This window comes from Triticum urartu, chromosome 7A (genome assembly GCF_056163025.1).
Source record: "Triticum urartu cultivar PI428250 chromosome 7A, HENAU_Tu73, whole genome shotgun sequence".
Taxonomy (NCBI): Eukaryota; Viridiplantae; Streptophyta; class Magnoliopsida; order Poales; family Poaceae; genus Triticum; species Triticum urartu.
The window spans coordinates 653,814,812-653,886,900 of NC_141879.1; the positions used below are offsets into that span (position 1 = coordinate 653,814,812).

The 72,089-nt window shown below is 44.6% G+C and overlaps 3 protein-coding genes and 1 pseudogene across 3 annotated transcripts; all 4 read left to right on the forward strand.

The window, feature by feature from the left end:
* The first annotated feature begins 399 nt into the window (after positions 1-399).
* On the forward strand, positions 400-2,117 carry LOC125531935 (protein IN2-1 homolog B-like). The gene is made up of 6 exons (XM_087533679.1): positions 400-438; positions 630-758; positions 840-938; positions 1,021-1,320; positions 1,445-1,552; positions 1,658-2,117. Exons 1-6 carry the CDS (start codon positions 400-402, stop codon positions 1,721-1,723), a joined length of 741 nt encoding a protein of 246 aa, XP_087389805.1. The 3' UTR covers positions 1,724-2,117.
* Positions 2,118-24,895: 22,778 nt separating this feature from the next.
* LOC147961109 (uncharacterized) lies at positions 24,896-31,019 on the forward strand. Its single transcript, XM_087533680.1, has 5 exons — positions 24,896-24,904; positions 25,783-25,985; positions 28,440-28,593; positions 28,678-29,139; positions 30,993-31,019. The coding sequence occupies exons 1-5, from the start codon at positions 24,896-24,898 to the stop codon at positions 31,017-31,019; spliced, it is 855 nt and encodes a 284-aa protein (XP_087389806.1).
* A 5,357-nt stretch (positions 31,020-36,376) lies between these two features.
* On the forward strand, positions 36,377-38,460 carry LOC147961110 (uncharacterized; annotated as a pseudogene).
* A 20,833-nt stretch (positions 38,461-59,293) lies between these two features.
* Positions 59,294-60,580, forward strand: LOC147961111 (uncharacterized). The gene is made up of 2 exons (XM_087537953.1): positions 59,294-59,333; positions 59,893-60,580. Exons 1-2 carry the CDS (start codon positions 59,294-59,296, stop codon positions 60,555-60,557), a joined length of 705 nt encoding a protein of 234 aa, XP_087394079.1. The 3' UTR covers positions 60,558-60,580.
* Positions 60,581-72,089: the final 11,509 nt, after the last annotated feature.

A 72,089-nucleotide genomic window follows, 5' to 3' on the forward strand; every position in this document is an offset into this window, starting at 1 on the left:
CGGTTTTTTATTTTTTGTGATGCCCGTCCCAAGTCCCAACGCCCTTTGTTCAAAGCAGTCAGTGGCCAAATCCTCCTTGAAACCGTTGACATGGAAATGGAACAATTGCACATGGCTACAAAAAAATACGAAACCATCTTCGGACGTCTCTCCGGCTAGCCTCACGTCATCATTGTTATCACGAGCAGGCTCGAGGATCTTTATCAGAATGGAATAGTACTACTTGCAACGAGACTTGGAGACGGTCAACACCGAGATTGGTGGTACAGCAACGTAGGGAATCGACGTTAAAGATACTCTCTCCCCCTTGCATCCAACTGATCTTGTCTCTAGCTAGTCTCGTTCTTCCATCCCACCGCTGTTACATACCACTGCCAGTTGACCCGCACAGCACTCGCCATGGCCCTGAACCGCGTCACCATGGCCGCCCGTTCTGCCGTACCGGTCATGTAGGCGCACAATTTCATGCCTTTGTTCTCGATTGACTCTCTCGGCCTCCTAATGAATTCAGCATTCGCAGCTCCGCCGGAGAAGATCACCCCGCTGACCTGACCTCCGCCTCCTCCGAGCCCCCTCCCCTCTTACTAGCGGGAGTATTGTTTTTTCAGTTTAGAATGGTACCCTGATAAATTTTGAAGAATCTTCTTCCTTGGCATACGATTCCTGTCCAGGGCTTGCAGGACACGATCAAAATAGTCGCGCTAGATCTCGCAGACAGGCCAGCCTGGTATAAGGACAAAGTCTACACAGAGAACAAGGTAGTACTATGATTCTCTCAGATTTGCACTCTAATAATTTCTCTTCATGCCCACATCTCTGTATATATGTTGGACATACAGGTGCCTGCCCTGGAGCACAACAAGCAGGTGATAGGGGAGAGCTTGGATCTGCTCAAATACATCGACAACAATTTCGATGGCCCAGCATTGCTCCCTCATGTAAGAGACAAACACCCACGTTCAATCCCCGTATGGTTTTAGTGGAACTGAAGTTTGTGTTCGTGATATGGTAAACAACCAGGATTCTGCGAAGAAACAATTTGCCGAGGAACTGCTTGCGTACAGCGACAGTTTCAACGCCAGCGCCTTCTTCTCATGCCTACGCTCCAAGGGAGGTGTGACAGACGAAGCTGGTAAACAAATAGAACAGAACAGTGCTACTTACAACATGTTTGTTTGTTTGAGAAGTTCTACGTTTAAAGGCTGCATGCAGTCTGTGCTCACATTGCACCTTCTTTCATTAGTTACTGCTGTTGATAAAATAGAGGCTGCCCTGGGAAAGTTCAGCGATGGCCCTTTCTTCCTTGGCCAGTTCAGCTTGGTATGTGTATGTCACTCCATCAGGGGTTCCCTTTCCTCTGTTCATGGCCAAAGTTCAGAAAATATTTCAGAAGAATAATGTTTTTTGAAATACATGGTTTTGTTGTGATATATATTCTTTGTAGGTCGACATTGCATATGTGCCATTCATCGAAAGGCTTCAGATATCCTATTCTGGCATCAAGAACTACGATATCGTTGGGGGCAGACCCAACCTTGGCAGTTTCATCGAGGTATATTCTGGATAATGCTAGATGAGTTATAATTTACTTCATATATCCTACTCTGCGGTGTTATCAGTGGGTTAGCTAGTTATATGCCAATGTTGAATGTTGCAGGAAGCCAACAAGAGATCAACGCGTATACACAAACCAAACTGCACACACAAGTTTCGCTTCATATAATCAAAGAGAAGTTTGGAGTACGTTATCTTGCAATTTTTTAGCGTTGGATCATGCCATCTTCCAACCTCAACCACACATACACTTCGACTTTGACTTTTAGATTCCTTAATGATTGTGGTGGCCAAGGAACAACGACCAGGAAACAGCTTCAGAATTTTATGTAGCAGATGAATACACAGGAGTGTTTTCGCCTGTTGAATGTTGTGCCATGCTGTTAGAGAACAAATATATAAACACGATCGTACCGTAATCTTTCCTTGCCAGGTGTGCTTGTCATATCTGTCCATATCTGAAATTGCATATCACCAGTAGATTGTAATAGCGGTATTGTGTAAGCCCTATTGTTTGTCCATTGAGCTATAAAACCTGGAGCCTTGTGGTGTACAATCATAAGTTGTTTCCCCCGAAATTCTCTCTCCTACCAATATCTCTTTCATGGTATCAGATTGGATCTCATTCCTATAGAGCTTCCTCCGCTTCCTCTCTCGGCAGACACATTAGAAATTCTCACATGACGAGGACCCTGTCTTGGTTAGTGGTCCACAACATAGATCTTCATTGGTATACCTGGACATATCACTTCCAGTAGCAAATCATAGTTGGATAGTTTGGAAGTGTAATATTATCGAAAAGAGTGGTACATTTTTTTGAAAAGAAGGACGTATCCCTGGCCTCTGCATCTGGACGATGCATGCAGCCATTTTATTAATTATTCACAAAGTCCTGTAAGCCTGAAGCAATCATCTTGGCAACACCTGTCGCTACTCCTATCCCCGTGATGAAGGAGTGTCGAATGTCCGAGGCTAATACCAAACAGACATCGCAGCAACACCTAATATCTAATGTTGGATGCCCGTCCAAGCCTACCTGGACTGGGTTACACAACGGTCCGGCGCACTTTCAGTGGGCAGCACATGCGCATGCTGCAAGGGTCGTCGCCTCCTTCATCCATCGATCCATCCTCAGATCAGATACTGACGCATCGACCTTGCCAAGACTCTCTCCCATCGACGCCACCACGACACCAAACAGCGTTGTCCTCCTGCACGAGTCCATCGCCACCCATGGGATGCCGAGTCTCCATTGCAACAAGCCGCCGAGATCTGCCGCCATCGATGTGTAGGATGAAGCACCGCTCCACCACCTATCGACACCCAACCACCAATCTATCCACATATCCGTCCAGCCGATGAATGCCTCCAAATATGATGCCCCCACGCGGGTGACGACAAAAACTTCACCATCATCCGATCCAGGAGGCCCCTCAACGCCTCCAACGAAGGCTACGACACCCACGGGTGCCGCCGTTAGTGGTAGCCTCCTCTAGATCTGAGGTTTCCCCCAGAAACAATGGAGCGAGGGATGCCCCCACCATCGCCTCCAACAAGGAAAACGACACCCACGGGCGCCACCGACGATGGTGGCATCCTCACCCACTTCAGCAGCTAGTCCACCCTCTTCTCCTCCACTTGATCCACCGTTGGGAAGCCACCGCGAGGCAACACCCACCGAGCAGATCCCTTTGGACCGACGATGAAGACAGCCAAATGTAGAGTAGGCCAAATCACTGCGTGACCGGCACCATGGCCGCACACACGTCGCCCCGAGGCGCCCGCTCAAGATCCACCGTCACAACCATGCCTCCAAGCGACGACAGAGGGACGCCCCGCCGCTGCCATCAACCCCACGCACAGGTTATGCCCAGCCGAGATACGTCGGCGGGAGGGGAGGCGGAGAGGAGGGGGTGGGAGGCAGAGGGGAGGGGTGGCGGACGGTTGGGGAGGCGGACAGGAGGGGACCGGGAGGTGAGGCGGAGTGTGATACATAAGCAATTACCATAGAGAAGGAAACATTTGACCATCTAAAACTGTAATCAAATAGATCATCGGAACCTATGTAAACATATCACAAATGGTAGATCTTCATATAATTTGGAGAAAAGTATATTTTTCATCCCTTAATTCTTGACGAAGTCTAGATTTAGTCCCCCGACTATAAAACCAGACAACCTGCACCTTCAACTCTAAAAACCGGACAAGCTAAGTCCCTCTCATGATTGCAAGTGGTTTCACGATGACGAGGCATGGTTTTGACCGGGTCGGCATCCACGTGGCAATCCAATGGCATCTCGCTGGCGCAGGAGCTCATGCCGGTGGCCGACGACGCCCTCAAGACCACATGCACATCCGATGGCATCCACTCGCCCACTCCCGGCGCTCCTTCCGTGAGCTATCGCGCTCACCCCAGCTGACAGACATGGCCGAGAGGATTGCGGTGCCACCGTGGCTAGCTCAGTGGCAGAGACGAAAAAGCTCGAGGGTGGCACAGTAGCCGACATGACGGCGTCCTCCGAGTTTGGCAAGCTGTTCGGGAGCATGCCATCAGGCGCTGCTCCGCGCCCATCTCTGCGTTGGGAACCCAGCCTCCAAGCTCGTCATGCCCAACCGTCCTCGGCCCTACTGGCCGTGCCGATGCGTGTACATGCTTGATGGCCGGGTTATCCTGATGGGTGATGGCCGGAAGAGTACCATGGCCCACGCGACTGGCATACACAACACATGTTACGATACTTAGCGTGAGTGTTGCGTGTTCTTTTCTTCGTTCTTTGTACCTAAAAGCCTGGCCTCGTGTCACTTTGGACCGGTCAAAACCACGGCGAGTCAGCCTAGATATTGCTTGAGGGACAAAAGTAGTGTCGTTTCAAGAGTTGGGATACCGCTCCTGGGACAAAATTAGTCTCGTTCAAGAGTTGGGATACCGCTCAAGGGACAAAAACAGTCTGGTTTTAAGTGTTGGCGTGTAAGTTTTCCGGTTTCGTAGTTACGGGACCAAATCAAGACTTCCAAGACTTGAGGGATGAAAAGTATACTTTTCTCTATAATTTATTAAGTTGTCTTTCCACTCAAAAGAAGTATATGTAAGAGAATTACCATGTGGTTAGACATTAGAGGGAGGGAAACGAAGGATGGCTTGTATTAATAAGATAAGAAAGGAAAGAAGATGTTAGGCAAATATAGATGGATAGTTAGTTCATACTTAAAGAATAAGACCCTAAGGCAAGTAAAAATTGATGTGGTTGCCGAGATAGATTAGTAATGTTTACTTGGCAATATTAGGGCTTGGCCTTAGCCGTAGGGACAAATCAAAGTACAAAATTGAATCGTCTAGGACGATGCCTCCATCCCATGAATAGTTTGAGAGCAGGAGGATGAAACACCTACTCCTCCTCACCGCTCCCACGTCACCCCGCATGCGACCGAGAGGGAATCCTAGCCTTTGTTGGTGGGGTCCCCCCTCCTTCTCCTCCTTTCCCTAGCCATCGCAGGAGGGCACAGGCAGGCGAAACTTGGTTGGCGCTGCAGTACGCAACGACGGCATGACTTGCGGCATTCGGGGCTGCACACTTGAGCGCTGGATGTGGTGGCGGTTCGGTCGGATAGCCATGCGAGCAGTCCGGACTGGGGGAGGGGGGGGGGGGGGGGGGGGGGGGGGGAGAGGGCCTCTGCCATGGCCGTCTTGGTTGGTGGAGGTGGCACCTAAGTGGTGGTGTTGTGACCCTCTCTCTCCACTACTCATGGGTGCCTAGTGCGGTGACTAGTGGCGAGCTTGTGGTCAGCCGGTGGTGGCAGGGGTGCTCCAGGGAAGGGGGAAAGGGGCCTCCCGACCCTGCCGTCGGGTGTCATGGTGGACTTATTACTTGGTGTGCGTCTTGGTTGGCAGCCTCCGACGGTCGTTCCCTGCCGAGGTCTAGCTGGCTCAACCCTGCATCAAGGGGCTTATTTTGGGGTGGAAGGAGAGGCCTTCTACCCGTTTTTACTCGGTTGTGTCTAAGAACCGCGGCGACCGTTTTGGGTGGTCTTGGTTGCCGGGGTGACGTCCTCGGTGGTGGGAGCAACAATGCTCGTGGGCGGAGCTCACAGATCGGGTGATTGGTGCTTGGTGGTGGGTACGACAGATCGACCCGCGGCAAAACAAAATAGGTTAGCTAAGTTTCCTCACTCCCTACAACTAGGAAGACATGTTTGGTTGGTGCAATCACATGTCCCCTTTGGTATTCCTGTCCACCTGGAGTTTGATTAGTAAATCTTGGTGATACCAAAAAAACTGCCTCGATCGGGCAGGAAAGTATAGACCCTACGAGGATCGATTGCACGTTGCAGAACAAGATCGAACTTCTTACACCCTCCTCGATGATGGCAGGAGACGCCGCATCCGAGATCAAGCTGGAGCAGGTCATGGCCGCCATCGGAGATCGCACCCAGAAGATGGACATTCTAGCCAGTAGCCACGCAGTTTGTCGCTGGGCCACACCCTATTCCCGAGCAGCACTTGACGTGCGTGCCTGCGCAACCTCCAGGCTGCGATCTCCGCCGAGATCGACGACCTCACTGTCATCCTCCACGGCGTCTGCTGAGGAGACCTCGCGTTCATAGAGCAGATCCCGCCGGCCCGGTTGGATAAGCTCCTCGGCGCCAGGAAGGATCGAGTCGCCAGGCTCGGCGGCGTCCCGCTTGAAAGAAGGCTGGACATGGAAGCGTGGGCGCTCGCGTTCTCTCTCATGTTGAGGAAGCCTACGCCCGCCTTCTCTGCCAGCGTTGTCACAGCGGCTCCCGACGCTTCGCTGTCTGCCAGCGGTCAAGCGGTGGCGGCTGCCTCCGAGGAGTTGGCGAGGTTACAAATCTGACGACCCAATGAGTTTCCCCAAGAGCAATGGACGGCTAGGATTCAGTCTTATCTTGCCCCTTCCAAGGGTTACACACCTATGCTCTAACCTTAGACGCTGTAATTTACTCTTAGTTTGTGTTGCCTTCGTTGCTCTACTACAAATAAAAGGGTAATTAATGCCAAAATATAATCTTTGCATGAGCAAAATCTTTTCTTTGACAATCAGGAGCTTTATTATTTAAGAGGTAGAATTACTATAATCATGTAAACATATGGGTTAAAAACATATAGAAATATAATTCATCCAGAGGCAGCGCCTTCTATGATCACTAGCTTTGCTTGCAAAGATGCACCAGTTGATTGGCCTCCCGCTTCCTATGTTAATAATTAAAAAGTAATTTTTTTTCAAGAATGACCAGGGGAGGGGGAGCAAGTTCCCCCGACCGCTTGCTGATTCAACCGAGAGACACATAGCGGGAAGGAGAGGTGTTCGACAATGAGAAGTTTGTGTCCCAGGAAGACACAATGCCATCCAACGAATCAGAAGCATTAATATGCGAGAAGGAAGGGGAAATATTTAGTTTGCACGATACAATAGTAGTACCTCTTTGTGAGTAATCTAATGGACATCTCACACACTCTAGAATGCACTTTTTTTGTTTCAACATACATGGAAAACTATATATGATTTAGAAACATTTGTTGAGATTTTTACTTCGGTATGTATAACATCTTACAAGATTTAAAAGTGAAAATATACAAGACATATAAATAAATATAAGTACTACAAAATTAACTCATAGAATTAGGATCATGTTCTTTTGAAATCACTTAGAAATGTGGCAATCCAATTAAATAGAGTTCTTAAGTAATCTAACACTAAAATTTAAGGAAAAAGCCTAATATTGTGGGGAAATGTGTTCTCAATTTAGTATCTAAGAACATTGTATTTTCATCTTTATCAACTCAACTACAAGAATAATTAAAAAATATCAATTGAAAAAAAATAAAAAATTTCATTGGAAACTAATTAAAGGCTAATTATTGTGTTGAATAAACTTGGATGATTTGTTACAAGCCAAGCCATTAAGCAGCGCCCTTATAAGATTGATTTGTAGGGTTAATCCTCTTCAAATACCTCTCAATCCTATTCAAATCCATCTTAACCGAATAAGCATTCAAGGATGCAAGTTGACCATCGTGGATCCTTGGTTCAAAGGTAGGCATGTTGTTTTTCAGACTTTTGATGGGTTTTCTGTAAAAGAGAAGAGAAATTCTTTGTTCAAGAAAGATTCGACTTGGTTTTTGGACTATTTTTTTAAGTCTTCCTATTATTGTTCTTCTTTTTCAGATTAGTCGGGAAAAAACAAGTACCTGCAGTAATGATTTAATCTCCTTGTCATTTTATAGCCAATCCCTACCTCAATGCGATACTTTGCTTATCAAACAACTTATGATAACTCGAGATCCATGAACAAATCACTTGAAGGAGTGCGAGCCCGCGCCCATCAACAGCCTGGTCGTCCCATCGCTCTGCCTATAATAAGAGCTAGTATAATAGAGTGACGTAAGTGGGCTGTAAGGAATTAATAATATATTCTTGCTTACTTGAAAGAGAGAGAAGAAGAGAGAGAAGAGAAGCGAGCTGTAGACTTACAGCCGGCTGTAGCATGAGCTCCAAGAAGCATTGTGAGGGTGGAACATGGACCATATGTTGGTAAAGTGGTACTTTCTTATAGCTAACTATTATAAATATTGGCTATTACATTGGCTATGGATGACATGGCAACATACTATAGCCAGCAGCTGGCTATATTATTAATCATGCTTTAAGCAGCCGCAGAAACCTCTGCGCCGGTTTCTCCTTACGCTGAACCCTAGGCCGGGTTATTAATCATGCTCTAAGTATCCTTTTATGCTATCCAGAAATTCTATATCATTTCCAATCAATAATATGTCATCCACATATAATATCCAGAAATGATACAGAGCTCCCACTCACTTTCTTGTAAATATAGGCTTCACCATAAGTCCGTATAAAACCATATACTTTGATCACCTCATCAAAGCGTATATTCCAACTCCGAGATGCTTGCACCAGTCCATAGATGGATCACTAGAGCTTGCACACTTTGTTAGCACCTTTAGGATCGACAAAACCTTCTGGTTGCATCATATACAACTCTTCCTTAAGAAATTCATTAAGGAATGCAGTTTTGACATCCATTTGCCAGATTTCATAATTATAAAATGCGGCAATTGCTAACATGATTCAGACTGACTTAAGTATCGCTATGGGTGAGAAGTTTTCATTGTAGTCAACCCCTTGAACTTGTCGAAAACCTTTTGCGACAAGTCGACACTACCAGGGAAAACCCTAGTAGTAGCGCGGGTTTTCATGCTATCAGCAGCGCGGGTAGCCGCGCTACTACTACGGCGCTACAGCTAACAGTTAGTAGTAGCGCGGAAGGAACCCGCGCTACTACTATTGAATATATCAGTAGCGCTTTTATTGGACGCGCTACTATTAAATAGCTGTAGCGCTTTTCTATACCCGCGCTACTGCTATATCTTTCACAATTTTCCCTGCTTCCTGCCCCGTTTCACGTTTCAGTTTATAGTTTATAAACTGCAGCTTCACATGTACCAGATAACAATCTCATTAACAACAATACCATATAGTCATACAGTAGTCATACAATAGCATAAAGCATTATAGGTACTCATACAGTCAACATGCATCCTCACATGAATATAGCATATATGATAAGCAGTACTAGCTAGGTAGTCTAACAGCCACACATATATAGCAGTTCTACTAGGTATATATAGTCTATGTGGTTCTAGATGATATCAACGACGATCATCATCCTCAAGCCTGGGCGGTGGGTGTTCCTGATAGTAATTAGGATGGCCTGTCCAACATGAAGATTCTTGCCAACGAGGAATCTCTTCCACCCAACCGAGTTTAAGTGTGTGCGACTATCCATGTCCATGCGGTAAGTACAGGTGGTGACGGAGCCCCTTGCGGTAAGGCATAGTCTAGCTGAGCCTTCTTCGTCAGGCTCGATACCACAACTCACAGATAAGCTCTTTGGCAATTTCTGAATAATAAAAACTTATCAATTAATAAATAGCCTCGCACATACTCTTGCAAATATATTTCTATTAAGTACAGATTGCTACACTATCAAAAGACACAGTACTACACATTTGTACTAAACATGAATTCTACTAATAGGTATATATGGATTATCTACACTATTAATAGTTCCTTCGATTCTACACTAATAAGCATGTGATCGGACTCTACACTAAAGCATATCATCGACTAGATTCCACACATCATATCATTGGACTCTACACTAAGCATATCATCGGATAATTTGCATTTGTAACTATAACATACCATATCATGCCGGTCGACCATTGTACTTGTCAGGCGGGTCACGAATGGCACCCCGACAAAGTCATCACGTGGTGGAATTATGTCCCATAGGTTGCACACCTCCTCCTCGCTCAGCCTCATTCTTTGAGCTACAAAGGCTTCATGAAGTGGGTCGTCATCATCTTCATCATCTTCGTTATCTTCATCATCTTCCACCAGGTTGATATAAATGACAGCTAGCTTTGGTCTTTCTACTCTGAAGGAGAAGCTGATCAACTCACCACTAGTAAGACGCATGCGGGCGAGGAAACGGGCCCATCCATCTCCTCCAATCTGCGACATATTGCGTCCTTTCTCGACCTCCATAGTGTACGGCCCCCTAGGAGCCTCAAATGTCACCGTGTCTCCTGTCAGCTTTTTGAATTTCAACCTCACATTGCATGGGACGATCTGTGTACAGAAAGCAAAATGACAAAATGCATTAATGCCAACACTAAAAACAAAATAGTTGTTACATTTCATATTTTTTTTACCGCCGCATGACGAAAACTCGGCTGGAAGTAGATGTCGAATAGCTTGCCAGTTGCAAGGCTACTGGCGCACATTGACTTGCACAGTCGACGTGGTGGTGGTGGTGGTCGCCCCATTTTCCTAACGCAATATGAGCAAAGAAAACAATAACTTAGCATGGGATGATCATCAAGCTCAACATGCAAACCAAGATAGCAAACTAGCATCGACTATTCTAAACCCTAGAAACTATCCTATATCAAAGTGTTATATATGACCAGAGGCTTATATCAACTAAAAATTATCAACTATCTCTAAAATTTTACTAATGGTCAATCATATCAACTAAAAACTATCAACTATCATATCTCTCTCTCTTTCTCTCTATCTCCCTCTCTCTAAATGTTGCATATCAACTAGCCTACTAAATCAACTAAATTAAAATGTTCTAAATCAACTAGCCTACTAAATCAAATAAATCAACTAGCCTACTAAATCAACTAAATCAACAAGCCTACTAAATCAACTAAATCAAAATGTTCTAAATCAACTAGCCTACTAAATCAACTAGCCTACTAAATCAACTAAATCAAAATGTTCTAAATCAACTAAATCAACTAGCCTACTAAATCAACTAAATCAACTAGCTTACTAAATCAACTAGCCTACTAAATCAACTAAATCAACTAGCCTACTAAATCAACTAAATCAAAATGTTCTAAATGAACTAAATTAACTAGCCTACTAAATCAACTAAATCAACTAGCCTACTAAATCAACTAGCCTACTAAATCAACTAGCCTACTAAATCAACTAAATCAACTAGCCTACTAAATCAACTAAATCAAAATGTTCTAAATCAACTAAATCAACTAGCCTACTAAATCAACTAAATCAAAATGTTCTAAATAAACTAGCCTACTAAATCAACTAAATCAAAATGTTCTAAATCAACTAAATCAACTAGCCTACTAAATCAACTACATCATATCAACTAAATAAAAATGTTGCATATGAACTAGCCTACTAGATCTAGCTAGGGCAGCCCTTGGGGGGTGCTGACGAGGAGGGGGGATGGCATGCTGACCTCGGTGGGGGGTGCTGACTAAGGGAAGGCCGGTGACTTTCCTACGAGAGGGGGCGACGACAGCGGCCAGCGAGGGGATCGGGGGCGGTCGGCCAAAGGCGCCCGGCCAGAGCTCGCGGGCAGCGACAGAGTGGGCGGCGAGAGGGTGGAGGAGCAGCGGAGGGGGCGAGAGGGGGAGGAGCATTACCTGCGGCGGCAGTGGCGGTGGCGTGCGGTGGCGGAGGAGAAACCCTAACCGCAGCTGCCGGCGTCGGGCGGAGGGGGACGATTGAGAGATGAGTGCGCGCGGGGGGCCGCCCCACGTGTTTTCTTTTGTTGTAGCAGTAGCGCGGGAACAGGGAGCACGCTACTGCTAAGCCAAATATCAGTAGCGCTTTGTCCTGAAAAAACGCTACTGATAAGGCTAATCATGTAAAAACATCAAAAATATACATTGGTCATCATTGATCTTTTTGTGTAGAATCTAAATAGTCAACATGAATCCTCACCATACATGTATAGGCACAGGTGAATATTCATATTATAGTCACAAATCCTACACATAGAGTTCAATGAAGACCAAGTGCTCGTGATAGTTTGAGAAGTAACATATTTAAGCTGGTAAACACCCTGTTCGCTTAGCAGTATGCTACAGGGCTATTAGTAGTGCAGTCGACTGAAGCGTGCTACTGTTAATTAGCAGTAGTGTTTGTTTTTAAAGAACGCTGCTGGTAAAATTCTATGTATAAGGTTTTCCCTAGTAGTGTGAGTTTTGTAGATGGTGACATTACCATCAGCATCTGTCTTCTCCTTCTTGAAGATCCATTTATTCTGAATCACTTGCCGATAATCAGGTAAATCCATCAAAGTCCACACTTTGTTCTCATACATGGATCCTATGTCATATTTCATGGCCTCAAGCCATTATCTGGGCTCATCATGGCTTCTTCATAGTTCGTAGGTTCATCATGGTCTAGTAACATGACTTTCAGGATAGGATTATCGTACCACTCTAGTATGGAACATGCTCTTCGACCTACGAGGTCCAGTAGTAACTTGATCTGAAGTTTAATGATTATCACCATTAACTTCCTGTGTAGTTGGTGTAGGCATCACGGGAACAGATTTCTCTAATGTGATATTTTCCAATTCGAGAGAAGGTACGATTACCTCATCAAGTTCAACTTTCCTCCCACTCACTTCTTTTGAGAGAAACTCCTTCTCTAGAAAGGTTCCATTCTTGGCAACAAAGATCTTGCCTTCGGATCTGTGGTAGAAGGTGTACCCAATTATTTCCTTAGGGTATCCTATGAAGACGCACTTCTATGATTTTTGTTCGAGCTTATCAGGATGAAGCCTTTTGACATAAGCGTCGCACCCCGAAACTTTTAAGAAACGACAACTTAGGTTTGTTGCCAAACGATAGTTCATACGGTGTCATCTCAACGAATTTAGACGCTACCCTATTTAACGTGAATGCGGCTGTCTCTAATGCATAACCCCCAAACGGTAATGGTAAATCAGTAAGAGACATCATAGAACGCACCATATCCAATAAAGTACGGTTTACGATGTTCGGACACACCATTACGCTGTGGTGTTCCTGGTGGCGTGAGTTGTGAAACAACTCCATATTGTTTTAAATGAAGGCCAAACTCGTAACTCAAATATTCGCCTCTGCAATCAGATCGTAGAAACTTTATTTTCTTGTTACGATGATTCTCCACTTCACTCTGAAATTCTTTGAACTTTTCAAATGTTTCATACTTTTGTTTCATCAAGTAGATATACCCGCCATGAGCTTCAACACTCATCGGACTGCATACATCGGTATGTATTATTTCCAATAAGTCACTAGCTCGATCCATTTATTCGTAGAACGGAGTTTTAGTTATTCATCTTGCCCATAAGGCACGATTAGCAAGTATCAAATGATTCATAATCAAGTGATTCCAAAAGTCCATCCACATGGAGTTTCTTCATGTGCTTTACACTAATATGACCTAAACGGCAGTGCCACAAGTATGTTGCACTATCATCATCAACTTTGTATCTTTTGGCATCAATATTTTAAATATGTGTATCACTACGATCGAGATTCAATAAACCATTTATATTGGGTGTTTGACCATACAAGGTTTTATTCATGTAAACAGAACAAGAATTATTCTCTAACTTAAATGAATAACCGTATTACAATAAACACGATCAAATCATATTCATGCTCAATGCAAACACCAAATAATATTTATTTAGGTTCAACACTAATCCCGGAGGTAGAGGAGTGTACGATGGTGATCGTATCAACCTTGGAATCATTTCCAACACAAATCATCACCTCAACCTTAACTAGTCTTTTTTTTCTGCAACTCCTGTTTCGAGTTACTAATATTAGCAACTGAACCAGTATCAAACACCCAGGGGCTACTATCAATACTAGTAAGGTACACATCAATAAAATGTATATCAAATATACCTTTGTTCACTTGGCCATCATTCTCATCCGCCAAGTATCTGGGCAGTTCCGCTTCTTGTGACCATTCCTTTGCAGTAGAAGCACTCAGTTTCAGGCTTAGGTCCAGCTTTGGGCTTCTTCATGGGAGTGACAAATTGCTTGCCATTCTTCTTGAAGTTCCATTTCTTTCCTTTTCCCTTTTGCTTGAAACTAGTGGTCATCAACACTTGACGCTCTTTCTTGATTTCTACTTTCGCCAATTTCAGCATTCCGAAGAGCTCGGGAATCATTTTCGTCATCTCTTGCATATTATAGTTCATCACGATTTTCTAGTAGCTTGGTTATAGTGACTAGAGAACTCTGTCAATCACTATCTTATCTGGAAGATTAACTCCCACATGATTCAAGTGATTGTAGTACCCAGACATTCTGAGCACATGCTCACTAGCTGAGCTATTCTCCTCCATCTTGTAGGAAAAGTAGTTGTCAGAGGTCTCATACCTCTCAACATGGGCATGAGTCTGAAATACCAATTTCTGCTCTTGGAACATCTCATATGCTCGTTGGCATTTAAAATGTTTTGAACTCCTGGTTCTAAGCCGCAAAGCATGGTGCACTAAACTATTAAGTAGTCATCATATCAAGCTTGCCAAACGTTCATAACGTCTGCATCTACTCCTGCAATAGGTCTGACACTTAGCGGTGCATCAAGGACATAATTCTTTTGTGCAACAATGAGGATAATTCTCAGATCACGGACCCAGTCCGAAACGTTGCTACTATCATCTTTCAACTTAGTTTTCACTAGGAACATATCAAAAAAAATAGGAGCTATATCGCGAGCTATTGATCTACAACATAGATATGCAAAACTATCAAGACTATGTTCATGATAAATTAAGTTCTATTAATCAAATTACTAATGAACTCCCACTGAAATAGACATGCCTCAAGTCATCTAAGTGATACGTGATCCAAATCAACTAACCCATGTCCGATCATCACGTGAGATGGGGTAGTCATCAATAGTGAACATCTCTATGTTGATCATATCTACTATAGGATTCACGTTCGACCTTTCGGTCTCCAGTGTTCCAAGGCCATATATGTCTGTACATGCTAGGCTCGTCAAGTTTAATGCAAGTATTCCGCATGTGTAAACCTGTCTTACACCCTTTGTATGTGAACGTAGAGTCTATCACACCTGATCATCACGTGGTGTCTCGAAACAAAGAATTGTAGCAACGGTGCATACTCAGGGAGAACACTTTTACCTTGAAATTTAGTGAAGTGATCATCTTATAATGCTACCGTCGTTCTAAGCAAAATAATATGCATATAGGATAAATATCACATGCAATCAAAATATGTGAGATGATATGGCCATCATCATCTTGTGCTTTTGATCTCCATCTCCAAAACATCGTCATGATCTCCATCTTTACCAGCTCGACACCTTGATCTCCATCGTAGCGTCATGGTCGTCTCGCTAACTATTGCTTCTAGAACTATTGCTAACGCATAGTGATAAAGTAAAGCAATTACATGGCCTTTGCATTTCATACAATAAAGAGACAACCATAAGGCTCCTGCCGGTTGTCAGATGTCTTACAAAACATGATCATCTCATACAGTAATGTTTATCACAGCATGTCTTGACCATATCACAGCACAACATGCCCTGCAAAAACAAGTTAGACGTCCTCTAATTTGTTGTTGCAAGTTTTACGTGGCTGCTATGGGCTTCTAGAAAGAATCGTTCTTACCTACGCATAAACCCACAATGGTGTTTTGTCAAGTTTGTTGTTTTAACCTTCTTCAAGGACCGGCCACAGTCAAATTCGATTCAACTAAAGTAGGAGAAACAGGCACCCGCCAGCCACCTTTATGCTAAACTAGTTGCATGTTAGTCGGTGGAACCAGTCTCATGTGCGTGGACATGTAAGGTTGGTCCGGACCGCTTCATCCCACAATACCGCCGAATCAAAATAAGACGTTGGTGGTAAGAAGTTTGACTATCCTCGCCCACAACTCTCTGTGTTCTACTCGTGCATATCGTCTACGCATAGACCTGGCTTGTGATGCCACTGTTGGGAAACGTTGCATGGAAAACAAAAAATTTCAATGCACACGCAAGATCTATCCATGGAGATGCATAGCAACGAGAGGTGAGAGTGTGTCTACGTACCCTCATAGACCGTAAGTGGAAGCGTCTAACAATGCGGTTGATGTAGTCGTACTCTTTGCAATCCGACCATGATCCAACTGATATAGTGTCGAACGGACGACACCTCCGAGTTTAGCACATGATAGGAGAACTAGATGGGATTAGAACCAACACGACAGTGTAGTGGTGATGATAGTGGTGGAGTACCGACAGCGCTTCGCTAAGCATCGCCGAGACGAGGTGGTGGAACTACGGAGTAACGGGAGAGAGAGAGGGGTGACAAGGGCTTGGTGTGTCCTCTTGGGGCGCCCCTCCCCTCTATATATAGGTGGAGGGGCATGAGAAACAGCTCCTCCAAGCCCTAGGACTCAGCTAACGGGGAGAGGACTTGGACTCCAAGTCCAATCCTATTCCTACTAGGACTCCTTCCTTTTTTTTGCCTTCCCTAGTCACATCGGCTTTTGAGGACTTGGTGCGCCTACACCAATAAGGCCAGGGCACCTCCCTACAGCCCATGCTAGACCTTCGGTCGTGGTGGACCCACTTGTGGACTTGTGGACCCCTCCGGAATCTTCTGAAACCTTCTAGAAGCTTCCCAGTACAATACCAAAAAAACTGCACCTTTTCTAGAACCCAAAATATGACGTCCCATATGTAAATCTTTACCTCTCGACCATTTCGAGACTCCTCGTGACGTCCGGGATCTCATCCGGGAATCCAAACAACATTTTGTTACCACTCATCAAATATCCGAATACTACTCTAGCATCAACGAACATTAAGCGTGGGACCCTCACTAGTAGAAAATGACCCATTAGCCCCGGTTCCAGAGGCCCTTTAGCCTCGGTCCTGGAACTGGGACTAATGGGTCGGGAATAAAGCCCAAAACCGTTAGTCCCGGTTCGCTTATGAACCGGGATAGAAGGGGTTCCACGTGCCCGCTGCGGGGCGCCCAAGCAGGAGGACCTTTAGTCCTGATTGGTAACACTAACTGGGACCAAAAGGCATCCATGTGTCAGCAGCTGGTAGGAGCAGGGTTTTTTTTAAAGGGGGGTAGGGGGCTTTGGAGGGTTAATTTAGGGGTTTCATATATTGTGTTAGCTAGCTAATAGAGAGAAGTGTCCTCTCTTTCTCCATGCTTGGTCGATGCAAGCTACTATATACATATAGAGAGAACTCGACACGCTAGATAGTAAGAAAATGAAGGAACTATTAATTACACAAGATCGTCATGAACATATACAGAGAGGAGTGACCTCTCTTTCTCTGAGAGATTGGTCGAACAACAAGTTTTCGTATATCTATCCGATGCTACTAGCTACATATATACAATATAAGGTCTCTTACAATCCCTAAAATCTCATGTCTATATCAATTTCCACATGGTATTCTCCGTATTTCTGTATGACGTGGTCAAGAAAGAATCCCGCCAATTCCTCTTGAATTGCTCTTATGCGATCATATGGTAGGACTTCATCCCGCATCTACCAGATCTAATTTGAAGAAGGGGGTCAATACATGTATATGAATGAAACTCAACACAAATGATGGTAATAAAATAAAATTGTGAATATTACTGCTTACGTGCTTCATATTGTTTTTCAGAGTAGCTCCACTTAGAAATTGTCCCGTTGTAGATGAACTCGCAAATGTAGTATCCACAAAAATCATTCCCGGCTTCCTGCCACAAGCACTTTACGAGAAATAGAGGTCAATCAAACTGATAATCAAGCATGCTAAATGGTATTGATGAAACTACCTAGAATCAATGGGAGAAGCGCGGAACTAGCTAGTAGTACTTATGGTCGGGTGTGTAAATCGCAGCTCCCTCGGTAGTCCCGGAACAATTCCGGTGAAATCTTTCCAAACCCTGCCAGACAAAGAAAATAATTACTTGATATCAGAAAATGAACAAAGTTGCGGATATGGTGCGATGATGATCGATTGAACTTACTTCTAGAGCATTTCAGTCATGTCCGCCTAGTCTTGTGGATCTTTTCGTCTCGAGTCTAAGACGGTTACTATTCCCCAATCAACCTTAATCTCTAGCAGAATAAAGTGGAAGCTACGCACACATGCATAACTCATCAATTACATTACTATAACCTTGAGTAATAAAGGAAACCGAATATGCAGAAGATAGTAACACTCACTTGAAGTTGTATGGAAAGAGTAGTTTATCTTTGTTTTGATTTTTAAGAAACGATTGTAGCAAGTTGTCATTGGTATCTGTGACTCTGTTTTTAAACATCCATTCACGTATGATATTTGGGATAAGGAACCCAATGTCATAGATTTGTGCTTTTCTGCATTCGACGATCTTCGATCTGCATAATATAGTGAGGATAATTATATATACATGCAATGAAAGAGCTGAGCTATACAGAAGTAGTACTTACAGATAGTAGCAAGTCACGAGTGTTTTCTCAAGGTACTTTTGATTGTATAATTGGAATAACTCGTCAAATTCAACAGATAACAGATCCATTCCAACGAGGTCGTGCTCCTCTTTAATTCTCAGCGTCAAAGTATCCTTCCCAGACTCGCTGTAGGTTTTCATGTGCCATTCATGGAATCTTCGCATCATCGTTGTTAGAGGAAGATGACTAGGTTTGAAAAGAGGCTGCTCGTACTACTATCTGAATTCGTCCACCTCCATTGTTTCAAAGTCTATATCATCGCTCAGGTAATCAGCAGGATTGGTATCGGGCATCATCCCCGGATGATTAGCGACAATTTCGCTAGACACCTTGAGCGGGGGGCACGATTGGTTCGCCTGTTTGCCGAGCTGGGGAATTTTTTCCCCACTTCTCCGTTCTGCTAACCTTGCATCACTGAAAGTACTTCCCGACCTCCGCGCATCTTCATATGTCTTTAAGATAGCGGACATAGTTGGAATCCGGCAGAAGCGGTGGTGGCCGGTTCAGGGCATCGATAGTGCACTTCAGTTTGACCGGATCTATCGTATCCTTCGGAGGTGGAGGTTTCTTTGCAAAAAAGTCCCTCACTTCGGTAGAACAGATCTCCTCATTTTCCTTGTATGGTAACTTTTCGGGAGCCTTGAGAGATGGACCGTATCTGAACTGCTTCGTGCCTCTGCTTGTACTGCTAGCCACTGGAGCGGCGGGGTCTCTCTTTCGCCAGTGCTGAAGAGGCGGAGAAGGAGGTGGAGTGCTCTGATGCGCCGGAGGAGCCGGAGCGGTGGTGTTTGTCTTCCGCCATTACTGACGAGGTGGAGTGCTCCGACACGCCGGAGGAGGCGGAGGAGGAGGCGGAGTGGCCTCACGCGCCGGAGGAGGCTGAGTGCCCGATCACTCGCCGCAGGAGGAGGAGGAGGCGGCGGAGTGCCCTGACTCGCCGGAGGAGGAGGAGGAGACGTCCAGTTTGGAAGCTTGATGTACTCCTTCCTCCATAGACATGTACTCCTCAAAGCATTAACCAGCTGATTATCCCCTTCACCTGTAGGGTGGTCTAGCTCCAGCTCGTCAAATCCCTCCATTATTTCATCCACCGTCACAACAGCATAGCCATGTGGAATCAGACCGCAGTTGCTACCCCTTGAGCACTGCGTTGGTTTTCCCTTGAAGAGGAAAGGGTGGTGCAGTAAAGTAGCGTAAGTATTTCCCTCAGTTTTTGAGAACCAAGGTATCAATCTAGTAGGAGATCACGCTCGAGTCTCACGCACCTACACAAACAAATAAGAACCTCGCAACCAATGCGATAAAGGGGTTGTCAATCCCTTCACGGTCACTTATGAGAGTGAGATCTGATAGATATGATAAGATAATATTTTTGGTATTTTTATGATAAAGAGAACTAAAGATGCAAAGTAAAATAAATGACAATAGAAATAGCTAAGTGTTGGAAGATTAATATGATGGAAGATAGACCCGGGGGCCATAGGTTTCACTAGTGTCTTCTCTCAAGAGCATAAGTATTACGGTGGGTAAATGAATTACTGTTGAGCAATTGATAGAAAAACGAATAATTATGAGAATATCTAGGTATGATCATGTATATAGGCATCACGTCCGAGACAAGTAGACCAAATCGATTCTGCATCTACTACTATTACTCCACATATCGACCGCTATCCAGCATGCATCTAGAGTATTAAGTTCTTAAGAACAGAGTAATGCTTTAAGTAAGATGACATGATGTAGAGGGATAAACTCATGCAATATGATGTAAACCCCATCTTTTTATCCTCGATGGCAACAATACAATACGTGTCGTTTTCCTTTCTGTCACTGGGATCAAGAACCACAAGATTGAACCCAAAGCTAAGAACTTCTCCCATTGCAAGAAAGATCAATCTAGTAGGCCAAACCAAACTGATAATTTGAAGAGACTTACAAAGATAAACCAATCATACATAAAAGAATTCAGAGAAGAATCAAATATTGTTCATAGATAATCTGATCATAAACCCACAATTCATCGGATCTCGATAAACACACCGCAAAAGAAAGTTACATCGAATATATCTCCAAGAAGATCGAGGAGAACTTTGTATTGAGATCCAAAGAGAGAGAAGAAGCCATCTAGCTAATAACTATGGACCCGAAGGTCTGAAGTAAACTACTCACACATCACCGGAGAGGCCATGGAGTTGATGTAGAGGCCCTCCGTGATCAATGCCCCCTCCGGCGGAGCTCCGGAAAAAGCCCCAAGATGGGATCTCTTGGGTACAGAAGGTTGCAGCGGTGGAATTAGGTTTTCGTGGTGCTCCTAGATGTTTGGGGGCTACGTCGATATATATAGGAGGAAGAAGTACGTCGGTGGAGCAACGAGGGCCCCACGAGGGTGGAGGGCGCGCCTAGGGGGGTAGGCGCACCCCCTGCCTTGTGGCCTCCTCGATTGTTTCTTGACGCCCACTCCAAGTCTCCTGGATCACGTTTGTTGAGAAAATCACGTTCCCGAAGGTTTCATTCCGTTTGGACTTTGTTTGATATTCCTTTTCTGCGAAACACTGAAATAGGCAAAAAACAACAATTTGGGCTGGGCCTCCGGTTAATAGGTTAGTCCCAAAAATGATATAAAAGTGTAAAATAAAGCCCATTAACATCCAAAACAGATAATATAATAGCATGGAGCAATCAAAAGTTATAGATACGTTGGAGACGTATCAGCAGTGAAAAGTTCTGTCAAGTTGAGGAGGTGCAACAGAGCCGACAACCGCCTTCAAAGTGAGGTTCTAGTATTTCGTCATAAGCTGGCAATGTTGAGCCTCCGTGATAGTATCCACGGGGTAGCGAGGAGCCATGAAATCAGGCTGAACGAGCTCCGTGGAAGCCATGCTGCTTCTCCGTTGAGATGGCGGGGTAGCTTCTGGGGTAGCTTCGTGCCGCTGAGATGGTTGACTGGCAGCTGGATGTTCCTCTAGCTTTACTAGTCTTGCATTGAGCTTCTGCATTTCGCTCAGCTCCACTTTCCTCTTTCCCTCCCGGGTTCCATAACCGCCTGCACTGGGAAACCCAACCACCCATGGAACAGAGCCTGGTGTGACTCGTGTTCGTCCAAGGTGCTCGGGATTCCCGAGGGCCTCACTCAGCTCATCCTTCTCTCTGTCGGGAATGAACTTCCCTTCCTGCGCTGCGGTGATATAATCCTAAAGCTTCTTGACGGGCATTGCAAGTTCAGTCCCTCCAACTACACTCCCCTGTTTCAGGGTCCAAAGTTCCCCCAACCCCGAAGAACCAAGTCCTTGAACGGTCTGGCCAGTTCAATGTTGCTAGTAGGACCCCTTTAGCAAGCAGGTCTTGCTCAGCTCTGTCCCACAACGGCCGGGCTCTAAGGTATCCACCTCACCCCGTGTGATGGTGATACTGCTTCTTTGCAGCATTTTCCTTGTTTGTCTCTGACATTTTCTTGCCCTTGTCTGATGCCTTGTTGGCCACAAATGCGGGCCCGTGATCTCTTATCTTCTCAAATCGGCTGGTGAATCCTGGAGTCTTCCCATTGTCAACAAAATTTGTGTCCAATTCTTTCTTCCACCTCCTAAATAGATCTGACATCTACTTAAGAGCACACGCCTTGACATTTGGCTCTATAACTGGCTTATTCAGATCCTCCTCTGGCGGTAGGGTGAAATTTTCTTTTAGGAGGTCCAAAGATCATCTTTCGGTCTATCGTGACATAAGAAACTTCAGGGTCGTCCTTAGGCTTATTCCATTTCTGGGTGCTGATCGAGATGTTGTCCCTAACAATAGCTCCGCACAGAGCAACAAATGCGTCCTTGTTCCGCTTGGGTTCAATCGGTAGGTCATCGTCCGCGGGTGTTGTGATCATGAACCTTTCATCCTGGCGCAACCTTTTCTTCGGGCCTCGTCTCGTTATGGAAGTTTGGCTCGATTTGGATGGCTACAAAAGAAGAAAGAAGTGTTAATATATGTACATACCAATACAATTAATGCATCAATTTGTCAGCACAGGCTTAATTAATATATATACCTCGCCGTACTTTGCAACAGCTCCCTCCGTCGTCCGATCACCAGAGCCATCATCATGGTATCCTTCTTCCTCCGTCATTCGGTCACCGGAGTCGTCATGATTATGTCCTTCCTCCTCCATTGTTCTATCATGGGAGCTGTCATCCTCTCCTTGACCATCAGCATCGTTCAGAAACGACAAGACATCACGTCCGTCGCGGATTATGTCCCCAACAACTCTTGTTGTTCTATGTCTCTTTGATCCATAGTTTCTGCAAATATTACAACATGGAAATATACAAACATGAGAGATGGATATATTAGTGGAAAACATAGGCCTAGCTAGCTAATCACAACAGGGAATCATATGCATATATGAGCAAAGGATTAGTTCTGGACCGCCTCTCTCATGCATGTCCGACGCCCCCCCCTCATGTCGAGTTTATTGGGTAGGGGCGGGAGGGGGTAGGAGATCGACAACGCTCTTTATTTTAGGGTTTGGGTGGCCTCGAGAGTTTATCGGGTAGGGGCGGGTAGGAGATCAAAAACGCTCTTTCTTCTAGGGTTTGGGTGGCCTCGAGAGTTTATCGGGTAGGGTCGGGAGGAGATCGACAACGCTCTTTCTTCTAGGGTTTGGATGGCATTGATGGTTGGTTGGAAGAAATTGACAATGCCCCAGGTAGACATTCTTCCTGCATTTGTCCAGATATATACTTTCAGTGTCATCTAAACAGTGCGTGCATGTGTGGTATCCCTTGTTTGTCTGTCCTGAAAGGTTACTAAGAGCAAGCCAATCATTGATGGTTACAAACAACAACGCATGTAGGTTAAATTCCTGCTGGTCTTGCTCATCGCACACACGTACACCTTTTCAATTCCATAGCTGTAAAATTTCTTCAACTAATGGCCTTAGGTAGACATCAACGTCGTTGCCGGGTTGCTTAGGGCCTTGGATGAGAACTGGCATCATAATGAACTTCCGCTTCATGCACATCCAAGGAGGAAGGTTATAGATACATAGAGTCATGGGCCAAGTGCGGTGATTGCTGCCATGCATGCTTAAACAAAACCATACGTTCCTTGCATTACCTACAAAGTCCCCACACATTCTCTTCATTTTTCTCCACTATGACCCATCAGCGGGTGCTCTCAACTTCTTGTCTTTCTTACGGTCATCTTTGTGCCATCACATCAACTTGGCATGCTCTTTGTTTCTGAACAAACGTTTCAACCATGGTATTATAGGATCATAACACATCACCTTGGCAGGAACCCTCTTCCTGGGGCACTTGCCCTCAACATCACCAGGGTCATCTCGTCTGATCTTGTACCGCAATGCACCGGATACCGTGCACAACGAATATGATCAAGATATTTATGGCTCCCACATAAATAAGAAGTCGTGCGACAGCTACAAAGTAGGAAATTAATAAAAAATAGAATAAGGATATACAAACAAGAACTAATCCCAGCGAAAAGGCAGAATAAATGGGGTTGGTAAGTAATACTACTCCTAGACCCCCTAGTAGAAGAACAAATCCCCCAAATAGCATAAGAATCTCATGTATTGGTCCAGGTAAATCCATTATGGATAAAAATAAATTAATAGTATAAAATGTTTCATGAACTGACTAAAACTAAAGCATTCAAGGAAGGAAAAAAGGATTAGGATATTTTTTGTGTATAAACTGTATAGTTAGAAAATATATTATATCATGAAAATCTAGTCTGATTTAAAATAAGAAAGAACTTCCAATAAGCAGTAGTTTTTCGGTTTTCTTTATAGTTTAATAAAGAATTATTATATTTTTATAACAAAAAGACAAAATCAAAGTTTAGTAATCAGTAATCGTTCTTGAATTCGAAGAATTTTCTTTGTTTATTTTACATTCAGATGAATTCCTAATTTATTGAATTGTATAATCTCCCATTATTGAGATTGGTAACCGACTTAAAGCGTTCAACTCCTAGTCCACACCGCGGCAGAGGATGCAGTCATTAGGGCATGCATGTATCTTCTGCACCTCCAATCCTAGAGGGCATACAACCTTCTTTGGTCTGTACGTACTGTCATGCAATTCGTTATCCTTTGGAAGCTTCTTCTTCAATATTTTCAGTAGCTTTTCAAATCCTTTGTCAGATACACCATTGTTTGCCTTCCACTGCAGCAATTTCAGTGTGGTACTGTTCTTTGTGTTGCCATCTTCGCAATTGGGGTACAAGCCTTTTTTATGATCCTCTAACATGATATCGAACTACAGCTTCTCCTTTTTCACTTGCGCATTGTATCTTTGCATCAACAATGACCGGGCGAAGATCATCATCGGCCACATCGTCTGGTTCTTCTTAATCTTCAGCTTCCCCCGTTGCAGCATCACCGTATTCTGGGGGCACATAGTTGTCATCAGCCTCTTCTTCTTTGTTCTCTTCCATCATAACCCTTCTTTCTCCTTGCTTGGTCCAAACATTATATTGTGGAATGAAACCCTTATGAAGCAGGTGAGTGTGGAGGACTTTCCAGTCAGAGTAAGACTTCGTATTCCCACATATAGGGCATGGACAACACATAAAACCATTATGCTTGTTTGCCTCGGCCACTTCGAGGAAATTATACACGCCCTTAATGTACTCGGAGGTGCGTCTGTTACCGTACATCCATTGTCGGTTCATCTGCATGCATTATATATAATTAAGTATGTCAAAAACCATTACAGAACATCATGAATACAGAAGTGACCAGAGTAAGAGAATTTCATCATCACATTAAAACCAAATTACATACACAGTTCTCATTCAACAACATATAGCTCTCCAGAGCATCTAATTAAACCATACATTGAAACTATGTAAAACATTTCAATGCAACAACAAATGCGATCATAATCGCAGCTAAGGTAACAATTGATCCAACGACATAATGATAACAAGCCTCAGTATGAATGACATATTTTTTAATCTTCCTAATCTTCAATGGCATTGCATCGATCTTGATCTTGTGATCATCGACGATTTCCGCAACATGCAACTGCAACATCATCTTCTCCTCCTCAATTTTTTTCAATTTTTTCTTCAATTAATTGTTTTATTCTTCAAATAAATTTAACCTCTCGACAATAGGGTCGGTTGGAATTACCGGTTCACATACCTCCCACATAAAAAAATCTATGTCACGTTGGTCGGCATAATTGTCATAAACACTCAATGAAACAAATAGTTATAAAAGACAATATAGAGCACAACCGAATCATAGACAGGACGAGGGTCGACGGAGGCGGATACCTAAATCATCGCACTGTATAATAAAAAACAATAATAAATGTAAGAAAATTATACAAGTATCTATCTAAATCATACTAGTAAGAACCTTTTTCTTTTAGAAAGAAGATGAGAACAAGAGGCTCGCCACGGTGGTGCCGGCGAAGAGATCGTCGCGGGCGATCGACGACGGTGAGGACGGGGACGGGACAGTACAGACCGCCAAACCTAGACAAATCTTGAGGAAAATGGAGCTTGGACAAGGAGCTTTGAGAGGAGAAAGCTTAAGTCGGGCTTTTCATCGAACTCCTCATGTGCATAGGAGGTGAGCTAGAGCACCACAAATCTCTCCCACGGCCAGGCAAAATAACAGAGCGATGGCTCTGCTCGCGGGTAGGGGCGGGGGTATATATAGGCCACTCTTTAGTCCCAATTGGTGGCTAGAACCAGGACTAAAGGACGGCATTGGTCCCGGTTGGTGCCACGAACCGGGACCAATGGTTGTGGGCCAGGAGCGAGGCCCATTGGTCCCGGTCCGTGTCTGGAACCAGGACCAAAGGGGTCAGACGAACTAGGACCAATGGCCGACGAGGCCCGGCCAGCGCCCTGGCCTCACGAACCGGGACCGATGCACCCATTGGTCCCGGTTCGTGAGTGAACAGGATTAATGGGCTTTTCAGTCCTGGACCAAAGCCCTGTTTTCTACAAGTGCCTACGGGTTCGGGAATTATGTAGTCATGACCGAGACACCTCTCTGGTCAATAACCAATAGCGGGACCTGGATGCCCATATTGATTTCTACATATTCCACGAAGATCTTTTATCGGTTGAACCTTTATGACAACATACATAATTCCCCTTCTCTGTCGGTATGTTACTTGCCCGAGATTCGATCGTCGGTATCTCTATACCTAGTTCAATCTCATTACCGACAAGTCTCTTTACTCATCCCGTAATACATCACCTCGTGACTAACTCCTTAATCATTTTCTTGGAAGCTTATGATGTGTATTACCGAGAGGGCCCAGACATACCTTTCCAATATTCGGAGTGAAAAATCCTAATCTCGATCTATGCCAACTCAATAAACACCTTTGGAGATACCTGTAGAGCATCTTTATGATCACCCAGTTACACTATGATGTTTGATAGCACACAAGATATTCCTCCGGTATTCGGGAGTAGCATAATCTCATAGTCGAAGGAATATGTATTTGACATGAAGAAAGCAATAGCAATAAACTGAACGATCATTATGCTAAGCTAACGGATGGGTCTTATCCATCACATCATTCCCCTAATAATGTGATCCCATTATTAAATGACAACACATGTCTATGGTTAGGAAACCTTAACCATCTTTGATCAACGAGCTAGTCTAGTAGAGGCTTACTAGGGACACGGTATTTGTTTATGTATTCACACATGTATTTAGGTTTCCGATCAATACAATTATAGCATGAATAATAAACCTTTATCATGAATAAGGAAATATAAAATAACAACTTTATTATTGCCTCTATGGCATATTTCCTTCACAACCCACTTAGTGAACTTATCAACCACTACTAGGGAAAAGCTTATACATAGGATCTTACCACCAGCGAGTTTTAAAATAAGGCGCTGCTGCAATGTAGCAGTAGCGCGCTCCGGCAGTACTCGCTGCTAAAATAAACGTAGCAGTAGCGCGCCTCCTCTAAGCCGCGCTACTGCTATAATTCCCACGACCCCGCCGCGAAGCTAGTTCTAGCAGCAATGCGTTAAGTCAGACCGCGCTACTGCTAGGTAGTTTAGAAGTAGCGCCTTTGCCTTTAGAGCGCTACTGCTAAAACTAGCTATCTCCCACCCCCACGCTCTCCTCTATCCAATCCACACTCACACTCACACTCACTCCCCCTCAACCCCCGCGCGCGCCGGTCCTCCCCCGTCGGCCGCCATCGCCCCCGCCAGCCGCCGTCGCCTACCCCTCTTCCCTCTGTGCCGCCGTCAACTCCTCCTTCTCACTGGACTCGGTACCGCCCTCCTCCTTCGTCCTCCCTCGACTCGCCGCCGGCCGGCCCCTCCTCGCTCTGCCTTCCTCCGCCGTCCTACTCTCTTCTCCCTCCTTGAGTCGCCCCTCCTTCTCCCTCCTCTCTGCTACATTTTGATTTAGTAGGCTAGTTCATATGCAACATTTTGATTTAGTTGATATGATTTAGTTGATTTAGTAGGCTAGTTGATTTAGTTGATTTAGTACATTTTGATTTAGTTGATTTAGTAGGCTAGTTGATTTAATTGATTTAGAACATTTTGATTTAGTTGATTTAGTAGGCTAGTTGATTTAGTAGATTTAGCAGGCTAGTTGAATTAGAACATTTTGATTTAGTTGATTTAGTATGCTAGTGAATTTAGTAGGCTAGTTGATTTAGTTTATTTAGTATGCACCATTTTATTGTTATTTTTTCTATACATGGATAGGTAGATGCTTTTGTTTTTTTGTAATAATTTATTTTTGGCAAAATGTAGGTGCCAATTTAGTTAAATTTGTCACTTGGTTTTTTAATCAATTATCTTAGGCCATAGGGGCCAAATTAGATGAAATGTCTTGGTAGGTGGTACCCTTATTTGGTAGATATTTGTGAAAAGTTTTTTTCAGCAATAGGTGCCACCGAAATGCTTTGGTAGGTGGTACCTTGTCATCTAATATGTTACTAGATCTTAGGATTATAATTGTCCATAAAATTGCTTCTGGCGGAAGAACCAAAAATATCACATGCTACTCTTTTTCTTTCATGTGAAGTGGATCGTTAATCCTTTGCTCATATTGCTTTAGGAAAATGGTGCCACCACCACCACCACCACTACGTCGACTGTGCAAGTCAAGGTGCGCCAGTAGCCTTGCGACTGGCAAGTTGTTCAGCATCTACTTCCATCCGAGTTTTCGTCATGCGGCGGTAAGAAATTAGATGAAATGTAACAACTATTTTATTTTTCGTGTTCGCATTACTGCATTGTGTTATTTTGCTTTTTTTACACAGATCGTCCCAAGCAATGTGAGGTTGAAATTCAACAAGCTGACAGGAGACACTGTGACATTTGAGGCTCCTAGGGGGCCGTACACTATGAAGGTCGAGAAAGGATGCAATATGTCGCAAATTGGAGGAGATGGATGGGCCCGTTTCCTCGCCCACATGTGTCTTACTGGTGGTGAGTTGATCAACTTCTCCTTCAGAGTAGAAAGACCCAAGCTGGCTGTCATTTATCTCAACCTGGTGGAAGATGATGAAGATGACGAAGATGATGAAGATGATGAAGATAATGAGGACCCACTTGATGAAGATGATGAGAACCCACTTCATGAAGCCATCATTGCTCAAAGAGTGAGGCTGAGCGAGGAGGAGGTGTGCAACCTATGGGACATAATTCCGCCACGTGATGACTTTGTCGAGGTGCCATTCGTGACCCGCCTGACAAGTATCATGGTCGATCGGCATGAAATGGTATGTTATACTGACTGTAATAATTTGATGATATATATATGATTTACTGTTATACTTACAAATGCAAATTATCCGATGATATGCTTAGTGAATCTGATGATATGCTTAGTGTAGAGTCCAATGATATGCTTTGTGGAATCTAGTCTATGATATGCTTTAGTGTAGAGTTTGATCACATGCTTATTAGTGTAGAATCCAAGGAACTATTAATAGTGTAGATAATCCATATATACTTATTAGTAGAATTCATGACTAATTAGTACAAATGCGTACTACTTTATCTTTTGATAGTGTAGAAATCTAGACTTAATAGAAACATATTTGCAAGAGTATGTGCGAGGCTTTTTATTAATTGATATGTTTTTCTTATTCAAAAGTTGCCAAAGAACCTATCTATGAGTTGTGGTATCGAGCCTGATGAAGAAGGCTCAGCTGGACTACGAGCCTTACCGCAAGGGGCTCTGTCACCACCTGTACTTACCGCATGGACATAGACGGTCACACACACTTAAACTCGGTTGGGTGGAAGAGATTCCTCGTTGGCAAGTATCTTCGTGTTGGACAGGCCATCCTAATTACTATCAGGAACACCCATCACCCAGGCTTGAGGATGATGATCGTCGTCGATATCATCTAGAACTACATATGTGTGTGTGTGGCTATATCATCTAGAACTATATATGATGATTGTCGTCGATATCATGTAGAACTACATATGATGATTGTCGTCGGTATCACCTAGTACTTCTTGAGGATGCATGTTATGTATATATGAAATTGTTATCTAGTACTCCCTCCATTCCAAATTACTCGTCGTGGTTTTAGTTCAAATTTGAACTAAAACCACAATGAGTAATTTGGAACCGAGGGAATACTACCTAGTACCTATAATGCTTTATGAAATTTATATCTAGTAGTACCTAGTATCTGGAAATTGTAGTTTATTGAAGCTGAAACGGGGTGGAAATGATGAAAGATATAGCAGTAGCGCGGGGCTAGGAAATCGCTACAGCTAACTAATAGTAGCGTTTTCCGGAAAAGTGTCGCTGATATAGTCAATAGTAGTAGCGCGGGTATAGACAGTGCTACTACTAACAGTTAGCTGTAGCGCCTTATTGGTAGCGCGGCTGCCGGCGCTGGTGATAGCCTCAAAACCCGCGCTACTACTAGGGTTTTCCCTAGTAGTGAACCGCCACGAGAAGATGAGTTTTCTTGTCCTTGGATCGTTTGAACGAACCAACCATATCAAGCCCCCATACAGCAAAAGGCTAAGTGATGTGAATCATACAAAGTTCCTGAGCCGGCACATGAGCTTGACATGCAAATTTCTAACATCCACCACACCCATGCACGATATCCTCGGCATCTACATGAGCCATGAGCCAATAAAAACCAGGTCGAAATGTCTTTGCAACCAATGATCTTGAGTCGGCATGATGACCACAGTCGCTGGAGTGGATCTAATTGAGGATCTCGCGGCCCTCCTCCAGAGAAACACAACGTTGAAAAACACCAGTAATGCTTCGCCTGTGTAACTCGCCATGAATAATAGTCATTGACGAGCAATAAGTTCATGCTCAGGGAGCTCGCCTCGAGTCAGATAATTTAGATAAGGGACCATCCAATCAAGGGTAACGTGTAGAGCCACCACCATTTGTGCCTCCGCGTCAGGTATAGCCAGATCTTTCTCAGATGGTAGTTTGACAGAATGATTTTGGTCGACATCAAGGAAACATTGGGAGGTGCCGGCTTACTTTGAGAACCGAGTAGTCGTGATAAAGCATCTGCCGCCTCGTTGAGCCACCTGTCAATGTGATCCACTTGATAACCCTTGAAATGAACTGCAATATTAGTCACTGCGTGCTGATAAGGTGCCATGAGGGGGTCCTTGGAGTCCCACATGCCAGAAACTTGTTGAGCAACCAAGTCTGAGTCTCCCAAACACCTGACCCGACTAAGATTCGTATCTTTAGCCATCCGGAGGCCATGGAGGAGAGCTTCATACTCAGCTGCATTGTTAGTACAAGGAAACATTATCCTCAGGACATAACAAAATTTATCACCTCCCGGGGAAGGTAAGATGACTCCATCCCCCAAGCCTTCCAACTGTCTGGAACCATCAAAGTGAATTGTCCAATAATTTTTATCTGGCCTCTCCTCAGGAACTTGAAGTTCAGTCCAATCATTAATGAAATCCACCAATGCTTAAGATTTGATAGCCGTTCGGGGCACATATTTTAGATGATGGGGCCCAAGCTCAATTGCCCACTTGGCAATCCGACCGCTGGCTTCTCTATTCTGGATGATGTATCCCAATGGGGCAGAACTAACCACAGTTATGGGATGTTCTAGAAAATAATTCTTCAGCTTGCGAGTCGCCAGGAAGACCCCATAGACCTACTTCTCCCAATGCGGATATCTCTACTTGGACTCTGTTAAAACTTCATTGATATAATAAACTGGCCGTTGAATAGGATATTCCTTCTAGACTTCCTTGCCTTCCACGACAACTGCAACACTTACTACTTTATTATTTGCAGCAATGTACAAGAGCATAGGCTCTTTGTCAATGGGAGCCGCTAGATAGGGCGCCTCAGCCAACTGTTTCTTCAAGGCCTCAAATCCGTCATTTCCAGCGTCACTCCGGATGAAATTGTCAATCTTTTTCAACATCTGATACCGAGGGATTGCCTTCTCATGAAGGCGGATTATGAAACGGCTTAAGGCTACGATGCGACCCGCCATGCACTGAACATCGTTGATGCAAGACGGCTTAGCAAAGGAGGTCACTGCCTTGATTTTCTTTGGGTTAGCTTCAATTCCTCATTCAGACACCAGAAAACCCAATAATTTGCTCGCTGGAACTCCAAAAACGCACTTGGTTGGGTTAAGCATCATCTTGTACCACCGAAGGTTGTCAGAGGTCTCCGTAAGATCATCGAGCAAGGTCTCCTTCTTCTGAGAGTTGACGACAATATCATCAACATAAGCATGAACACTGCACCCAATCTTCTTGTGGAAATAATTTTGCACTGTGCCCTGATAAGTCGCCCCTGCACTTTTAAGCCCGAAAGGCATCGAAACATAGCAGAAAGCCCCAAAGGGTGTGATGAAGGTTGTCTTGTCCTGGTCCTCAACAGCCGTCTTGATTTGATGATAGACGAAATAAGCATCCAGGAAACACAAACTTCCGCACCCCATAGTAGAATCAATGATTTGGTCAATACGGGGGAGAGCAAACGGGTATTTAGGACTAGCCTTGTTGAGATATGTGTAATCAACACACATTCGCCAAGTATCGTTCTTCTTGAGAGCAAGCACTGGATTGGCGAGCCACTCAGGAGGAAATACTTCCACGATGAACCCGACAAGTAGGAGCCGGGCTACTTCTTCTCCAATAGCCTTGCGTCTCTCCTCGTTGAACTGACGGAGGTATTGCCGGCCTGGTTTCATCTTGTGATCAACATTCAGGTGGTGCTCAGCGAATTCTCTCAATATGCCAGGCATGTCAGAAGGTTTCCTTGCAAAGACATCTCGATTCTCACGGATGAATTCGATGAGCGCGCTTTCCTATTTGGGATCCATGCCAGTCCTAATAGTGAACTTCTGAGACGAGTCGCCCAGGGTGAAGTCAACTTGTTTTGTGTCTTTAGCTGCCTGGAACTTGAGGGGCGGGTCAGATTCTGTGGTGGGTTTCTTCAGAGACGTCATATTGGCCAGGTCAACATTGGATTTGTAGAATTTCAACTCCTCCGCTGTGCAGGCCGTCTCAGCATAAGACGCGTCCCCTTCTTCACACTCACGAGCAATATTTCTATCCCCATTGACTGTGATAGTACCCTTCGGTCCAGGCATATTGAGCTTGAGATAAACATAATAGGGTCGAGCCATGAAACGAGCATAAGCCGGCCGCGCGAACAAGGCGTGATAAGGACTCTTGATCTTGACCACCTCAAACGTCAGAAACTCCATTCTGTAATACTCATCGCCGAACACAACTTCCAGTTTGATCCGCACAATGGGTACACTAATTTCCCAGGAACAATCCCATGAAAACGGTGGAGGAAGATGAGAGATGTTTCTCTGACAAGTTCAGATGCCTGAAGGTAGCATAATACAAGATGCTGATGCTGCTTCCTCCATGTACCTTCATGAGATTATACCCACCAACTTGAGGCGCCACCACTAAAGCCAAGCCGCTAGGGTTATCGACTCGTGGATAGTGATCAACCCTACTCCAAGTGACCGGTTGCTTTGACCAACTCAAATACTGAGGAACAACCGACTCAACTAGATTAACAACACATTTCTAAACCTTGTTGTCCTGCTTGCAGGTAGTGCTAGCGAAGACGTGATACTGCCCACTGCTTAACTGCTTAGGATTGCTCTGAAAACCTGTCTGGTTGTTCTAGTATTGATTGCCACGTTGGTCGGAATGCTGATTTCCGCCATAATTTGCAGACCCCTGGTATCCAGATCCTGAGCCGCCCGAGCTTTGATAGCCCAGGTTATGATAATTACCCGATGAGCCACCTCCTGGGAAAATTGAGCCGCCGGCTCCTGGTTGTCCTGGATTGCCACCACCACCACCAGGATGATTCTGGTGAACTTGATTGCGATAAGCCTACATTATATGACAATCTTCCTAAGAGTGACTCGCCGGCCTATCCGGGGTACTATGCTTAGTAGACAGACCTTTGAGGGCTTCCTCCAAATTACGAGTTTTATTAGCATTGAACGGCCTCCCAAAATTATTTCGCCTCTGGCCAAACCAGTGTTGGTGTTAGCGACATGATCTAGGCCGCCCTCCGGGTGCTTGTTCTTTCCACCGTTGTTCTGACCACCATGGTTGCCATTGTGCCCCGTGTCACCTTGCTGCTGACCTTTGCCGCCACAACTCTTCTTCCGCTTGTTGGCCTGATCGTCGTCCGAGTTAGGATCTTTGGTGGTGTCTGACTCTGCATATCGGTAATCAATACTCCTTCTATTTCACAATCGACATTGTTCTAGTAATCTTGTGTAGTTGTAGTACCAAGTACATAATCAATACTTCCTATGTTTCACAATGTAGTGTGTATTGATTTTTCTAAAAGTAAAACTTTACAAAAGTTGATCAGGTTTTTAAAGAAAGACATATATGTCTAGAATACCTAATACATATCATTAGATGCATCACAAGATGTATTTTCTTATTGTATATATTTGGCATTGTAGATATAGATAATTTTCTTTATAAACTTCGTAAAAGTTTGTAAAGTTTGACTTTTCAGAAAATCTATATGCACTACATTATAGAACGGAGTGAGTACTAGTCAGATAAAACTCACAAGTTGGTTCAGGAAGTTGAAACACAGAATAGTTGAGCCGGAAGAATATCTGGTACACCCACGATTGTGGTGTCATTGGTGCATCGGAATCTCAAAATACACTCGACAACTGTTTGAAAAATGTGAAAATGATTTTCCATGTACACAACAAATATCTACCATGTCATAAAATTACACATTCAATTCGTGCTAAATTTGTTGTGTTTTATTCTAAAGCTCTCATTGAAATTTATAGTTGATTTTTTCCGACATGGTTAAAATTTATCATGTGGACAAGCTGGATATGGGGGGTGCTACACACCTAGGACAAATGGGCTGTGCATAGGGTGTTCATTTGGGTGGTTTGTTTCTTGTGTAGGCTGTGTGAGGGCCGTCCCCCGAACGTATATGAGGGAAGTGTGGATTCGGTTGGAGACGCTCTAATAGCCTAAAAGAAATTTCACGCACCAAGCCTGGGGCCCAGCTCGGCTCCTGACGGGAAGGATGGAGGACTTGCATAAATAAGAATGGCATGGCAAGTAAAGCTGTAGAGGGTACGCAAGTAAAGCAGCGTAGTTAATTCATACGTCAAGGACAATAAGAAACTAAAGCGATTAAACATTGATGTGAAAAAAATTGAAGCTTAATAAAACAAGGAGGGAGTAAAGGTAGGGATATATATGGAGATTAGTGCATGAAACAACATTCCAATGATATGCAAACTTTAATAATAACAAATAGGATCCATGTGTTTTCTTTCATACAAAAATGAAGAGAGAAGAACGTTTAGCCAATAGAGTATGTCTTTTATTTTGTGGAGTAGAGTATATCGATGACACAAGAGTGCTCCCTCCGTTCCAAATTACTCGTCGCATAAATGGATGTATCTAGAACTAAAATACATCTATATACATCCATACTTGCGACAAGTAATTTAGAACGGAGGGAGTACAAGACAATTAAGTGGAGGTGTGTTACTAGAACTTGAGACAAGAACATGAGTAGTTGAAAGCTACTAGTGGGTAGTGGCAGAGAAATTATAATACTGTGATGCACAAATGAACTGCTCATGTTTTCTTCTCCTGTCTTCGTCATTGCCGCTGAGCGGCATGCCTGGTCTCCCAATGCAGCTGGCACGCTTGGAGCAGTTTAGCCGGTCATCACATTTAACTCTCACGGGCCTCGGGCCTCGGGCCTCCTCACTACCTGATCTTGTGGCTGGAGACTGGCAAACCATCATCAAATTTGTGTCCACCCTGCTCGCTGAAAGCACTTTCTGGCAAAAACAAGTTTGGATTCAACTTCAAGCTATGATAGGTTCGCAAGTCACACGATGCAAAGGAGTAGGTTACCAGCGCAACGGCAGGCAAGGGCAAAGGAAGCAGGCGAGAGGAGCTGCTTGTGTGGAATGGTGGTTGGCCGAGGCGAGGCATCCATCCTCGCGTGGACGCTATGTCCCAAACTCAATGGTTGTTAGACTTAAACACGATTTAGTGCACGGCAGGTGTACATGTTCGAACTGGATAGGAGTAGTAATCCGAGTAGGATTGATGCTTGGGTTTGTACGTGTATATAAGTACACCCAGCCCTTTGTAATTGATCAACCCGTGAGGCAATAAAGAAATCACCAGGAACGTCATGTTCCTGTGGCAATCAGCCAGGTTTGCCGTGCGTGAGTACTGCTAGTACTGGATCGATCCGTTAATCGATTAGCTAGCTACTAGTTGTTCTGCCTGTACGTGGTTCCGTCTCAGACGTATTTCGCTTCGACTAAGTGCACCGGTCAACAGCGAATTGTTCAAGAGTTAGTCAGCTTTGCTTTGTCGTCGTTCGTCATCGGTCATATTATCATCGTCGGAAAGTACTCGGTGTCGGGTCTGGGTCAACAATTGGTATCTAGAGCAAGGTTGATCTTCTAGTAACGGAGGATCATGGCGGACGATGAGAGGAACAAGCAGCTGGCGGAGTACTCCGGTGCGGCTAAAGTAATTGCTGCTCCGGCGAGTTCGTCGTATCCACGGTTCGATCGCGAAAACTTCGGGGTCTGGAAGGCCCTCATGGAGTGTGGTCTCCGCGCCAACGAGCTATGGGACCCGGTGGATCCCGGAGGCGACGCGTTCAAGAAGGAGGGAGCCGAGCACCGGAAGGATCGGCAGGCGGCGTCGGCGATTTACTCGGTGATGCCGATGAATGTCCTCCAGCACCTAATCGCCAAAGCAACGGCGAAGGAGGTGTGGGATACGCTGAAACTCATGTTCGAGGGACACACCCGCGTCAAGCAAGCCAATCTCCAAACTCTCCTAAGGAACTACGAGACTTTGGTCATGGGCGACGATGAGTCCGTGGACGCGTTCGCTTCACGGGTGGCAACTCTCGTCAATCGGATTCGCGCGCTTGGAGAAAACCTCACTGAGACCTCGGTTGTCCGACGGTTCTTGCGCGCGGCTCCTCCCCGGTATCTGCAAATTGTCACGGCGATTGAGCAGTGCGTCGACCTCGCGACTCTCTCCATCGACGATCTTGTCGGACGGTACAAGGCTCACGATGAGCGGATGCGGTACAGTCTTGGGGATGGGAGGAACGACGAGCTTGTGATGCTCACGAAGGCGCAGTGGATCGCCCTAGAAAAGCAAGGCGGATCCAGCCGCAGCAGCAAGAAAAAGGGGAAGCAGCGTTCGGCGAGAAAGAACTTCGCCGACTCAGACGATGACTCAGATGATGAGGCTGCATCACCATCGAGGAGAAATTTGACATCAAGAAAGTGAGGTGTTATAATTGTGGCCTCCTCGGCCACTTCAAGGCTGACTGCGAGGAAGCACCGAAGCAGAAGACGCTCATGGCCCAGCAAGGAGATGATGGTGACATGATGTTGATGTGTAAACTGGTGGATGTGAAGGATCCAGACTCTCAAGCATTGACTAAAAAAATTGTCGAGCTTGCGGAAGAAAAAGTTTGCTATCAAGATTATGGTTCGGAAACTCGTGTCGAAGTTACAAATGCGAGGAATGATTCCGAAACTTATGTCAGTGTTATGGACGTAAGTGTCAACTTTGCTGGAGTGGATGAAGCGATGGCTGTATGTGCTCGACCATGGAGAAGCAGTATTTGTACTGGTCGACTGAAGAAGAGGTCCATAGACGGCCAGAAGAGCGACCACAATGTGAGCCGTGACACGCGGCGAGGCGTGTCGCTTGTACCAGCGAAGCAAGGCGCGTACTTGGCATCAGGCAACCCTTCTAGAGGCGTGAGTGTTGCTTCAGTGGATGGCGATGAGTTCACGGACGTGTCGGATGTTGCAGTGCATGTGGCCAGCGGAGGCCGCATGCAGCGTTCCCAGCATCCAGAAGGTAGCAATGCTCGGCCAAGAGGAACGCCAGGAGGTGGAGCGGATGGGCTTGGCTCATCAGGCGAGTCTCCACCTGGCTACAACTCAGATGTGGAGGCGGCCCAGCGTGGCCCAGAGAGAAAAGGTGGCCCGTTGCCAGGGTGTGTCGCGCTTGAAAGCCCAGGAACGGGCAGTGCAAAATCGCCAACAAATGCAGCTTCGGTGGCTTCTGTCCAGGCAGCATGGGGTGAGCCAGCGTTTTTGTGTGTGGCTTCAACGTGTCCAAAGTCACAGGATGCAATGGAACGGTGTTTGCATAACACTAAGGAGCCAGGAAGGCTAACTTCAGAATTCATGCATGGTGGCCATGTTAGCAGCAGAAAGGTTGTTGCATGTGGAGATGAGCTAGCAGATTGGCATGCAGAGGAAAGGGCACGTCCACCTACACCCGTTCTACTACAACCGGTGTTACACCCACATTCGGAGAATACTCTTCGGACGATTGACCCGGTAAATGTGAAAGACAGTGGACGACTAGCAAGCGCCGAGGAACCGGCGGAATTTGTGGACGCAAATACGAAGGAGTATTGGCGTCATGCTATGAAAGAAGAGTTGGGGTCGATCCATGATAATAATTCATGGGAGCTTGTGGATCTTCCCAACAATGAAAAGGCTATGGAGCTCAAGTGAGAATTCAAGATCAAGAGAGATGTCAAAGTGTGCATGAAGCACAAAGCGAGGCTTGTGGCCAAAGAGTATGTGCAAGAGGAAGGTGTGGACTTCGAAGAAGTGTTCGTTCCCATTGCAAAGATGGAGTCGGTGAGATTACTCATCGCTCTCGCGGCTCAGGAATCATGGATGTAAACTCCGTGTTTTTGAACGGCGAGATAGAAGGAGATGTGTATGTTAATCAACCATCGGGTTTCATCGAAGAGGGAAAAGAGCACAAGGTACTGAACTTACACAAAATTTTGTAAGGGCTATGGCAAGGACCTCGGGAGTGAAACATCAAACTTGATCGAACATTGATTTCTCTTGGATTTGAGAAAGCCCTACTAGAGCATGCAATGTACAAGAGAGGTGAAGGAAGGAATCGTCTACTAGTTGGCATCTACGTCGACGACCTATTAATTACTAGAGCAGATGAAGAGGTGATTGCAAAGTTTAAGCTACAGATGAAAGAGCTTTTCAAGATGGATGATCTAGGTCTTTTGAATTACTACCCCGGAATAGAGGTACATCAAAAGATGGAGGGGATCACACTATGCCAGGAGGCATACACAAAGAAGGTACTTGAAAGCCCTGTCATAAGAGATTGCAATCCAGTTGATGCTTCAATGAAACCTCGTCTTGAGCTAAGCAAAAAGAGTAAAATAACTGCCGTTGATGCAATAGAGTATATTGCAGCGGCCGCTGCGGCGTGTCAAGGTGTGTGGCTAGGGAGGCTACACGGTGATCTCATGGGTCGAGATCCGGAACAAGTGGTGCTTAATGTTGATAGCAAGTCTGAAAGTTTCCTATGCGAAGATCCAGTGCGGCATGATAGAAGTAAGCACACTGATACAGTGTATCACTACATAAAGAACTACGTGGAAGAAGCTAAGATGAAGGTCAACTACGTTTGCACCGATAATCAGATGGCAGCCATTCTAACCAAGACTTTGGATCGAGAGAAGCTCTTGGAGATGCGAAGAAGGATAGGCGTCGGAGCTGTGACGCGACCACATCGTGTTTAAGGGAGTAATTGTTAGACTTAAACACGATTTAGTGCACGGCAGGTGTACATGTTCGAACTGGATAGGAGTAGTAATCCGAGTAGGATTGATGCTTGGGTTTGTACGTGTATATAAGTACACCCAGCCCTTTGTAATTGATCAACCCGTGAGGCAATAAAGAAATCACCAGGAAAGTCACGTTCCTGTGGCAATCAGCCAGGTTTGCCGTGCGTGAGTACTGCTAGTACTGGATCGATCCGTTAATCGATTAGCTAGCTACTAGTTGTTCTGCCTGTAGGTGGTTCCGTCTCAGACGTATTTCGCTTCGACCAAGTGCACCGGTCAACAGCGAATTGTTTAAGAGTTAGTCAGCTTTGTTTTGTCGTCGTTCATCGTCGGTTATATTATCATCGTCGAAAAGTACTCGGCGTCGGATCTGGGCCAACAATAACCCTGCACCGCGCAACACCCGTGCTTTCCACCAGTTCCACGCATGCACCACTCGTACTCCATTGCCTTGCGAATTTGGCATGAACACAGCTATACGAACGACAATGTTCTTCCCGATTTTCACACGATGCCTCCAATCAGTCATTAGATTGCATCACTTTTGCTAATCACCGCAATTCAAAGTAAGCGTCGTGTATATACTGTCGTTGTAGAGCACTTTTGAGTTGGCATACAAGTAGCCCGTTGCCAACTATCTTACTGCAAGTCCACATTGCCAAGCCGACTCGCAGCGGATCCAAAGCTGAAGGTGCACTGAAATCTGTACGAAATCTAAGACCGTATCCAAAACGAACCGATAATACACTGGTATATTGTCCCATATACGAGCCAATGCCTTAATTTGTATGCATGTAAAAACGTTCATCACGTTCGCATCGATCGGCCGCCGCCCCATAGCATCTCCTGCTACCCCAATCTCGATTCCCAGCGCTGCGGCCAAAGGACTGTCCCGTCTCGGCCGCCTCTCATGTCTGACCTCGTTGCCGCCAACAGATATGGAGGAGAACCATGCCGAAGTTTGGAGGCCGTGCCCGCATCCCTAACTTGTCGCAAACTTGTCTGTCTGTTCACCTCCTCTCTCTTCCCACTGATCTGCAGTTTGCTTGAGGCAAATCAGTTGCAGCAGCCACCATAAAATTGCTCTAGTTCCACCTCGAGCATCTATTCGAGCATCTCCAGCCCCCCCCCCCCCCCCCCAACAGACCTTCCCCAAACGATTTTACTGTGCCGGCGTTGAAAAAAGGGCCCAGTCGCGTCCCCAGAAACCCGTTTTTCGCCGACTCGGGGCGAAACTGTTGCCGGCGGACCCAGGCCGAACCCAGCTTCCTGGGGCGCCTGGGTGCCGGCACAAGCAAAAAGGGTGTGTGGGTCCGCCCTGTCAGTGAGGCGAGCGCCTCTTCCCGCCGTTTCCTCCTGCGTTTTCCCCATTTCCCTCCCGTACTCTTCCTTCCTCCCTCCAATCTCCCTCCCGCTCGCCTCCCTCCCAGCCGGCCGCCATGCCACCGAAGAAGTACGTCGCCCCCCGCGCGGCGGCAACCGCGACTGCCTTCGTCGCCCAGCCGAAGTACAGGAAGCCGAGGGCGCCGCCGATCAAGCCACCGGGCATGTCAAACGCCGAGTGGAGGGCGGAAGTTCAGCGGCGGGAGGTTGTCACCGCCGACCGACGGAACAGGACCATCGCCAAGAAGGCCCGCGACAACGCGGCGCGCGTGGCTGCGGCTGCCTCGGCGGACCAAATCGAGGCCGAGGCGGCTCGCGCGGGGATGATGAATCCACCCGGAAGCCACACCCAGTACGCACCCTGGGGTCAGCAAGGCATCGGCTCTCCGCAACCATGGGGATCGCCCTCGCCGGGCTACGCCGACGGGGACGCGCACGGTGGGTTCAACCCAAACGTCACCTTCCCCCATGGATACCCGGTCCAGCGCACGCCCTCTCCCGCCTTCGCCGACGTGCGGTACCCTCCATACAACTACTCGCCGCCGGCCTACGCTTCCTCCCCGACGCCCCCGCTACGCCGTGGCCCGCTGCCCTTCTCTCACTTCGGAGACACCGACGAGACCGAGGCCGACATGGACGACATCATCGCGACAGGTTCGTCCGCGGCCGCCGCATCTCCCGGGTTCGTCACCCAGGACGAGGTGGTGGATCTCAGCGGCGGCATGGACGGAGAGCTCGGCTACGTCTACGGCGAGGACGAGCAGGAGGACGAGGAGGACGAGAAGGAGGAGGAGGAGCCGACGCCTGCGACGGCGAAGGTGCGCAAGAAGAAGCGGGCGGCCAGGACAGGCGAGCCGTGCATCAAGTGGGCGTCCAAGGAGGAGGAATGCCTCGCCGAAGCATGAAAAGTCGTCTACCTCGACCCGACGACCGGCACGAACCAGAGCGTCGACACGTATTGGGACCGCATTAAGGCCGAGTTCGACGAGCGCAAGCTCGTCGACCCCTACTTAAAAGGCGTCTACATGCAGTGCGGCTCCAAGGCGATGGCGAACCATTGAGGGCGTATCCAGGGGGCGTGCAACAAATGGCATGGGGGCTCGAGGAGGTCGCGGCTCGCCCGGAGAGCAACGTCAGCGTCGAGGATCAGGTATGCCACGCCGGCCTCCTGCCTCTCTTCGCCGTGTACGCGCGCCAACTGGTTGTCCCTCCGCGCAGTTGCTGCGCATGTTCACCCTGTACCGGCAGAGCAACAGCGACGCCAAATTCAAGTACCTCCATGTCTACAAGCGCATTGATAAGTGCGAGAAGTGGGCAGAAGTCCGGCGCACCCTCGACAGGGCCAAGGAGACCTACAAGCTGGATGCGTCAACTCCTGGCGCATAGGAAGGGCGGCCGGATGGCAACAAAGTTGCCAAGAAGGGGAAATACGCCGACACGGTCACCGCTTGAGTGCAGGAGTCCATCGAGCACTGCCTCGCCGACGCGCAGGCCCGGGCCGTCCTTCGTGAAGAGAAGACCGAGGCGCGGTGGTCCGTGTTGATGTCGGGCAGCACCGTCAAGCTCGACCTGCTCCGGACGAACGTCTCCGCGAAGAAGAGAAACACCGACCTGGCTTTCCTGCTGGGCGGGGCGGACATGCTCCAGAGCACCGACGAGGCGGTCAAGGCGTGGTACTTGGCGGAGCGCGGCCTCATCCTGAATCAGCTTCCATCGACAAGGCCGCCGACGCCGACGCACACGCCGACGCCGACGCCGACGCACACGCCGACGCCGCAGCCAAGCCCGCGTGACGACGCCTCCACGACGCCCAGTACCACCGAAGCCGCGCCGACACCGCCCAGCGCAGAGGCTGCTCCGACACTGCCAAGCCCGCGCACGCCAACTCCGCCGACGCCTGGGGCAGAGCCCGCCGAGTGATGCGCACACGAACTTCTGCTATTCTATTTTTTGTACGCCGTACTGTGGCTTGCGATCGCCCGACTTGTGGCGTTTTTTGTGAGAGAGAACGACCAAGTTCGAATTTTTCGCGTCCTGGGGACGGCGCCTGGGGACATGACTGGGAGCTAGGTCGCCCTCAGGGGCCGAACTAGCGCCGGTTCGTCCCTAGACCGCCTTTTTTTAGCGCCCTGGGGGGGCGAACGGCTGGAGATGCTCTTAAGGTCTACTACGACGAGAAGCCTCGTGATACAGCCCAGTGGGGATTTGAAGAAAGGCAACTATGACAAGAACCCTGTTGTTCCTCATTCTAACGTTGCATCTCCTTACGTGTGCTTGTCATCGTACCACCCAGGGTGAGGAAACTTGCACATCTGATTGTCCCGATGCCTCCCAATCCAAACTAATGGACATGGCAACGAGCTAGCTGTCAAAAAATAACACCGGTCTTATCATTTTGGTTGTTAAGAAAGCTGGCTATGCTCGATACACCAAAGCAAATAAATTATTCCAGTTACTACCATGCGGTTCAAGATATATTAATGGCACAAAAAGGATGGGGGCCTTGCATAAATAAGAAGATGAAGTAGACGGTAGGCAAACAAAGAGGGGTACTTAATTCGTACATCAAGCATGAGACCCTAAAATGAGTAAAAGTCGATGCAGGGTAAAATTGAAGTATACTGAAGCAGGGAGGACATCAATGCATTGGTGGCTGGACCATGGAGAAACCAGTGTAAAACCCACGCTTTGCCATGAGTATTATTCGATGTTCTTCATGATTTTGTTTTTAAATGTTCGTATATAGAATTTTCATTTTATTATTTATAGACTTGCAGAGTTGAAATGTAGTTGAGGAGGTGCATAAACAAATGGAAATGTTAAAATTTTGTTCATTAGTTTTCTTGCGCAGTTAAGGCAATTTCAATAGCCGCATCTTTTGGAAAGTCACAAACTGAATTTTATATCTTGTTAATCTCACTATTATTATGCCTGTTCACATTCTTGTCTAATATGTTTTTTTCTACAGAAACACATAATTTCACCAGGGGCATGTTTTTTCCATGAAGAGACATATTATCACCAAACGAGTCAAAAAAACATATTATCACCAAACGCGTCAAAAAAACATATTATCACCAATGGACATGTCTTTCCACAAAGAGACATCATTTCATCAAGGGATGTATTTTAACCAAAAGACATGAATGTTTGTAGGCCTCAACTCTCAAGATCTGACGGACTTGATTGATCCTCGCATAATCCTTATCGTTCTTTTTTGATTGATGCGGCTTAACTATATGTTGCATTAGAAGTTACATTTAGAATAAAGAGGGAAGTCCATGAAACAATGCTCTAAGCCTCTAACAACTAATCAATAGTTCAACAGTTATAATTTTTTGGGATCAAATGTGTTTTCATTTACATATGAAGAGAAAACAGAGAAGAATTTTTATGCCATAAAGTGTGCCGATGACATGAGACTATTAGTTGTGCATGGGGAACTCTAGATTAGTTAAGTAGAGGTTCGCCAGAACTTCAAAACAAGAACATGGGTAAGACAAAACTATGACTTAAGGTTATAGAATGATAACCCTGGTACAAATGAAATATGCGTGTTTTCTACTTCCGGCTTTGTCCTCGTTGTTGCTTAATGCACCTGATCTTCTGCGCACCCATCACACTTGGTGCACTCCGCAAACACCTCCGGTCACCATTCACTCTCACGAACGGCCACACGGCGTGCTATTCTGCTAAGAGACTTGTGAACCATTTACATACCTACAGTTTTATCCTCCGAAGATGGCGGAAGTCAATCTGGAGTAAACAACATAGAAATCCTTCACAATTGTGTAGTTTTTCTTCAAAGTAAATTTCACATTGCCTTTGAAAGAGCTCTTAATCTTCAACTAATCATGTTGAACTTAATGCCTTATTCCCATAAAACTATCTTCACGACGAAGCACAGATATCCACCAAGCACTTCCTCCCCTACAGCCTGCCAACAATTTAAGGCACCCCTGTAACAAGGGCGAGATAGAGGGACGTGAATTTTTGGACATGCGGCCACGCGCTGCCGCAATCAAGCCCGTCCGCCCGCGTGTCGCGATGACTACTTTTAATAGGACATTAGGGAATACAGGGCGGGCTAATTTCCAGCTTCTGGAATACATCTCATTATACGACACATAGTGTGGACCAACCCCGCATTCAATACCGTACGAATACACGAGCCATGCAACGCTCAGGCAATGGAATAATTGCTCTTTGTGTTGGGTGGACATAATTGTGTGCTCGCACGAGTTCGTTTCTCGCACTGCTCATCTCATCTTCCCGTCGTCTGTGGACGAACAGAGCTAGGTCTGGCGATGGATTCTGCACAAACGGAGATCAGGTCAGCCCGTTGAAACCATCTTTCTGATTCGTTCTGCACCTATGCCTTTGGGTGTCTTGCTTTCACATGTTTTGATCTAGATTTTGGTTGGATCCCCTAGCTTAAAGTCATTGTTGGCCGCGAGTTCTCGATCTGGGTCAGCCGGTGAGATGGACCCGCCATCCCCATCTGTTTGCCTCGTTTTTGCAAATCAATCGGGGCGCCTCTGTACACTGCGAGAGGTTGTTGAAGATGACCCAGGCGGCAGATTTGGGATATGCTAAATTCTGTTGAGGGTGTTGCTGAAGATGGATCATCCACTGGGTGCATTTACATTTTGCAGGGGCAGCTGGGCGTATTCACTCTTCTGCTGTGTCTTTACTAGATGCATCGCATGTGGGCTAGAGGAGCGATGAATTATTGCCATTGGCCTGGGTGTGGTGCACACGCACTGCGTGGGGTTAATGCCATGCATGTGTCTGGTCGTGGTTTAAATAAATTTGCATCGTTCCGTGAGATTAGTCTGACTTACTAATTCACAAATGCTCATAAACGATGGATATGTATTAAAGATAATCCAGCCGCCTGCATACGTATAATTGTCTGCAGCTGGAGCTGGGAGGACAGGTGCACATTACATGGACATGGAGCAGGCGGATAAGAAAAATTCAGTTTGCGACTTTATTCTATGCCGACACTACCGCCATGCTAGTCTCACAGCCGCAGATGAGAAACAAATCCTAAAATATTTCTCCCCTCTACCACGGACCCTGGCACTCGGATCAGGGGTTACCCCATCCTCCAGCCGACGCAGTTGTCGGTGGTGGCTATGGTAACCCGTGGTGTCACCCGCTACAGGGGAGGAGAAGCCGCACCCTCCTAATCACCACCTCAAGCACGCCCTTAGAAATTTGTTCGGCCACATAAGTATAATATATAAACTAGAAAGAAAAATCTCACATGGCTACACTAATTTGTTTCCGAAATAGAGTTTCATAGTTCTATTTTGTTGCCTCTGGTTTTACCATTGTTCAAGGAATCTCGTACTAGCAGTGTATGCCATGTATGCAGAGTTCTGCGCAAACTATGTCTCGTATTGCGCTGTTCCATGACTCATAGTAACATATGTTGATTTTCTCATGTCAGCCTATGGTTCTGTTAGTTGTTGTTCTCCAGCTTGCCCCCAGTTCATTTGCACGTAGGCATGTAGATGGGTAACCTAAAGGGCACTCTCTGACCATAACTAGCTCAATCAAATGAACTAAAACTTTCTCATGTCAGCCTGTGGTTATGTTCGGTGTTTTTTTTTCAGCTTCCCCCAGTTCATTTCGCAAGTAGGCATGCAGATGGGTAACCTAAAGGGCACTCTCTGACCATAACTAGCTCAATCAAATGAACTAAAATTTTCTCATGTCAGCCTGTGGTTATGTTCGCTGTTTTTTTTTCAGCTTCCCCCAGTTCATTTCGCAAGTAGGCATGCAGATGGGTAACCTAAAGGGTACTCTCTGACCCTAACTAGCTCAATCAAATGAACTAAAATTTTCTCATGTCAGCCTGTGGTTATGTTCGTTTTTTTTTTCAGCTTGCCCCCAGTTCATTCTGCAAGTAGGCATAAAGATAGGTTACCTAAAGGGTACTCTCTGACACTAACTAGCTCAATCAAATGAACTAAGATTTTCAAATTATATGCATCTCTTTGGAAATTTTTAATTCATTTGATTGAACTAGCTAGGGTCAGAGAGTACCCTGACATCCATCAATCTGCATCTCTATTTGCAAGTATTGGAGTGTTGTACAGATTCATCTTCAACCAGCAGTAATGCGCAATGGTTATTTGGACTGGATAGTTGTACGTACATTACAGATGATGTTCTTTCAAAGATAAAAAAGATGTTCTTTCTACTAGTACATGGCAGAAAAAACCAGGAGGCATTCATCAATGGTTGAGACCGTGTGTGACCACGGTTAGTCTCGCTCTTGATCATCATGATTATTTCTCTGAACCAGTACAAAAAGGCAACAACACACATATAGTGTCTCTGCATGCATCACTTCCAGAAGTTACATCAGATCGAAAGGCTGCTATCGTGTCAGCACGAGACTACTTCTTCTTTACGCATAGCCGACATTCCAGCCCTCTTTTGAAATGTAGTGCTCACCATGCATGTATTCGACCACATTCTAATAGTACTTCAAACACTTAAGCTACTGTAAACAGTTGATGTGGCGGCAGGTTATGCACTAGCGGTGTGCTTTCTGTGGATATGACTTGTCCCGATGCCTCCAAAGCAAATTTAAATAAATAGACAGTTAGCAAAAGAGAACACTAATCTCGTTATTATCGTGGTTGTCAGTCAAACTAGGAAGCTGTAGGCTGCGCAATGGAAGTACTCATGTTAGAAGTTAGACTACAATACCGTGTGAGAGTGGAGGGAAGGGGCGGATAAGGACTTGCATAAATAAGGACAAGTACGGAGAGGCACATGCTAGTGCACATGTTGGCGAGCACACATTAAATCTAGATGAACCCATGAGCGTAGGGATCTGGACCACACCTCTCTTCTTGAAATGAAGAAGTGAATGCAATCTGAAATACAAAAAAACGCTCCTACGTAAGTACAATGAGTCCACCAGAAGATCAATGTGCATAAATTAACACCCTCGCCCCATCTCTCATCTCTCATCCTCTCCTTTGTTTAAAGCTTCCCTCGATGAGTCTCCCTCTCATGGTTGTTGGCCAAATAAAAAAAGGACATACATACACAACGCCTTGGAATGCATCACTGGTTGAAATTGATCGAAGTTGATGCTGGGTAGACACGAGACTGAATCTTCCTTTATCTTTGCTAGAACTCCACCACTGTATGTAAATCAAAAATATGACATGCACATATATAGTCGACTTCATCCTGTAGTAGTAGTACAGACTCCGAAGCTAGTGTGAACACTGGTTTCGAAGTGGGTCACAAGGTACTAGACAAAAGAGACCATCCATATAAAAACTGTCAAGCTCACACTATAAAATATTGTGAAGTGTTTAGACGAAAGAGACATTACAATAGACTGAGAAGTAGGAAGTTATGAAATACCTGATTTTTTTACTATACAATCACATGCTTCAATTGCAATAAGTACGCCATCTTATTCCATCTCAACGAATTATCTCTGATGTATAGGCATTTGAAATCAGAAATTCCGATGACTTGGGAATTGGACCAAAAATTGCTCATGAGTTGGCTAGCCAAAGGATAAGTGGATCAGGTAATCTTATAGTATACACGGCAGGGTCACAAGAACTATTTGCAAACAAAGAGCCATAGGGAACTAATATTTGACCGGGGCTGCCGAAAATCGACCATTCCATTTGCCTTTCAGTTTGACTGCAAAGAACAAATAGCAAACATCTTCTATAGTGATGCCAAAATGATCATTGACTATCAAAAATATGGTGATGGTGTGAGACTTGATGCTACTTTTGGGAATAAATGAGGAAAATATTCCATTTGGAGGGTTTGTTGGGTTCAATCATTTCAGAGCTATTTTTGTGCTTCCTACCTAATGATGAGACATAATTTTTTCATTTATTTATTTCAATACGTAACCATAAGAATCCTTGAACTATATTCACTAATCAAGACGCTACAACGGCCAGAATGGTGAGAGAGCAAGTGATTCAAGAAGTCCAACATGGCCTATGTACTTTTCACATTATGCAAAATGCGGACAATACAGAGGTGGAGACAAAAGCCGAAGTGTGTCAAATTTTCAATATAATGACTGAGTCTTTGTCTGACAAATACTTGGGACTGCCAGCTATGATTGGAGTGGACAAAGTAAATTGCTTCAAACATCTCATTGAAAGAATTCAGAAAATGGTGAATGGGTGGAAAGAGAGAACCCTGTTCGATGGTGGGAAAGAAGCTTTGATTAAAGCGGTGGCCCAAGCCATCCCTACATATGCGATGAGTGTATTTAAATTCCTGAAAAAAAATTGCAAGGGGATCACTGATGCAATGCCGCAGTATTGATGGGGTGATGAGGAAGACCACAAAAGGATGCATTGGTTTGCTTGGTGAAAATGTGTGTGCCGAAGGAGAAAGGGGGTATGGGGTTCCGAGATGTCCAGAGTTTCAACTTAGCCATGTTGGCCAAACAGTGCTGGCGGCTGATTGAGCATAATGAGTCTCTGTGTGCAATAGTTTTAAGAGCGAGATACTATCCCACTGGGGACATTTTGATTTGTGAACTGAATAAGGGATATTCTTATATCTGGAGGAGCATTTGGGCAGGCATACAAACATTCAAGAAAGGGTGTATTTGGAGAGTTGGAGATGGTGCTAAGATTAACATCTGGGACGACTGTTGGATTCCCAGTAGCTTTTCAAGGAAAGTGGTTATTGTTCGAGGCAACCAAGTGCTCAAAAAAGTGATCGAACTCATAGACCCAATTACAGGTGATTGGGATGAGCAGTTGATCCGTGATAACTTCTGTCACATAGATGCAGAATGCATCCTACAGATTCCCTTGCACCAGCATGTGATGGAAGATTATGTCGCATGGCACCTGACTAAAAGCGGATTTTTTTCTGTTAGATCGGCTTATTATAAACAGTGGGAAGCTACGTATGCAGGAGATGAAGCTGAAGCAAACATGTTTGGTGTGGCTGCACCACATCCAATATGGAAGAAAATATGGAGTTTGAAATTTCCCGAGAAGGTGAAGATCTTTGTCTGGAGATGCTTACATAATGCGATACCGTACTTCTCTGTCTTAGTCAATCGGCACATCGGTAATATCTCGTAGTGCCCAATCTGTCGTATGGATGCCGAGGATATAAAGCATGCCATCTTTAACTGTGAGCGAGCTAGAGCACTTTGGTCTGCCTTGGGTATATGGAGAACTATATCAGATGTGCTTTGTTGGTAGACCGACCGGGAGCAACAGTTTTGGAATTCCTGTTATGTGATCAGGCGCTACAGAAGACGTACTTGGGTCATTTTGAGCTGCCGGAACTAATTGCAACAGCAAGTTGGTACATTTGGTGGCAGAGAAGGATGCATGTCAGAGGAGAGGTAGTTCAACCGCCGGTGAGAACAGGACCTTCAGTTCATGCCCTCACCCTCAACTTCACCCAAGCAATGACCAAACCTGTGACGACCCCAAGGATAAATACGTGGCCAATAGTTCTGTCGGCGCAACAAGTCTTGAATACTGATGCATCATTTATGGAGGGGGTTAATATGGGTTCATGTGCTGCGATCATTACAGATCACAGAGGAAACTTTATAGCAGCTTCTACCTCACGTTTGGAGCACGTTGCAGATGTAGTTTGCGTTGAAGCTGCAGCACTTCTTGAGGGCCTGAAGCTAGCCCAGAGTTTGGGATACAATGATATCGTGGCAAGGATGGATAAAACCATTGTAGTAAACGCTCTACAACTCAATGAAGGACATTCGATGGTGGCTTCTCGTGTTTTGGAAGAATGCAGAGACTTACTTAGAGATATGGGGAAGGTTTTTCTTGAGCATTGTAATAGAGAGTCTAATGTGACACTCATGCGCTAGCGGAGTATGGACGTGCAAACAATCCGTCATTGTGGATCGAGGCGCCTCCTAGCTTCCTTGCCAATTTCTTGGCAGACGATGTATGCGTTATTTAATTTATAATAAAGCTAGTCATGAAGGCATTCCCATAAAAAAATGCGGCCAAAAAATTATGTAGGTACGTACAATTATGATGTTAATGATTAATAGGAACCGTCTCTTCTAGCAGATTTTAGTGCATGCACATATGAGTATGGTTTTGAAGAAACTTTTAACACTATCCAAAGCAATCTTTGTTTGATAGCATTTATAAGGTAAAGGCGTAAAGGCTAAGTGGGAAGAATGGTACATGAGGATTTTTTTTCACCTTGGGAACGCAGAGCACACAAGTAAGTGAGAGTTTAAAGGTTGATCTAATGCACTATCCGAAGTCAGGTTAGACAACATCCATTTTTATCAGACCGTTCAGAAGAGTTATGACAAGAAAAGCATATACAAAGGTCATTTCAAAATGAAGACACCCATGTTGGTGAAAGCAAATTAAAATTTACAATCTTGATATATCTGAGTGTTTTCAATATGAATACGAACGATCTACAACACCTTGTGTTCAAGAACTAGCGGGACATTATAACAAGAATTCAAAGTTATTAGCAATCTAGCATAACAATTAAATAGCTAGACGTAGTTGTGCATAATTCGAGAGAATAAAACTATTATGCAGCCATTTTTTGGAAGTCCTTAACATGACAAATATTAAATTGTATCCTGCATATTACATATCTAATCGTTAGCCTCCAGAAGCACAGTCGGGATCTAGTCAACAAAGTCATGGAATAACTGTAGTAGAAAATCCAAAGCTGGAGGCCTTTCAGCACAAAGAAAATTCTTTCATTCAAATTGCACAACCTTTTTTAAGTACACAAATTGGATAACTTTGCCACCCAAACATCTATCTTTGAATAGTGTTGGTAGAATTAGTAAGCAAGTTGATGCATGCGCATATAATTCTGATAGGAGACATGATGCCAGTGGGACTCCTCAAGAATTAAATGATCTGTTGAGCATTGCATGCCTGCAAAATAGACAATTGAAAACAAAAGTTCAAAGAGAAAGAAAGAAAATAAATCACCTAATGCTGGAGCAGCAGAACAACCACCGAATTTATTTCAATAATTCTATAGTACTCCCTCCGTCCTAAAATTCTTGTCTTAAATTTGTTTAGATATAGATGTATCTAACACTAAAACGTAACTAGATACATCTGTATTTAGACAATTCTAAGACAAGAATTTTGGGACGGGGGAGTACAAATAAAATAAGCTACTGTATTCTGCCTTAATGTTGAGAGTTGTTGCATTACCCAACAGCAAGGACAAAAAAGATCAGCACATCACATAATCATTTAATAGATAGAAATCAAAATTGTTTTGATGAAAACTTGGATTGATAGGCTACTAAAGAGAAGAAAGGTAACACCATCAGAGGTATTTCCCAAATTGTATAGTACAAATAAATTAAGTTGCAGTAGAAACACCATCTGAGGTATTGTCAAGAAGCAGTCGTACTAAAAAAGTTTAGATGCATATTACCAAAAGACTACGAAGGTAGACCATAATTTTGTAGTACAAATAAACAATGTTGCAGTACTCTATTTTAACTCTCTGAGTTGTTGTATTGCCCAACAGCCCGGAAACAAAAACCAGCAAATAACAAAATAATTCAATAGCTAAAGAAATTTCTTTCAGAAATGAAAAGGATTTTGAAGAAAATGGAATCATTAGAAATTACACAGACCTATTGATGGTACTCATCTCTTATAATTATGTGTCAAAAAACATTTCTAGCGATGAATTTTTATGTCATATAACTGTCAATAATCCAGAACTGAACTTTTGAAGATATTGGCATCATGAATTCAGAAATACCAATGCCCGAAGTCGTTCATTTCTTACGTTAATGAATTTGTTCAGAAAATGCTACTCATTTCTTCATTGCACCAAGCTGTTTAGTAATTTTGGAAACTTTGTTCAGAGTTCTTAGTGTTAAACTTTGACAACACATTCATCCAGTTGAAGTACTAGTTGTTTCACCTGTCATCTGTGTTGTTTACTCGTGTTTGAGGGGCTTCCATATTGAGATGAGCATGCATGTTTGTTCACACTATAGCAGCTTCTTTACATGTTGAAAATCTTACAAGATGCATGTTGAGGCCGTCTCTCCTCGGAGCGCCTTCTTCTTCTTCTTGGCTGTCTCTCACAGCTCAACCTTCTCTCTTGTGGTTTCTCTCAAACACACATCATGGAAGAAACTATCAGGAAACACACACGCACCCACGCATGGACCAAGGAAGAAGGAGCCAATAGCTTTGCAAGAGACACCTTCCTCTTGGTCAGCCGTGGCTACATCTTTTTCTCAGCCCTCACGGCCTCATTTTATTCATTACTCCAACGCAAGGTTATATATACAAAGGACCACAGACTATGCCATGCACTCACGCACAACAGCCCACTACCACCACTAACTAACCACTGCATTCAATACCCACGGCCTAAACTCTCTCCATGATCCAAATGACTTGGCAGCCACTTGTGACCAGGCCACTACATGCATGAATCAACTACTAGCAACGATACTCTCCGCCAGGACTAAACGAAGTCACGCATGGACAGCTAGTCCAACAAACAGAACGACCGGCCGGTTCACCCGACCCAATTTGATGCAGTCCATCACGGCTCCAGCCTCTGATACGTCTTGCCGCTTCTCATGCAGCACCATCGGCATCTCGCCGTGCTCGCCACCTCACACGGCATCCTGACATCTCACCTCCTTGACACGCTCAGCTGAAGCCTTCACCGGATGAACACCACACTAGACTAGACTACATGCGAAACTCAAACATGCTAATAAAAAGAATCAAGATTAAAGCTAACATTCACCCCCTAATCTTGATCCTCCAATCTTCAACACGGATCACCCTCAGCAACTTGATGACGCCATCGCAACACCGTACTTGCTATGGACAACATCATCGCAATGTCGATCACCACCGCACACCATCTTGTCATAGACGACGCCATCGCAGCGCCAACCACTCTCCATGGACCATCTTGCCGTGGATGACGCCATCGCAGCACCAGCCACCATGGCATGGTGCCGCACACGACGGCCTCCACTTGACGCGGACCACGCCTTCGCGACGCTGATCACCACACTATCATCATCTTGCGGCATCGCACCACAATATTTGTTGGCTTCGCACCAACTCTCCATCATGACCATGGCATCGCGCCATCCCCATCGTCGGCATCACACCGACTGAACTGACGGCATCGCACCGCCATACATCTTATTAGCAGTGTCGCACCGCATCTCCTTGTGACGGCATCACACCATCGTCGTGGTAGCATCGCACCGCCATCTCCTAGTGGCATCACATCGCAACCGGCCACCCGCGGCATCTCGCCGCCGACGGCCTCCACCTCGCGCCGACGTCCTCCACCTCACATGAAGTCCGTTGCGTCGCCGTCGTCGTTGCCGCAGCCGTCGCCTTCGCCACGGATCGACAAGGCTCTGATGCCAATTGTTGACGCCGCCTTTCCTCGCAGCGCCTTCTTCTTCTTGGTTGTCTCTCACAGCTCAACCTTCTCTCTTGTGATTTCTCTCAAACACACACCATGGAAGAAACTCTCAGGAAACACACACAGTCCCACGCATAGACCAAGGAAGAAGGAAGCAATAGCTTTGCAAGAGACACCTTCCTCTTGGTCAGCCGTGGCTACATCTTTTTCTCAGCCCTCACAGCCTCATTTTATTCATTACTCCAACGCAAGGTTATATATACAAAGGACCACGGACTATGCCATGCACTCACGCACAGCAGCCCACTACCACCACTAACTAACCACTGCATGCACTACCCACGGCCTAAACTCTCTCCATGATCCAAATGACTCAGCAGCCACTTGTGACCAGGCCACTACATGCGTGCATCAACTACTAGCAACGATACTCTCGGCTAGGACTAAACGAACTCACACATGGACAGCTAGTCCAACAAACAGAACGACCGGCCGGTTCACCCGACCCAATTTGATGCAGTCCATCACGGCTGCAGCCTCTGATACATCTTGCCGCTTCTCACGCAGCACCATCAGCATCTCGTCATGCTCGCCGCCTCACACGGCATCCTGGCATCTCACCTCCTTGGTGCGCTCAGCTAAAGCCTTCACCGGACGAACACCACACTAGACTAGACTACATGTGAAACTCAAACATGCTAATAAAAGGAATCAAGATTAAAGCTAACATTTACCCCCTAATCTTGATCCTCCAATCTTCAACAGGGATCACCCTCAGCAACTTGATGATGCCATCACAATGCAGTACATGCTATGCATGACATCATCGCAATGCCGATCACCACCGCACACCATCTTGTCGTAGACGACGCCATCGCAACGCCAACCACCCGCCATGGACCATCTTGCCGTGGATGACGCCATCGTAGCACCGGTCACCATGGCGTCGTGCCGCATACAACGGCCTCCACTTGACGTGGACCACGCCTTCGCGATGCTGATCACCACGCCATCATCATCTTGTGGCATCGCACCGCAATATTTGTTGGCTTCGCACCAACTCTCCATCATGACGATGGCATCGCACCATCCCCGTCGTTGGCATCGCACCAAATCGAGTGACGGCATCGCGCCGCCGTACATCTTCTTAGCAGCGTCGCACCGCGTCTCCTTATGACGGCATCGCACCATCGTCGTGGCAGCATCGCACCGCCATCTCCTCCTAGCGGCATCACACCGCAACCGGCCACCAGCGGCATCTCGCCGCCGACGGCCTCCACCTCGCGCCGACGTCCTCCACCTCACATGGAGTCCGTCGTCTCGCCGTCTTCATTGCCGCAGCCGTCGCCTCAGCCACGGATCGACAAGGCTCTGATGCCAACGCTGCCTCTCCTCGCAGCGCCTTCTTCTTCTTCTTGGCTGTCTCTTACAGCTCAACCTTCTCTCTTGTGGTTTCTATTAAACACACACCATGGAAGAAACTCTCAGGAAACACACACACACCCATGCATGGTCCAAGGAAGAAGGAGGCAATAGCTTTGCAAGAGACACCTTCCTCTTGGTCAGCCGTGGCTACATCTTTTTCTCAGCCCTCACGGCCTCATTTTATTCATTACTCCAACACAAGGTTTTTTTTTGAGCATTAGTACAGACACAAGCGCTCATATACACGCGCATACACTCACCCCTATGAACGCACACACGCACACCCTACTCCTATGAGCACCTCCGAGAGACTGAGCCGGCATATCATCTTGAGATTTACGAAGTCACCGTAGGCGCCTCGTCGTCGACGGGAACGTCTCCTCCCACTGAAAGCACATCGCCGGAAATCCTGAAATAAATCTAGGAATAATGCGAGCACCAGGATTTGAACCCTGGTGGGTTGGGGATACCACTGTCCACCTAACCAACTCAACCACAGGTTGATTCGCAACGCAAGGTTATATATACAAAGGACCACCGATTATGCCATGCACTCACACACAGCAGCCCACTACCACCACTAACTAACCACTGCATGCACTACCCACGGCCTAAACTCTCTCCATGATCCAAATGACTCGGCAGCCACTTGTGACCAGGCCACTACATGCATGCATCAACTACTAGCAACGATAATCTCGGCTAGGACTAAACGAACTCACGCATGGACAGCTAGTCCAACAAACAGAACGACCGGCCGGTTCACCCGACCCAATTTGATGCAGTCCATCACGGCTCCAGCCTCTGACATGTCTTGCCGCTTCTCACGCAGCACCATCGGCATCTCGCCGTGCTCGCCGCCTCACACAGCATCCTGGCATCTCACCTCCTTGGCACGCTCAGCTGAAGCCTTCACCAGACAAACACCACACTAGACTAGACTACATGCGAAACTCAAACATGCTAATAAAAGGAATCAAGATTAAAACTAACAATGCATTCTCTTTTTTATCTGAAGTTTTGTTTTGTTGGATTATATTGAATAATATAATAAATATGACTTTGTTCACCCTTGGATGCCGGGGGTTTCAACCTCATTTTCAAAAAAAGGAAAATAAATAAAATAAATCACAAGTTTTAGTCCAGGTAACCGCTTCTTTCTCTTTTTCTCTTAAGTTTTAGTTCAAGAACCACAACCACAACAACTGGCAGAGAATGCAGAGTACAGAATGGCACTAGAGTACTACAAAGGAGTTGGGACGTATGATGTTGTTGGAAGGTTGATGGAGCAGTTATGTTATGCCCCTGACTGCTTCTACAAGTAAGGGGAGTCGAGTCCTGAAAAAGCATGGCCTTTGCAAAACATCATTGGATGAAGCTACAGCAGATGCACAGCTGAAGATGAGTCGACACAAGACTCATTCTTATATAAGCATAGGCGGCATTTGATCTCTGCGTTAAATCAAGAATACGACCTGCAAGTATTCGATCGTGTCCTAGTTGCAGTTATAACAACATATGTGACAACTAGCTGCGTACTGACAACAGGTCTTCTACAGATATGATTTTCCCCATGCGTCCCAAGTTGAAGTAATAGACAACTAGTGAAACATAACACCAATGTAGTCATACTAGTTGTCAATCAAGCTAGTTTCTAGGGCTCTAGAAGTTAGAGCTATCATGTGGTTCGAGATTAGAGGGAAGGAGAAAAATAAGGACTTCTATAAATAAGGACAAGTAAGAGCAGGCGCTCGATGCCCTTGTCCATGAGTGTGCACTAAATCTAGCCGGTCCCCTCAAGCCTAGGGTTCTAGCTAGACTGCATTTTCGTGGAAATAAAGTAGTGAGTTCAAGGTGAAGTACAACAGAATACATAATTGTCGTAGGTTCACTAGAAGATCAACACACATAACTTATCAGGACAATCTATTAACATCATCGTCCCCTCTCTTATCGTTCATTTTCTTCTTTTTATTAAAGATTCAGTCACATCATTTTTTCCCAGAAAAGCTAATCCCATTCTCACATACTCACTAAGGGGAAACTTTAACATGCTCCCTCTTACCCCCGCTTTTTTACATGTGATGTAAGAAGGTAAGAGTTAATCTGACAACTCATTAACGAGATCAACATGTGAAAAAAGGTGGTAAGAGGGAGCATGTTCATTCTCTTATTTTGGACCTCAAACGGTGATATAGTTTGGAAAATAACCTGATTCAGTATGCAACATATTGATCCGCAGATTCCTAAATAAAATACCGTTAAAGGGAGCACCGATTCGGTGCCCAGGCTCATCTGCAGCCGCGATGAACAAAAAGTTCAAATCAAATACTAGAATTTACTTTAAATTCCAAATTTTCGGCATGGTAGATAATTCGGTGCGTAAGGTGTGCTCCAAAGTTCAGATCATTTGGACATTTGTGTAGCTCTCAGCAAAAAAAACAAATTTGGGGTCCGTAAAAAAGTTAACTGGTCATGTATTGTTCTAACCTGATTTGTCCTTTTTGCCGAGAGCTACTCATATGTCCAAATGATCTAAAATTTGAATCACACCTCACACACCAAATTGTCGACCGTGCCAAAAAATGTGGATTTTTTTGCATTTTATTTGTTTTAATGTGATTTTTTTCTTGACCAGGTGCAAATGAGCCTAAGCTTAGAAATGGACTTTCGACCATGAAATGGCACATGTGAAAACTTTAACTTACCTAGCATTTCTTAGAATTTGTGGCAAAAAAATATTAATGCTTTAAAAGTTTGAAAGGAAATAAAATTCTGAAATCCATGAAATAGATAAAATTCGTAATATGCAATAAAGAGATTATTTGAACATTGATTTGGTATTAATGGGTGATGTTAGCGTGTGCAAATTGCTTTGCTTTGTCCTATGATTAGTGGTAATGAAAAGTAAGTTAGGATTCTTTTTTTGCGAGTAAGCAAGGTTGGAATTTAAACTTCAAGCTCATGAACTAAATAAGTAGCTCGTGACTGAACTTGAAATAATTGCAGAATGGCTAGTGTTGAGTTTTAATTTGTGCTCTTGAAAAGACCGAAGATAAGAACCTCAGTCCTGAAAAATAGACCTAGCCCATTTGGCCCATCATGCAAGAAAGGTATCAACCCAACAAGGCATTCTTGCTTGTCTATCCCTAACAGCTTCGTTTAGTGCGAACAATCTTACATGCCTCGTTCTCTTTAGCTCTCAAGGTTTCGTTCACATGGCACTGTTAGGTTGATCTCTATCCCGTTCGAACCCAACGGGTCGAACGGGCCCTTGACTCGCGCCCTGATCGGGGGCGCCCAACCAAACCATGGTTGGTGGGTCCCTGTGACCCGCGCTATATAAACAGAGGTGGGGGCCGAGGCACGTTTTACGAAGTTAATCGCTGCCACAATCCCCACCGACACTCCCTTCCGATCTAGGGTTAGCGTGGCGCTCACGGGAAGCACACCACCGCCGCCATCTCTGTCCACATCGCCGCCGTCACCACACCACCATGGTCGGCGCTGGATCGAGCTCATCCGCACCTAAAGAAGGTAGGTTCACCGGATCTACTAGCCTACTCCAATCTAAGGCCTATCAATGGTTTCAGAGCCAGATCGGGCTAGTTGATTTCGGTACAAAGAAGAAGAAAAAAAAAGTAGAAAAGTTTTTGGAAATAGAAAAGTAAAATTTTCAGAAAAAGAAAAGTTCATGAATTTTATAAAGGACATAATAAAGTTCATGAATTTTGTTTTAGAAAAATAAAAGTTTCTATAAAATGTAAAAAGTTCATGAATTTTTTTCATGTTTTTCCGCTACGTGAATTTTTTAATAGTGCTCTTTTACAAAGAAAATAAAAGTTTAGATAGAATTATGTTTTTAAGAGCATGTTAAAGTGATTATTAGAATGAATATGATTATGTTATGTTTATGACCAACGTTATTAATAACATGATCATGTTTTATTATTGAAATTTAAAGGTGCATTTATTTCTAATTTTTGCCCAACGGTAATATAGATTTAATGGCATAGACAATTATATGTTTAATTTGACCAACGTTAGATTAATGCATATGATTGTTATATTGATGTCACTTAAATTGTGATTTCAGGAGACTTTCACTTGATGAGTTGCCTAAAAGAAGTTCCGACACTCAGAGGTGACAATCACACTGAGTGGAGGAAGAAAGTCGAACTGGCATTTGTTTGTGCTGATCTGGACTGGGTTCTGGATGAACCACAGCCGATCAGACCTACAGAGCCAGTAAGAGAGACCACTGATGATGATGCTGCATGGGCTAAAAAGAGAGGGGGGGGTTATGCTCCTTTGGAGATGTCCTACATCATAGACAACCAAAAGTGGGTCAATGCAAACAAAAAATGCATGGCCTTTATAAAGAATACAATTGAGAGCACCATTGTGGGCTCCATTGCAGAGTGCACTTCCGCAGGGAAGTTGCTCACAAAGATAAAGAGCCAGTTCATTGGCTCTTCAAAGATATATGCCACCCAGGTGTTAAAACAACTTGTGACAGAACAATACACAGGTGGTGGAATAAGAGAGCACATCCTCAGGATGAGCAATATGGCAGCAAAGCTAAAGTCCATGGATGAGGATCTGGAGATCAAACCAAAGCTCCTGGTCCACCTGGTCATGGCTTCACTGCCAAAGGAGTTTGAAACTTTTGTTGTGAACTACAATATGTCACCTGGAACATGGAACATTAAAAAGACAATTGCAATGTGTGTCCAAGAAGAGGACAGACTAAAAGCCTAACATGGTGGTACACTCAACTATGTGAAGTATCACAAGAAAAAGAACTACAATCAAAACAACAAAAGTTCTCCTTCAAAGCCACAAGGAAAAGCTCCCTATCAGCATCAGCGTCAGCAACAGTCTTTCCCAGTGGACAAAGACACTTGTCTTCACTGTAAGCAGACCGGGCATTAAAAGAAAGACTGCCCTGTTTGGCTGAAGTCCTTAATGGCAAAGCAAGGTAACAACATTGTTTCCTTAGTTAATGAATCCTTGTACACACAGTTTTCGAAATCTACTTGGTGGATTGACTCAGGGGCAACTGTTCATGTTGCAAATTGTTTACAGGGATTCCATTCGATCCGGACTATGCTAAGAAGAGAAGGAGGCATTGAAGTAGCCAATGGAATAAAAGCGGAAGTTGAAGCTGTCGGCGATATCTCCTTTGAGTTAGCTGATGAATTCAAGCTTCTACTTAGAGATGTTCTTTATGTTCCTTCATGTAATAGAAACTTAATTAGCGTTTCATGTTTGGACAAAGAAAATTATGAGTGTTATTTTGGACATGGCAAGTGTGCCATATGGTATAATAATGCTTATGTGGGTAATGCTTTACTACATGATGAGCTTTATTTGTTATCACTTCGTGAAAAAGTGCATTCTATATGCAATGTGAATGAACATGTTTCCGCGTCGAATAAAGAACAAAAGAAAAGAAAGAGAACATTCGACTCATTGAAATTATGGCACTGTCGCTTGGGCCATATTTCGAAGGGGAGAATAGAAAGATTAGTCAAAAGTGAAATTCTTCCACAGTTAGAATTCTCAGACTTAGAACAATGTGTAGATTGCATTAAAGGAAAGTATATATAAAACAAATCAAAAAATGTGCAATCCATAGCACAAGCACACTAGAAATCATCCACACTGACATTTGTGGATCATTTCTGGTGAAAAGTATGGATGGATATGACTCGTTCATAACATTCACAGATGATTACTCTCGCTATGGTTATATTTATCCAATCAAAGAAAGATCTGAAGAGTTGGATAAATTTAAAATATTCAAAGCTGAAGTTGAAAATCAGCATGATAAATAAAAAATGCATGGACTTTATAAAGAATACAATTGAGAGCACCATTGTGGGCTCCATCGTTCTATTTAGCTCTCAAGGTTTCATTCACATGGCACATGTCCACAGAAGCTAGCTGAGAATGCGGAGTACAAAATGCAACCTGAATAGTATGGGGGTGGAGGGACGTCCGATGCTTTTGGATGGCAGATGCAACGAAGTTACATCCTTCTATGAGTCAGGGGAGCCGAGTCCTGAAAGAACACAGCGTTGAGGAGGTTGACTGGACGAAGCTAAAACAGGCTCAAAGCTAAAAATGCGTTGTCACCAGACCGGTTCTTATTCTGGCATATGTGACATTGTACCACTGCGCGTAAATCTAGAACACGACATGCACGTCTTTTGTCGTGTCCTCGTTGCAGTCCTTGGGGCAGGTGTGACGACTGGTTGCACACGTCCAACACAGTTTCTGCAGATATGATTTGTCCTGATGTCTCTCAACCCAAACTAATAGACAAGCAGTAAAAGATAACACCAATCTCTTCATCTTGTTTCTCAATACAGATAGATTCAATGGCGAGCCACGGAAGTATTTGCTTAGAGGTTAGAACTACCATGCGATTTGAGACTGGAGGAAAGGTGAAGAATAATGTCTTGTATAAATAAGAAGGGCGAGTATGATGACGCACTATGGATGAGCGCGCACTAAATCTAGACTGCCCCACGAGTCTAGGGTTGTGGACCACACTTTTCTTCTTGAAATTAACTATTGAGTACAAGCTGGAATACATGAAGAATACTTAAGTGCGGTAGGCTTTGATCCGAGAGACCTAGGCTTTGCCATGTATAACCATCTCAGGTCAGACCTAGGTTTTCACCCCAGAGCTCGAGACCAGGTGCTTAGAAGCGCCACCATGAAAGTCACTTAAGTGTTGTCACCATCACTTTTGCACGATTCCAGCAGCTACATGCGATGCGACCGCCTGCGCTGCACAACCATCCCTCTGCGTCAAGTCCTAATCCATAATTTGCATCTCACCGTCGCAGTCAACCACTTACTCTTCACAGATGAACAGTATGGATGTTTTTGCAGTGGCCACCACCGTCGTGGAGCCGTAAGAGTTCGTTGCAGCACAATCTGCAGTCACATTAGCCAGCCTAGTATAGTGTGTACCTTAAAAACAGCCCATCTTGCAAGGCACCTTTTATTAGAAACATATTGTTGTACTAGTAGAAAAGAGGACTTTGGTTCAGGCCGGGTCAGCCCATTAGTCCCGGTTCAGTCCAGAACCGGGACCCATGGGGGCATTGGTCCCGGTTTGTGAGGCCAGGGGCCTGCCTGGCCTCGTGGGGGCATTGGTCCCGGTTCCTCTGGCCCCTTTGGTCCCGGTTGGTGGGACGAACCGGGACCAATGGGCCTTGCTCCTGGACCACCACCATTGGTCCCGGTTGGTGGCTTGAACCGGGACCACAGGCTTCCCTTTAGTCCCGGTTCATACTCCAGTGCTCTCTTTTTCTCTGGCCGGCGAGGAGAGGGCTTTGTGGTGCTCTAGCTCACCTCCTATGCACATGAGGTGTTCGCTGAAATGCCCGAGCCACACTAGTTAAGCTTTCTCCTCTCGAAGCTCGACCTCAAAACTCCATTTTCCTCGAGATTTGTCTAGGTTTAGCGGCCCGTCACGTCCCATTCCAGTCTTCTCCGCCGTCGAACGCCCGCGCCGATCTCGTCGCCGGCACCACCGTGGTGAGCCTCTTGTTCTTATCTTCTTTCTGAAAGAAAAAAGTTCTTACTTTAGATAGATACTTGTCTAATTTTCTTACTTTTATTATTGCTTGTTATTATATAGTGCGATAGTTTTGGTATCCGCCCCCGTCGGCCCTCGTCCTGGCTATGATTCAGATGTGGTATATATTATCTTTTTATAACTATTTGGTTCATTTATTGTTTATGACAATTATGCCGACCAACGTGACATATATTTTATTTATGTAGGAGGTAGTTGAACCGAAAATTCCAACAGACCCTATTGTCGAGAGGTTAAATTTAGTTGAAAAAGAAAACAATTACTTGATGGAAAAAAATTGAGGAGGAGAAGATGATATTGGAATTGCATGTTGCGGATGTGGTCGATGATCACAAGATCAAGATGGATGCAATGCGATTGAAGATGAGAAAGATTAAAAAATATGCCATTCATACCGAGGCTTGGTATCATTATGCCATTGGATCAATTGTTACCTTGGTTGCGATTATGATCGCATTTGCTTTCGCTTTGAAATGTTTTACATAGTTTCAATGTATGGTTTAATTAATTAGATGCTCTGGAGAGCTATATGTTGGTAGATGAGAACTATGTATGTACTTTGGTTTTAATGTGATGATGAACTTCTATTAATTTGGTCACTTAATTATCTATTCATGATGTTCTGTAATGGTTTTTGACACACTTAATTATATATAATGCACGCAGATGAACCGGCAATGGATGTACAGTGACAGACACATCTACGAGTACATTAAGGGCGTGCATGATTTTCTCGAAGTGGCTGAGGCAAACAAGCAGAATGGTTTTATGTGTTGCCCATGCCCTAAATGTGGGAATACGAAGTCTTACTCTGACCGGAAAATCCTTCACACCCAGCCGCTTTACAATGGTTTCATGCCACACTATAATGTTTGGACGAGGCACGGAGAAATAGGGGTTATGATGGAAGACCGAAGAAGAAGAGAACGATGACAACTATGTGCCCCCTGAATACGATGATGCTGCAACGGGGGAAGCTGCTAAAGATCAAGAGGAACCAGACGATGTCCCCAATGATGCTGCAACAGGGGAAGCTGCTGAAGATCATGAGGAACCAGACGATGTGCCCGATGATGATGATCTCCGCCGGTCATTGTCGATGCAAGGACGTAATGCGAAAGTCAAAAGGAGAAGCTGAAGTTCGATCGCATGTTAGAGGATCACAAAAAGGGCTGTACCCCAATTGCGAAGATGTCAACACAAAGCTCGGTACCGTACTGGAATTGCAGAAGTGGAAGGCAGAGAATGCTGTGCTTGACAAAGGATTTGAGAAGCTTCTGAAAATATTGAAGAAGAAGCTTCCAAAGGATAACCAATTGCTCGACAGTACATACGCAACAAAGAAGGTCGTATGCCCTCTAGGATTGGAGGTGCAGAAGATACATGCATGCCCTAATGACTGCATCCTCTACTGCGGTGTGTACAAGGATCTGAACGCATGCCCGGTATGCGGTGCATTGCAGTATAAGATCAGATGAGATGACCCTGGTGATGTTGACGGCGAGCCCCCCAGGAAGAGGGTTCCTGCGAAGGTGATGTGGTATGCTCCTATAATACCACGGTTGAAACGTCTGTTCAGAAACGAAGAGCATGCCAAGTTGATGCGATGGCACAGTGAGGACCATAAGAAAAATGGGAAGTTGAGAGCACGCGCTGACGGGTCGCAGTGGAGAAAAATCGAGAGAAAGTACTGGCATGAGTTTGCAAGTGACCCAAGGAACGTATGGTTTGGTTTAAGCGTGGATGGCATTAATCCTTTCGTGGAGCAGAGCAGCAATCACAGCACCTGGCCCGTGACTCTATGTATGTATAACCTTCCTCCTTGGATGTGCATGAAGCGGAAGTTCATTATGATGCCAATTCTCATCCAAGGCCCTAAGCAACCCGGCAACGACATTGATGTGTTCCTAAAGCCATTAGTTGAAGAACTTTTACAGCTGTGGAATGGAAACGGTGTACATACGTGGGATGAGCACAAACAGGAGGAATTTAACCTGCACGCATTGCTGTTTGTAACCATCAACGATTGGCCCGCTCTCAGTAACCTTTCAGGACAGACAAATAAGGGATACCACGCATGCATGCACTGTTTAGATGAAACTGAAAGTATATACCTGGACAAATGCAGGAAGAATGTGTACCTGGGCCATCGTCGATTTCTTCCGACCAACCATCAATATCGAAAGAAAGGCAAGAATTTCAAAGGCGAGGAAGATCACCGGAAGAAGCCCGCCATGCGTACCAGTGATCACGTACTTGCTATGGTCAATGATTTACACGTAATCTTTAAAAAGGGTCCCGACGGACTAGCTGTTCTGAATGATGCTAAGGGACACGCACCCATGTGGAAGAAGAAATCTATATTTTGGGACCTACCCTACTGGAGAAGGCCTAGAGGTTCGCTCTTCAATCGACGTGATGCACGTGACGAAGAACCTTTGCGTGAACCTGCTAGGCTTCTTGGGCGTGTATGGGAAGACAAAAAGATACACCTGAGGCACGGGAGGACCTGCAACTTTGCACGAAAAAGACGGCATGCCTCCGAAGCAGTATGAAGGTCCTGCCAGCTACGCTCTTACGAAAGAAGAGAAATAAATCTTCTTTCAATGCCTGCTCAGTATGAAGGTCACGACTGGCTTCTCGTCGAATATAAAGGGAATAATAAATATGCCAGAGAAATTGTTCCAAAACATAAAGTCTCATTACTGCCACGTGATTATGACGCAACTGCTTTCCGGATGCATTAAGGGGGCTTCTACCGGAAAACGTCCGATTAGCCATTGTGAAGCTATGTGCATTCCTCAATGCAATCTCTCAGAAGGTGATCGATCTAGAAATCATACCAAGGCTAGGGAGTGATGTGGCGCAATGTCTTGTCAGTTTCGAGCTGGTTGTCCCACCATCCTTCTTCAATATCATGACGCACGTCCTAGTTCATCTAGTCGACGAGATTGTCATTCTAGGGCCCATATTTCTACACAATATGTCCCCCTTTGAGAGGTTCATCGGAGTCCTAAAGAAATATGTCTGTAACCGCGCTAGGCCAGAAGGAAGCATCTCCATGGGCCATCAAATAGAGGATGTCATTGGGTTTTGTGTTGACTTCATTCCTGGCCTTAAGAAGATAGGTCTCCCTAAATCGCGGTATGAGGGGAGACTGACTGGAAAAGGCACGCTGGGAGGGGACTCAATAATATGCAGGGAGGGATATTCTTGATCTCAAGCACACTACACAGTTCTACAGACCTCTACCTTGGTGACCCCATCGATGAACACAAGAACAGTCTGCGCTCCAAACACCCGGAGCAGTGCGACGATTAGATTACATGTGAATACATCAGGACTTTCAGCAGTTGGTTGGAAACGCGTCTCAGAGGTGACAACACTATTTGTGATGAGCTGTACTTGTTGTCCAAGGGACCATCTTTGACTGTATTGACTTACAAAGGATACGAGATAAATGGGAATACATTTTACACGATCGCCCAAGATCAAAAGAGCACCAACCAAAACAACGGTGTCCGCTTTGATGCAGGAACCGAGAGGGGAAAGGACACATATTATGGTTACATAGTGGACATATGGGAACTTGACTACGGACATGATTTTAAGGTCCGTTTGTTTAAGTGCAAATGGGTCAATCTGTCAGGAGGCGGGGTACAGGTAGACCCACAGTACGGAATGACAATAGTGGATCTGAAAAATCTTGGGTACACTGACGAACCATTCGTCCTAGCCAATGATGTGGCACAGGTTATCTATGTGAAGCACATGTCTACCAAACCGAGAAAAAGAAAAGATAAGGAAGCGAATACATCATACGATGAGCCAAAGCGCCACATAGTTCTTTCAGGAAAAAGAGACATCGTGGCACTGGAGGGCAAGATAGACATGTCTGAAGATTATGAAAAGTTCCATAAAATTCCTCCCTTCAAAGTCAAGGCTGACCCAAGCATCCTGATAAACGATGAATATTATCTATGGTTACGGCGCAATAAGCAAATGACACAAGCGAAGAAAAAGTGAAGAATTTCTCCCGCAACTATTATGATGATACCATGCCAACTTTGTAACAGACGAGTATGATACCATTGTCCGTTTTATACATGCACATGCTATGTGTGTGAAATTATGATATCATGCCAACTTTCAACTTTTTCAGAGTTCATTTGAAATGCTTTAATGTCTTATGGTTCGGCCCTCGTAATACCATTATCCAAATTTTAACTATTCAAGTTTGAAAACTAATGGCACCAACAAAAAGTTTATAATTTTTCTAAAACTAATGGCACTAACAAAAAGTTTATAATTTTTCTGACGTAAAAGCAAAAAGAATGAAAAAAATAAAGCAAAAACAAAAGAAAATAAATAATGCAAAAAACAAAACAAAAAACAGGAAAAAACTATTTTTATAGTAAAGTTAATCACAAACTTGTGATTCACACAAATTTCAAAGAATTCAAATTTTAACTATTCAAATTGAAAAACTAATGGCACTAACAGAAAGTTTATGATTTTTCTGACCTAAAAGCAAAAGGTATTAAAAAATAAAGCAAAAAATAAAAGAAAATAAATAATGCAAAAAAAACAAAAAAACAGGAAAATACTATTTTTATAGTAAAGTTAATCACAAACTTGTGATTCACACAAATATCAAAGAATTCAAATTTTAACTATTCAAATTTGAAAACTAATGCCACTAACAGAAAGTTTATAATTTTTATGACCTAAAAGAAAAATAATTAAAAATAAACTTTAATAAAATAAATAAAAATAAAAACAATAAGTATTTTGTTGTAAGTAGAAACAAAATAAAATAAATAAAGAAGCAAAGAAAACAAAAAAGTGCCACCTACTAGGCCCCCATGGCCTGAATACGACTAGAAACCGTACCATGGGCCAGGATTCAGGCCCGCAGGTGGCCCAGTAGGCCCGTAGGCACACAGCGTATGGTTAGGCCCGAAAGCTTACAATTGAGAGGAGCTCGAGAGGGTGGGCGCAGCGCTTATAAACCACTCTCGAGCTCTCTCAGCTAGCGAGGTGGTACTAAACTTTTGACGCGGGGCAGCACAAGGCCTTTGGTCCCGGTTGATACCACCAACCGGGACTAAAGGGGGCATTGGTCCCGGTTCGTGGCACCAACCGGGACCAATGTTCCTCGCCCCTGGCCCATGACCATTAGTCCTGGTTTGTGCCATAAACCGGGACTAAAGGGGGCGTTGGTCCCGGTTCGTGGCACCAACCGGGACCAATGCTCCTTGCCCCTGGCCCATGACCATTAGTCCTGGTTTGTGCCACAAACCGGGACTAAAGGGTTGGTCCTCGTTGCAGTCAGAGTTTAGTCCCACCTCGCCAACCGAAGGAGGCTCACACCGGTTTATAAGCCCTTCCCTCTCTGCCTTGTTGAGCTCCTCTCAAAGTGAAAATAGATGCCCTTATACAGGAAATGTAACCTAAATTCAGAGTGAATTTCTCTAAAATTCATAGAAATTTACTATGAATTTAGGTTGAATTTTCTCTATAAGCGCATCTATGCTCATTTTTTAGTAAAGTTAATCACAAACTTGTGATTCACACAAATTTCAAAGAATTCAAATTTTAACTATTTAAATTTGAAAACTAATGGCACTAACATAAAGTTTATAATTTTTCTAAAACTGATACCACTAATAGAAAGTTTATAATTTTTCTGACCTAAAAGCAAAAAGAATTAAAAAATGAAGCAAAAAATAAAAGAAAATAAATAATGCAAAAAACAAAACAAAAAATGGAAAAAAACTATTTTTATAGTAAAGTTAATCACAAACTTGTGATTCACACAAATTTCAAAGAATTCAAATTTTAACTATTCAAATTTGAAACTAATGGCACTACCAGAAAGTTTATAATTTTTCTAACCAAAAAGCAAAAAGAATTAAAAATAAAATTTAATAAAATAAATAAAAATAGAAACAATAAGTATTTTGTTGTAAGTAGAAACAAAATAAAATAAATAAAGCAACAAAGATAACAAAAAACAAATTTGAAAACTAATGGCACTAACAGAAAGTTTATAATTTTTCTGACCTAAAAGAAAAATAATTAAAAATAAACTTTAATAAAATAAATGAAAATAGCAACAATAAGTATTTTATTGTAAGTATAAAATAATAAAAAATAAAGCAACAAAGAAAACAAAAAAAACAAATTTGAAAACTAATGGCACTAACAGAAAGTTTATAATTTTTGTGACCTAAAAGAAAAATAATTAAAAATAAACTTTAATAAAATAAATAAAAATAGCAACAATAAGTATTTTGTTGTAAGTAGAAACAAAATAAAAAAATAAAGCAACAAAGAAAAAAGTGCCACCTACCGGGCCCCACGGCCTGAATACGACTAGAAACCCTACCATGGGCCAGGATTCAGGCCCGCAGGAGGCCCAGTAGGCCCACAGGCACACGGCGTACGGTTAGGCCCGAAGGCCTACAATTGACAGGAGCTCGAGAGGGTGGGCGCAGCAGCGCTTATAAAACAATCTCGAGCTCTCTCAGCTAGCGAGGTGGTACTAAACTTTTGACGCGGGGCAGCACAAGGCCTTTGTTCCCGGTTGGTGCCACCAACCGGGACTAAAGGGTGGCATTGGTCCCAGTTGATGCCACGAACCGGGACCAAAGCCTTTTCTATATAAGCAAACACTTAGCAGTTTCTCCAAAATTCACTTGTTCTTCGCTCCGACGCCCCACGCTGCTCCTCGTCGCCATCGCCGCCGAGCCCTTCCCCGAAGCCGTCGCCCACGCCCTTGCCCAACGCCGCCGCCGCCGAGCCCTGGCCCGACGCCGTCGCCCGTGCCCTCGCCCGACACCGTCGCCGCTCGCCGCCCTGCCCCGACGTGCGTCGCCCTAGCCCGCCCCCGTCGTCGCCGTCGCCATGCCCCGCCCCTTTCCTCGTCGGCCGTCGCCCCTGCCCTGAGCGCGCGCCCCCTGCCCCGTCGCCATCCTCGCCGCCGAACCCGCGCCCCTGCCCCTCCTCACCTTGGTCCGGCCGGCGCCCCTCCCCTGTCCTTGTTTTTTTCATATATTATATGCTTGTTTTTTCAGATTATATATATATATATATATATGTATATATGTGAGTATATGTATTGTGTATATATGATATACGCCTTCTTTTCAGATTTTTTGTTCATATATATGATGATTTGTATTTTGCTTTTTTATAAAAATGTATATATGTTTGTATGTTCTCTGTGTATATATGTTCATATATGCAAAAGTTAGATTTATATATTTAGAAAAGTTCTACATATTTATATATGCAAAAGTTACATTTTTAGAAAAGTTTTATCTATATATGTTCTCCGATTTAGTACATTTAAGGTTAGTTTCATTTTTAGAAAAGTTTTATATATTTAGGAAGAAGGAAGAGAAGGAAGAAGGAAGAAGAAGAAAAAGTTTTATATATGCAAAATTTACATTTTTATAGAAGTATTATATATCTGGCTAGGAAGAAGGAAGAAGAAGAAAAAGAAGGAGAGGGAAAAGGAAAATAAGAAGAGGAAAAAGGAGAGGAAGAGGAGAGGAAGAAAAGGAAGAGGAGAAGAAGAGGAGAGGAAGAAAAGGATGAGGAGAAGAAAAACATTTCTATTTTTTCTTCTTCTCCTCTATTCCTTTCTTCTTCTCCTCTTTTTCTCTTCTTTTTTTTTCTTCGATTTTCTCCTCTATTCCTTTTTTCTTGTCCTCTTTTTATTTCTTATTCGTTTTCTTATGTTTTATCGGGTCTGTCGTCGTCGATATACACCTCCCGATAACTTCAACACGAGGGGGGGGGTCGATATAACCCCCTCTCGATAACTTCAACACGAGGGGCGGTCGATATATATACCCCCTCTCGACTGTGATAACTTATACCGCGGGAGCACCCCCCGACCCTCTCGCTTGACCAAAACTCTCGAGGACACCCAAATCATAGGAAAAAAATGATGTCGGTCTCTTACCCCCTCCCGCCGCGCCCCTACCCGACAAACTCTCTCGAGGCCACCCCAAACCCTTGAAGCATTGTCGAGGCCACCCCAAACCCTAGAGATATATATGCTTGTTTTTTTTCATGTATATATGCTTGTTTTTTTCATATATATGATGATATATATGCTTGTTTTTTTTCATGTATATATGCTTGTTTTTTTTCTTATATATGATGATGTATATGCTTGTTATCATAATTGTTTTTGTGTTGTAGAAGAAAATATTTTTTCAATGTAAAAGTTACATTTTTAGAAAAGTTCTATATATCTAGCTAGGAAAGGAAGAAGAAGAAAAAGAATGAGAGGAAAAAGGAAAATAAGAAGAAGAAGAAAGGAGAAGAAGAGGAGAGGAAGAAGAGGAGAAATAAATAAGAAGAAGAAAAAAGAAGAAAAAGAAGAGGAGAAGAAGAAAGGAATAGAGGAGAAGAAGAGAAAAATAGAATATTTCATCTCCTCTATTCCTTTCTTCTTCTCCTCTTTTTTTCTTATTTTTTTCTTCAATCTTCTCCTCTATTAATATCTTCTTCTCCTCTTTTTATTTCTTCTTCGTCTTCTTATTTTTTTATCGGATATGTCGTTGTCGATATACCCCTTGTCCTGATAACTTCAACACGAGGAGGGGGGGTTCGACCTACCCCCTCCCCAATAACATTATTTTCCCATGTATGTATGT

Bases quoted from the DNA above. Each gene is read 5' to 3' on its own strand.
- LOC147961111 (XM_087537953.1), top strand. From the start codon at position 59,294: ATGGTCGGCGCTGGATCGAGCTCATCCGCACCTAAAGAAG. The intron at 59,334-59,892 runs GTAGGTTCACCG...TTGTGATTTCAG, and splicing joins CTCATCCGCACCTAAAGAAG to GAGACTTTCACTTGATGAGT.
- LOC147961109 (XM_087533680.1), top strand. The intron at 28,594-28,677 runs GTAAGAAATTAG...TTTTTTACACAG, and splicing joins CGAGTTTTCGTCATGCGGCG to ATCGTCCCAAGCAATGTGAG. The intron at 29,140-30,992 runs GTATGTTATACT...CTGCAATATTAG, and splicing joins TGGTCGATCGGCATGAAATG to TCACTGCGTGCTGATAAGGT.
- LOC125531935 (XM_087533679.1), top strand. From the start codon at position 400: ATGGCCCTGAACCGCGTCACCATGGCCGCCCGTTCTGCC. The intron at 939-1,020 runs GTAAGAGACAAA...GTAAACAACCAG, and splicing joins GCCCAGCATTGCTCCCTCAT to GATTCTGCGAAGAAACAATT. The intron at 1,553-1,657 runs GTATATTCTGGA...TGAATGTTGCAG, and splicing joins ACCTTGGCAGTTTCATCGAG to GAAGCCAACAAGAGATCAAC.